The 57,827-nt window shown below is 35.5% G+C and overlaps 1 long non-coding RNA gene across 1 annotated transcript; it reads right to left on the reverse strand.

Moving 5' to 3' along the window:
• Window positions 1-15,362: 15,362 nt before the first annotated feature.
• Window positions 15,363-34,723, reverse strand: LOC148947881 (uncharacterized). Its single transcript, XR_016142268.1, has 3 exons — window positions 34,539-34,723; window positions 28,472-28,856; window positions 15,363-16,518 (listed from the first exon to the last, which is right to left on the reverse strand). It is a non-coding gene; the product is annotated as an uncharacterized LOC148947881 (long non-coding RNA).
• Window positions 34,724-57,827: the final 23,104 nt, after the last annotated feature.

The following is a 57,827-nucleotide window of genomic DNA, read 5'->3' on the forward strand; positions in this document are numbered from 1 at the left end:
TCGTTTTTAATGAGCAGCAATAAAACACAAACCTCACGAAATAAGGCAACAGAGTCTCTAAATCACCGTAAAATATTTTTAAAAATATAACAATTATTTATTTAACGAAAAATCTTCGTGTTTTAATCAGCAGCAAGTAAAGAACGAACTTTAAGGATCAGGCAGCAGAATCTCTAAAACTCCGTAAAAATCATGTACAAGATATAAGAATGATTTATTTGACAAAAAATCGTTTTTCACTGAGCACAAATTACAGAACAAACCACATACAAATAAGCAACAGAGTTTCTCTAACACCGTTAAGCTCTATTAAAAGATATAAGAATTATCAATTTAACAAAAAATCATCATTTTTCAATGAGAGCCAATTAAAAAATAAACCGCACGAAATCAATCAACAGAGTCCATCAAGAGCACAAAGTAAACAAAAACCACACGGAATCAGGCACCAGTGCCTCACAAACTCCATGAGACTCTTTTAAAATATACAAGAATAATTTATTTAACAAAAAATTTTCGTTTTTGATGAGCAGCAAGTAAAGAACAAACCTCAAAGAATCAACCAACAGAGTCTCTAAGACTCTGTAAAAATATTTTAAAATATTCAAGAATTATTTATGTACAAAAAATCTTCGATTTTCAATGAGCACCAAGTAAAGAACAAACCACATAGAATCCAGCAATAGTGTCTCTCTAACCCCTTAAAGCTCTTTCAAAAGATACAAAATTATTTATTTAACAAAATTGTTTATTTTTTTGTAAGCAGCAAAGTAAAGAACAAACAACACGAAATCAGGAAACAGAATCTCTCAATCCCCGTAAATAATTTTAAAAATAAAAGAATTATTTATTTAAGCAAAAATCTTAGTTCTTCAATGAGCACCAAGTGAAGAAAAAAGCAGAAGGAATCATGCAACCGAGTCTCTAAAATCAATTATTATAAATTATAAATTGTATTTTATATTTCTATAAGTAAAACCGAGAACATCTTAGAACTAAGAATGACGAATGGCGAAAATTAATGCAGCTAATATCGCTTCTGATAACATTGAACTAAAGGCAAAATTTTTTACTTTGAAAAGGGACATGACTTGAAGCAAACAAATCCTTCTTGTTCCAAATGTGGAAAAGACAACCATAACTCAACATCCTGTCCTGCTCCTGAGCCGTACTGGAAAAATTGTGACACCATAGGGCAAAGTGCATTTCAAAATGATCTATGCCTCACCCATCATCAACGAGCAGACATTCTCAGAATCTCAACTGAGCAAAACATTCCTTTCTCAATTATTGCAGCAAAAATACCTAAGACTCCGAAACCAAGTGCTGTCCACAACCAAATTAAGGAGGTGCAGAAAACCCGACATTCAAGCTTATCACTATGCAAGCACTTCTTATTCAAACACCCTCAGGAATAATAACGATAGCGCCGATGTCCCAGGAATAACCCAGTTAGCCAAAAGTAAGACCTGGCGAAATCAAAACACAGCTCCAATATTTGAAGCTACTGATCGGATGAACAGTTCCGAATTCCAAAAGCTGGGCATATTTTGGCTCTAAATCACCTCATCTCAACCTCTGGACAATCAGAGCAAGTCAAAGCTATTCAAACAAGGAAAGCAATTGATACACTTTTAGGCCAAGAAGTTTGGAGACAAGCTAACACTGAATTTGAGAAACTTAGGGCTGAAGTGGCCTTTCTTCCTGGTTCTCAAGAAGTAGTAAAACAAGTCCAGGCAAGATAATGAACCAAGGCCTTCTCAAGTCATCATTTCTCTGGTCTTAAGGAAGATACATCTAAAAAGACAAACATACTACGGAGGGACAATGCTCCCTCAGTGACAAGAAATTATAACCCAGAATTTATGTCTTCAGAAGAAAACATAGAGGATGTACCAGCCATGAATAGTTTTAAGATTTTGCAATGGAAAATCGTGTCTCTAAATAGTTTAAAACTAAATGAACTAAGCGAATACATTATTAGCCATAATATTCATCTTGTTTGCCTCCAGGAAACAAATTTACACAGGTTTAGGCAAGTAGTTATACCTGGATTTCATCTTTATGGAAAGGATAGATCAACCAGAAGGAAAGGATGGAAAGTGGCAATCCTCATAAAAAAGGGATATTCCACGTTGGGCAATAGCCCCGAGAGAGTACTGGAATAAAATTGATGTGGTTAGCGTGAATTTAAATCTCCAAGATAGACATTCCTTAAAAGTCTCATCCTTTTACAATCCCAATGGCAGCAATGATATTAAAACCATGCTTGAAGAAGAAACAAGAGATAAAAACACTGTCATTTTAGGTGACTTTAATGCTCATAGCCCTATATGGGAAAATTGTGTACACTCCAACATTGCAGGTAAGGATAAAGAAGAATTTATCCTCACCTATAACAATTTCACAGTTTTAACTCCTTATGGCCTCCCCACCCACTACAATATCAGGAATAATACCTCATCAACGACTGATTTGCAGATTGGTCCAACATGGCTTGAGTCTGAAATCCAGATTTCTCTTGTCCCAGATCTTCAGACCGACCATACTGCAACCCTTATCGAAATTCATGCAGCAAAATACACTCCTGTTCCACCAACAATGAGCTTCAATCTAAAGACAGCAAACTGGACCCCCTTCAAAAATATATTAGATAACACTGATTACACTACTATAATGCTAGAAGAAGATATTGAAATTAAAGCCCAAAAACTAAGTGACACTCTCTTAACAGCAGCAGGAAACTCAATGAAGAAATTCTCTAACCAAATGCCTATTTGTTCGTTAAAGAAGTCTAACAAAATCTGATGGAGTCAAGACTGCAGAAATGAAGTTCTAAGTAAAAAGAAAGCAAGAAACAATTTCCACAGTCATCCAAGCCAAGAAAGTTTCGTTGCTCTTAGGAAGGCTGAAGCTTTAGTTAAGAAAACAGTTTTGAAGGCCAAGCGCTCAGCCTGGAATGACTTTTCATCCGAAATTCACCATAATGTTCATGCAAGTAAAATTCATTCGTTCATAAATTGAAATGGCTGGCAATAATAAAATTTAAAATTCAAACATCCCCTGTCTTACAACAGCAGAGACCCCTTTAAAGACCGACAAAGACATTACTGAAGCATTTGCTATTCATTTCAAGAAAGTGGTCCTCACAGTGCATAAAGGAAGGCCTAGAGTATGCAAGTTGGACGAGAAGATAAATATCAAAAAGGAACTAGTATGTATATTTACCAAATCCAAGTTAAAGGAGGCTATAAAGTCGTCTAATTCCTCTTCAGCACCAGGAGAAGACGAAATAAGTATCCTTTGGATCATAAACGCAGGAAAAAAATTTCATGATGCCTTACTTCATGTATATAACCACTCATGGGCTACAAAAATATCCCCAAGGATATGAAAACAGGCCATTATGATCCCAATTAGAAAAAAAGTCAAACCTCCAAATTTAATCAATTCCTACAGGCCTATCTCACTACTACCAGTGCTTGGAGAACTGTTTCAAAAGATGCTACATAGGAGGTTAGAATGGTTTATGGAAATTAATAAAACTCTACCTAATTTCCAGGCTTGCTTTCGTAAGGGGTGTAATACTGAAGACAGTGTAATCCAGCTTGAAGCAGTTGCAAGAAATGCCGTAGATAGCGGTGAGATCATGATAGCAGTCTCAGTTGACTTTGAATCAGCTTTTGACCACGTTTGCAAGTATCTCATTTGTCAAGTTCTAAAAGGGATGCATTTTCCGGATGGAGTCATTAAGTTCCTCTTCAATTATCTATCTGTTGGAAGCTACAAAGTCCGGGTGCAAAATGAGCTATCCAGTGTTTCAGCACTACAAGTTGGACTCCCTCAAAGATCAATACTCAGCCCTTTTCTTTTCTTATTAGTTTTAAGTGAGCTTAAGTTTAGCCGTGATTCAATATCCAAGCTTGAATTTGCAGATGACTTAGTTCTTTGGTCAGCGTGCAGAGATGTAAACATTATTGCCAATAGTATTAACTTAGCACTATATGAATTAGCAACTTTTTCTGCTGCATTTTTCTTACCTATCTCCAAGTCTAAGACAAATGCAATCATATTCCACAACAAAAAGTCTGTCATACCACGAAAATTATTCAATAATGTGGAAATAGAATATCCTGTAGCACCAAATTTCTAGGAGTATACCTGGATCCAAAACTTACTTGGCAAAATCAAGTCAACTGTTTAAAAAAATCATGTATGCAAAGGTTACTCATCCTTAAGCACCTGCCAGGGTCAAAGTGGGCTAATTCCCAAAAAATACTCTTTGACTTTTACAACAGGTTTATTAATTCAAAGATCAAATATGCCATTGAAGCATATGGAGAATGTAGTAAGACTAATCTTGCCAAATTGGAAACAATCCAAAATATGGCTAGTAAAATTGCTCTAGGGCTCTATGCTCAGTGCCCCTCAAACAAAGTGAAACACTTAACCAACACTTAACCATTTTAGAAAGACGAAATACGCTGATCCTCAAATATTACAGCAAGACAATACTTCCATCCTTACTGCAGACCTATCGGCAATAGAAGAGGCTTTAAAGGTCATCAATATTAACCCACCAGCTTCCAAAAGAGTAGTATTGCTCTCAGACTCCAAAGGCACCCTTCAGCTCAATGATGATATTTTGGAGTGCTAAGACCTGAAGACAATCAGAGACGAATTAATTAGTCTACGAAATAGCCTTATTGAAGTCAAGTTCCAGCATATCCCCAGCCACCAAGGCATCAAATATAATGAGTTAACAGACCAGCTAGCTAGTACCTCCTTGAATAATCCAATTACTCCAAATTTGAAGGCCCAGACCTTCAGAGACACACTCAAAAGAAGAGTTCCTTCAAAAACAAAAAGGCCCATTCCGTCCTTATTTTCATCACGGGCAGATAACATTCTTTATTATAGAATCAAAACCAACTCTTTGACCCTGAGGAAAGAGGAGTTTATTTGGCATAAAGGAATCGACCCATATTGCAGATTTTGCAACTCATTTAGTGAAACCTTGAACCACCTTATTTTTGAATGTCATTGCATCCAGCAAGAAGTAATCAACATTAGGAGAATCTTCAGTAAGGCAAAGTTTCAGCCTGACACGAACGGGTTGCTGCTCTCAAACCTACCAGCTAACACTGTAAGACATCTATTCAAAAATAATTTCGATTTCTTAAGACATAAAAATGTCTGCGAGTAGTTCACATAGATGGTAGCAAGACTTATTCCTGAAAAATCACCCCCTGTAGATTGAAAATCGTCTTAAAGCCAAAAGAAGACTGAAGTGGACTCCAGAAGGCTTGTCATTTTAAGAAGAAGAAGAAGAATTTTAAGTTTTAATTAAAGTGGGAGACCAATCCCCATTAGAGATATTTACCGATAGAGACTATCAGACATTATGTTTTACAAAGAATAATCCTATTTTTTCCTTCGTTCCCAACAAGGATTTTTCTAACATTTATCATAGAATTCGTTCTGGAACAAAGGGACTAAGTTTTCTTGCATTCTCTTATCAATTTTCTAATTCAAGTGGTTCAGTTCCCTTGTCCCGTCTTTGCAGGCATTGTAATATGAATAATGAAAGAATCGACCACTGCCTATTTGAATATAAGACACTGACGTCTGCACAGCACACCTTGCATTGTAAACTTTTAAAGTGCTTCAAACACCACAAAATCCCACCATCAGCCAAGAGCCTAGCCGACTATACCTGTACACAAAGCAAAGAAATCGATATCTATCATCTTACATTCGAACTCCTTGAGTCAAAAGATCTACTGAAAGATATCTGAGGACAGGAGCATCATTTGGGGGTGGTAAGGGGGGGGGGAAGTTGTCCCCCCCCAAAAAAAAGTAATGAGGATAACAAAATATTATACATCCCATGCCCTTTGACTATCCAATACAGACCTTTCCCCCCCCCATAATAAAAATGCTGGAGATACGCTCCTGTCTAAGGATATCAGAGGCAACGCTGTAGCATTGCTTATAGCAAAATGTCATACGGCTCCAATGTTTTATTATTTATTTATTTTTTTCCCAGAGGCAATTCCTATGGAAGGGCTCGTCGTAGAAAATTCAAAGGGGGCTCATTCAACTGGAAATCGAGAGCTCTAGTGCCCTTTTTAATAGTCGAAAATGATTGGAGGGCAACTAGCCCCCCCCCCCCCCGCCCATCATTCCCCCAAACATATCCAATCAAAATTTTAAGATAGCCATTTTGTTCAACAGAATTCATTTCCAGATAGAAAATACATTTTTGAGGAGGACACTCCCCCAAAACCCTCAGGGCAAGGGTTTTAAGTTATGCCTTGGCGCATATAAGGTTTTTAATGGAGGGTGCTTTTGTAGAAACTTCAAGACAGGTTCATTCGATTGGATGTTCAAAGGGCTAGCGCCCTTTTTAATAGTCAAAAGTGATTGGAGGGAAACTAGCCCCCCCTCCAACTCCCATCATTTCCCCTAACACATCAAAACAAAATTTGTAGATGGCCATTTTGTTCAGCGTAGTTGATTGGAAATTCAAAGTTATGCCCTGGGGGCATATAAGGTTTTTATAGAAGGCTTTGTCGTAGAAACTTCACAAAAGGCTCATTCGATTGGATATTTAAAGGGCAAGTGCCCTTTTTAATAGTTGAAAGTAATTGGAGGGAAACTAGCCCCCCCCCCCACGCCCATCATTCCCCCAAACACATCCAATCAAAGTTTTGAGATAGCCATTTTGTTCAGCGTAGTTGAATTTCAGATAGAAAATATGTTTTGAGGAGGACACTCCCCCACAACCCTCAAGGCAAAGGTTTTAAGTTATACCCTGGGGGCATATAAGGTTTTTATAGAAGGCGGTGTCGCAGAAACTTCAAAAAAGGCTCATTCGAATGGAAATTCAAAGGGCTAGTGGCCTTTTTAATAGTCGAAAGTTATTTGAGGGCAACTAACCCCCCTCTCACGCCCACCTTTTTCACAAACACATCCAATCAAAATTTTGAGACAGTTATTTTATTAAACGTAGTTTTAAGTTCTGGAAATTAGGTCTTTGAGGATGAGAACTCCACCACAGCCCTCAGAGCAAGGGTTGAAAGTTATGCCCTGGGGGCATATAAAGTTTTGTATAGACAACACTGTCTTAGAAACTTCAGAAAGGGCTCATTCGATTGGAAATTTAAATGGCTAGTTCTCTTTTTAATAGTCAAAAGTGATTCTAAGGCAACTGACACCCTTTCCACGCCCACCATTTCCCCAAAGACATCCAATCAAAATTTTGGTATAGCCATTTTGTTCAACACAGTTGAAAGTTCTGGAAATTGTGTGTTTGAGCAGGACACTCCCCCCACAGTCTTTAGGGCCAAGGGTTATAAGTTATACCCTGGGGGCATATATTGTTCGTATGAAAGGGATGCTCGTATAAACTTCAGAGAGGGCTCATTTGATTGGATATTGAAAGTTCGAGCTCACTTTTTAATAGTCAAAAGAGATCCGAGGGCAGCTATTCCCCAACCCATCTCATGAAAATTTTGAGATAGACATCTTGTTAAAAATAGTTCAAAGGTCGGTTAAGAAAAAATCCGGTTTCAATAGAACCCCCAAGGGCACAGGAGAAGGTGTTCTAAGTTATGCCCTAAGAGCATGTATGGTTTTTATGAAAGGGATGCTCGTATAAACTTCATAGAGGGCTTATTTGATTGTAAATTGAAAGTTCTAGTTCACTTTTTAAGAGTCAAGAGAGTTAAACTAGCCCCCCCATGCTCTTTATTCCACAAACCCGTCCCCTATAACTTTTGAGATAGCCAGTGTTTTGGAAATTGTTCAAAAATTAGATAACAAAAACGCCCCCCAGAGCCCGGTGGATAGGCATTGTAAGTGTTGTCCTGGGAGTATATATGGTTCTTATGAAAGGGATGCTTGTATAAACTTCAGAGGGGGCTCATTTGATTGGAAATTGAAAGTTCTAGTTCAATTTTTAAGAGTCAAAAGATATCCGAGGGAAACTAGCCCCCCCCCCACACCCTTTGTTTCCCAAGCCCATCAGATAAGATTTTTCTAATAGCCATTTCATTAAAAATAGTTCAAAGGTCAGATAAGAAAATTCCTGTGTCGATGGAACCTTCCAGGGCCCGAAGGGAGGCGTTATGAGTAATGCTCTAGGGGCATATACAGTTTTTATGGAAGGGATGCTCGCATAAACTTTGGAGAAGGCTCATTTGATTTGAAACTGAAAGTTCTTGTTCACTTTTTAAGAGTCAAAAGAGATCGGAGGGCAACTATCCCCCTCCTCCACGCTTTAAATGCATCAGATAAAAATTTGGAGATAGAAATTTTGTTAAAAATAGTTCCAAGTTCAGATAACAAATAACTCCGGTGTCTACACAGCCCCCCAGGGCCCGTGGATAGGCGTCGTAAGTTATGCCCTGGGGGCATATATGGTTGTTATGGAAGGGATGCTCGTATAACATTGCTAGAGGGCTCATTTTATTGGAAATTGAAAGTTGTATTTCACTTTCTAAGAGTCAAAAGTGGTTGGAGAGCAGCTAGCCTCCCCCCACACTCCATTTTTTCCCAGAGGCACTTCATATAAAAGGGTTCGTTGTATAAACTTCAAAGGGGGCTCATTAGATTGGAAATCGAGAGTACTAGTGCCCTTTTTAAGAGTCAAAAGTGATCAGAGAGCAACTGCCCCCCCGAGTCCTTTTTCCCCATATACATCTGATAAAAAATTTTAGGTAGCTATTTTGAAAAAATAGTTGTTTGTTTGCACATTAAAAATTGTATGTTTGTTTGCATTGATTGTTTATTTAATTTCTGTTCGTTTTAAGTTTCATTTATACTTCAATAGGAAGATATTTTTTTTTCATTTTAAGCTTGATATTCACATTCAATCTAATCATTACTCGCTTTAAGATCTATTTATTCATTTATATTATTTTTTTTTGTATGTTTTTGCTATGATTGCATTTAATTTCTGTTCGTTTTGGGTTTCATTTATTCTTTAAAGCAGCGTTCACAAGCGTGTCTAGCTAGAATCCCATGTCTAGACACGTGTCTAGCCAGCATCCAATGTCTAGGCAACGACCGTTCACAAGTAAAATTTGGCGTTTAGCTAGACACGCTAGACAAGGCGCTTGGCTAAGACATTGAGTTCTAGCTTCTAGAACTCAATGTCTAGGATTTTCAATTACAGCCAATCAGAATGTGTCAAAATCCACTATTTTCATCATTTTTGTTTACATTTGTAAACTACAATTAAATTTTTGTTTTCTCATTATTTTTTTTTTTTTATTTTAGACAAATATACAACACCAGAAATAATAATGAAGCAAACCAAGGCAATTGTTTTGCTTATATCATCCATTAGCTTGTGACAGTAAAAATATGGATTATAATATTTGAAAGTTTTGCCCGCATAAGCTCTGTTGATTGGCTAGAAATGACAATTTGAAGCTAAATTTGTAGTTTTAGCTAAGCACCGAATTTTACATGTGGTCGTTGCCTAGACATTGAATTCTGGCTAGACGTGTGTCTAGACATGGGATTCTAGCTAGACACGCTTGTGAACGCCGCTTAATAGTAATTTCTGGTCGTTTTGAGTTTGGATTTTAAAAATTATTTGTATATGTTGAGCTTAAGTTTAAAATTGCCTTCACTTTTATTTGAAAAAATTTTTTTAGGAAAGTCTTTTTTTTATTAATCTAATAAATAAAAGGCAACCAACTCAGTAGCTCTGTTCAGCCCACAGAAGGCCTGTTTTTTAATAAAATCATCATTCCACAATTTGTATGTTTTTTAATGGAATAATTGTAACTTTTGAAGAATGTGCGAATTTCTCCTGTTTTATTTAGAATTTACCGCAAATTTCAAAAAATCATAGCACGTCTATGTTGGTAAGTCTATTTTTATGCTGGAAGTGCAATATTCTCCAAAAGTGTGTACTTAGTCTCATTTAACAAATTTTCTCGTCATATTCACAAGTGAAATTTCATTAAAGGTCTTATCATTATTCTATCTGGTCTCTTATCATGATTTTACCTGGTTGATAGGCTAGCCTAAAAAAATATTCTATATGAAAACTGTGTGGTTTATAGGAAAGTGCTGTTGAGACTAAGGCAGTTATGCACCCTGTGTGAATGAGTCACCCTTAGGACTATATGAAAGTTTCTGTAAGATTCTGGCAAATTTTTATAAAACTAAAAAAGCCTAGACTAGGCTATAGGGGAGGGGTTACATTGGGTAAAATCCCCCAGTGCTTGGCCAATGCATAATCTTTGACAAGCATCCTGATCAAAATATACTCATCCTAAACATGGAAAACAGGCCCCCAATCTGGGACACAATATGTTGTGGGTAAAATTTTACTTTAGCTACTTTTGGCTATCTTGGATAGGGGTTAGGTTAGGAAAATGAAACTTTTAGGGATGGGTCTACAGGCTAAAATATGCCCCAGGAATGTATTTTGAAGTACCCTATCTCCACTCCTCCCTCTAGAGGGTCCTGAAATTTACCTACATGACAGGTCTATACCTATTGAAATTTTGACAAAACAACATTTTACCTTAATTTTCAGTTATTAGTTCCTTTTTCTCTGGCTTTAGTTCTGAAATTGCAATTCCTGTTATTTGAGTACAATTTTAAGCCATATCAAAGATTTTTTTTTCAAACTTTAGGAAATGTATTTGCATAGGGGAGAACGGGGCAAACTTGGACACTTTTTAGTTTTCCCTACATAACTAGGTACTGGATTGACATAAAACAATCTAGTGTGGGTTGTTAGAAAGGTATAAGTCTGTCAAATAATAGTGAATTTTTTTTCAGATTTTTTAAAGATCACCCTGAAGCGTGAGTACCATGAAAGTAGGACCTTGTCAAGTGTCCAGTTTCACCCCGTACACGGGGTAAAATTGGACAGACACGGGGTGACCTTGGACATGACAGTTTTAAGCAATTAAACTTTATCCAAATACAGAATATTCGTTTAAAATGATACATAATCACTCAAAATCATATAAAAACTCAAAATCGCATAAAAAAATCAGCCAGGAACATTGCACGGGTATCTGGGTTTCAACTAGAATTGTCATTTTAAAGCGTACATCGAAAGATCACAACCAAAGACAAGCCCCTGAACTGCATGACCGGTTCCACCAGCTGAAGAGGGGACAGGAAGCTTCAGTTCTATGTCGGTAATGTCTATCTCAGCAATATCGGGAAGCTGAGGAAACATGAATTTGTCCCCTTGTTTCTGAAGAAAGTTAACCCTCGCAAACTGCTTTTCTACAACATCAAGAACTTCGCCAACATAATACACAAGGGCTTTCTTCTTTCCATGCTCGAACTTGACAAGAACAGAGTCACCGGCTTGAATGTCCTTGTCTACGTCATCCTTATCAGCCTCATGGAGGTGCTGTCGTCGTGATGAATTGTCGTCAAGTTCAACGTCATCACCACTACTTTCCACTGGAGATTCAATTTGCTTTATTTTCTTGGCAGTGGGCTGCTTGGCCTGCATGGGCATAGGCTTTTTACTCTGCTTTTCCTTTCTCGATCGTGCTTCAGCTTCTAAAGCATCTTTTTCGGGTGTATCGGTAAGAATACGAGTTCGACCTTGCTTTCTCGCATTCCTTCTGGGCTTTGTCATATCTGCTCTTGGATAGGGTCTTACTGCTTCAGGAGTCTGTTTTCGTAGCTCGCTTTGGGGACGAGAAGGTGGAGGAGGAGAGGGAGACGGTATTGGCTCCATATCAAGTAACAAATCGTCCGGGGGTGGACGATTTGTCACCTCAGCAGGTAGAAAGTCTACCTCAGAAAATACACTTCTGTTGAAGGGCCGAATTCCAGCTTTTGTGAAACCAACTGTTATATTTTCCGGGTTGAACTTGCAAAGAAATGGTTCTTTGCAGAGCTGAGCAGTCTTGTGAATCGTAATTCGTTGACCTGGATGGATCTGCAGCCAGGTGTTCAGTGATTCTCTCATCGCAAACTTGAATGGCCCATAGACAGAGACGTCCAATGGCTGTAAGCGGTGGGACCAATGGGGAGGAAAGGTCAGGAGGTGGATCCAATTATCTTTGCACAGCCGCACTAATTCCACCGAAACATGGCTATCGTGGTTGTCAAGTAGCAGTAGCACAGGGTCTTCTTTCGATGGCTTCACCAGCTTGATGAAGTGCTCAATAGCAGCTACAAAGTTGATGGAAGTCATCCAACCACTAGGGTGAGAAAGCCCAAGACATCTTGGGGGGCCTTCTCGAAAAAGCCGATTGTTCACCTTCACCCATGGGAATATAAAAACGGGGGGAAGAGCTTGACCAGTGGCTGAAATAAACCCAAGCATTGTAACATTTTCCCCTCTCTCTGCTGACACTGTCTGGGAAACTTGCTTCGATCCTTTCCTTGCCATTACTTTTGGAGCTGGCAATACAGTAGGAACCCCACTTTCATCACAGTTCCAGATACGGTTTGGTGGGAACTTGAATTTTTCGTAGAGTTTCTGCGGGTTGTCGAAGAACAGATTCACAACCACTGAATTGAAGCCAGCAGCCCTTGCCTGGCTGGTATTTTCAGGCTTACGAATAGATAGCTCTGGGTTTCGTTTCATAAAGCCTGAGAACCAGTCAACCCCAGCTATGTCGTTTCACACCCAGCTCTCCGGCGTTTCGACGCCAATCAATTTGCCCCATTCAAAGGCAAGTTTCTTTGCTTCTTTCGGAGTGAGGCCGTGATTCATCAGCTGACATTTTAGGAGATACTCTACAAACTCTTTTTCTTGTTTGTTAGAGAAAACAGTTTTTCTCTTCAGGTTGGGCGATGGCCTTGGGCGACCTGGAGGTGTAGCTGGATTCACTTGAGGTTCGTCAGTAACTCCATGTCAATTTTTCAGAGCATAGGCGACGGTTGATTTCTTCAGTCCAGAGGTTTTTGCGGCATTTCTAATAGATAGTCTACACTCTAAGACTGCATTCACTGCCTGCTCCATGGATTCGCCATCTGGTAGATCGTGTTTCCTGATGTAGTTGCGAACCATTGTCCAACTAGAAAGAACAAAAATTAAATGCACGGGAAATAACCTGAAAATAGCTTTAAGAGGCAATGATATGAACCGGGTCCCTCCTTACTTACAGTTCGTTACCACGAATTGTTTGATCATGTAATTAAAAAAATTATATTAAAAATTAAAAAAAAACTTTTTTTTAATTAACGGCTTTTGTGATTAATTGGTCATTCTTAAAGTATTGGAACAAAATTTGAACTTTAGCGTAGAGTGAGGTATTGACTAGGGGGTGAACCCCCTAAAATACGTAATAAAAATATACGAATATAGTTTGTTACGTCAGTGAATTCATAAGTTACGTCAGAACAAAATTTCAAGAAAGCCATATAGCCAAAAAATAAATAAAATTGATACAAAAATTTTGCGTGGATTATTCAGGTACGATGAGTCAAAATTGAAGCTACATTAATTAAAAAACGTCCTGAAAATAAATTACAAAAGACAAGTTTTTTTAGCTGAAAGTAAGGAGCGTAATTAAAACTTAAAACGGACAGAATTTATTTCGTAGATGAAAGGGGTTGTCCCCTCCTCAACGCCTTGCTCTTTACGCTAAAATTTTTTATTGTTTAAGAAAATAGAGTTGTGACAACGAGTCAAACTTTAGCGTAGTAAAGAGCGAGGCGTTGAGGAGGGGATATACGAATGGGCGCCCATAAGCTAAATTCCAGGGGGGGGGGCAAACCTCATCTAATTGGCACTTTTAGTGCTATATAATAGAAATCTCAGAGTAAAATATAAAAATAAGGCAGCATCATTCAACCAGAGGGGGGCGGGGGCCCCCCCCCCCCCTGCCCCCCCATATGGGTGCCCAGGGATATACGGAATAATTTCTGTTCGTTTTAAGTTTTAATGTTGCTCCTTTCATTAAGCTAATGAAACAGCCAACTTAACCTTGTTGTGTTGTGCGAAAAAAAACACATCTACACACAAGCAACGCCATCTAGCATCATCGATCAAACTCCAAATATTAGTTAAGAAATTCTCTAAAAATTGCCTCCACAGAAGCAAAGACAGTCTCTAAAATGATAAACAAAAATATCATGGGGTGAAGTTGGACACACGAGGCGACCTTGGACAGTGTCCAAAGTCGCCCCCGAATTGCTGTCCAATCTAGCCCCTATCAAACCAATTTTAGAAAATGGCGTCCTGAAAAAGAAGTACTCGGAATAGACAAATCAAACTCAGGGCATAGATAGAGGATGTATCTAGCAACTGTACAACATCAACAACAAAGGAAAACTACCACCTTTTTTTACCGCAAATCAAGCTGATGTTGCGACTCCGAGATTTTTTTTTAGCATCAAAAAACTTTCTTACCTCTTATCCTGGTGCTAACAGTTCCGTTAGATTTCAAACTTCCCGCCAATGTAGACATACATAAGCCCCATCTACCCTGTTTTTTGTGGATCGATAGAAGTAATAGGCTAGATGTCAGGTTCGACGTCCAAGTTCGCCCCTGTCCAATTTCGCCCCGTTCTCCCCTATCTTTAAAACCTTAAACATTGGGATTGAGCAAAGTTGTGTAGCTGAAAACAATTTTGTTGTACTTCATTTAAGTAGAAGGTTTATTTTGCAAGGTTTCACTTTCATAGCACACAGATTTTTAAAGGTCATCAAAGGTTATTACTCTCTAGGGGGAGAAGGAGTGGTGGTAGATAACTTCAAAATACCTTCCTGGGACATACTTTAGGCTGTAGACCCATCCCTGAAAGTTTCATTTTCCTAACCTAACCCCTTTCCAAGATAGCCAAAAGTAGCTAAAGTAGAATTTGACCATATTGTGTCCCAGGCTATTGGCTATAGGCCTAGGTTTAGGCAGTTAATATTGGCTGATGAATAAGATTAGGCTGGTTTGGATTTGCTGGTGACAATGTTGAAAAACAAATTTGGGTTAAAACATCTTGCATATCATAAAGGAAGAATCTCATTTTTTTTTTTTTTTTTTTTGGTGTTCTCTTTTAACTTTTTGTTCCTTGGCCTATATTTAGTATCCTTACAGAAGGAGTGTATTTGTAAGCAGATTGCTTATTTTAGACAACTTAGAAAAAGTGTAAACGAAAAAAGAATTGAGTAATGCTTTTACCTTGTCCCTAGGTCAGTTATGGAATCTTGTAGGCTACAAAATATATTTAGGCTATTATATTTCATTAGCATTAACCAAACTTGATTTCTTTTGTGGTTACCATAAAATGCACAAGTATCCAAATTCTAGAATCATCTTGAAAAGAAGATATCAAACTTTTACTACCAATAAAACAATGCAATATAATTTTAAAATTTGAATATATTTTCATTAAACCAGATACAAATATAACCTAGTAATTGTAAAAAAAAAAATATGCCCTAAAAAAACAATTGCCTAGGAAATTATAAAAATTCTAAATCACTGTTGAATCACTTGAAAACAAGCAAATGTGGCTGGAGTTGGAGTAGGGCAACTCTTCTTATTTAAAGGTTCCAAACTAAATTCTAACAACACTAAGAAGCTCCAAAATTAATCAGAATTTGAAGAAGATTTGGGATGTTTTCTTTTCTTTTTGTTTTCATTTTGCTGACAAAAGGTTTTAAATACACTAAAAAATTGATTGCCTTGTTCAACCATCTATTTGAGGTCATTTTTTATTTCATTCATATTTTCTAAGCAAGCTTCCTGTAATTTGGAATGTTTTTTGTCCCTATCATTCACATTCTTCAGCTTTTCAGCTAGCTCATTAATTTTCTCCTTTTTATTTGTGTTTGGTGATTTACTAGCTCTCTTTGGCCTCTATTGCGTCTGAAGCTGATGAAGTTGAGGCCAGGGTTTCATGATTGAAAGAATTTGAAGACAATGCTTCAAAATTATCTAAATTTGTAGAACTTGAAGCTGAGGCTTCTAAATTTTTGCTAGTGTCAGATGATGCTTTGGACATAAGTCTTTTGAGTGTATTTATGCTAGGAGTTTCCTTACTGTTGAGAAGAAAGAGGGTTAATGTTGTGTTCTTTCCCCCTGATAGCACCAATTTTATCAAAAAATTGGGGTTTATCAACAGGAGATGACCCTGTCAGCTGGAAAGCATCATTGTATTTTCTATGTTTTTTTTTCTTTTTTAATCACCCCATTTGTCAGCTATTTTTTTTATTGGATTCCTTCCCAAATAAACTCCATTGTTTGTCATTTCATGAGCTATTAGTTTGTAAATAGACTCATTGGTTTTCTTTTTCCCTTTGAATTGTAATTGTATATCCTCCCTCTGAATTATAGAAAGTAATAAATCTATTGCAGTATTATCACTGTTAATTGGTGAATCTCTTGTCCAGACTTCTCATACCTCAGTGGTACTTAAATACCTCAGTGGTACTTCCCAGTGGTACTTAAAATACTTCATCTGCTTTTCTTGTGCTTATTTCTTCTGAGTTGGTATTATTCATGATGAGTTGTGGGTCAATCCCTCTTTGGACAAAAGCATCCCAACTTTCAACATATACTTGATCTCCTTAAAAATGAAATGATATCTAGTATGCTATTACCAACTATTTTAACAAAGGAAATATTTGAATAGTTAAAAAATTTACATAAAAGGACTAGAAGTTTCCTATGTTTTGCAAAAAAAATATATAAATTATTAATCCACCACTCTTTTCAAATAGAACATTTATTACTTTGCCACAGTTAGAAATAATTCACTTCTACAAGGCCTAATTAAGCATTTTTAATCTTGAGTAAATTCAGATAGATTTGTTATAGGCTACCATTAATGTTGAAATTACTGACTACTCAACAATTTGTCACATTGACCCTCTGTTTTGCCTTTATTATTGATTAGCCAGTGGTGCCATCTTCAGATGTAGGGGAAGCAGAGAAAGGGTGGCTAGGAGTTGATTTTACTCAGTTGCTGTTCATTTCATATATCAGTGCTCAGACTTTTCTAAACTTCTCAACAAAATATATATTCTTTACCACCTCTTTAAGAAATAGAATCCCCTGCCAAGACATTTCATTTCAAGCTGCATACTCTTATAAGCTTTGATACTGGTTAAGGCGTTTTAGTCAGTCTTGTTACAATTTTACTGCAATTTAAGTGCTAAGGCGCCAGCAGAAAATTTTCCAGGGGGGGGGGCAAACACCAAAATATTAGTGGTGGTTGGGTGACAGGGAATATATTTCAGGAATTTTTTTGTAGGAATAAGGTTATTTTTAAATACTTGTAGGAAAAAACTTAAAAAAAAGAGCAATTAAATTGCATGCAAAATGAAACAAAATAGAGTAAATATTAAATGACAAGGATTCCTGGCAAAGGAATCAATTTATTAATCAATAGTGTATTTGATTATTATGCATTTAATCTTAAAAGAAAATCAAACTCAAAGCAAAATTACAGAAAGATTTATTGCTTTCATAGATTATGACAGATGTAGACTTTTCTTTATGCAATTTCTTATGCCTTAGAATATTTTACAGAAAGAGTAAAGATACTCAAAAATCATCCTGCCTGCATAGATACCAAGTTTTGATTTTATAACAGCCATGTAAGATGTATCTCTTTCACAACAGGACAATTCTCCCCCTCAAATTTAAATCCTTTACGTATTCAAACATTAGAAAAATAGAATAGGGAAGAAAAACAAAATTTAAACTTATTATCCAGTTATCAAATTAACGTTCTTTCTTTTTATTGTCCTATTCAACTGAATAAAATGAAAAGGTTCAAAAAAATTTTTGTCACAAGAGAATCTCATCAAATACTCTCGGAATTTCCATCCGTACAAGCAATAATACTTCTTTTCAACCAACCAAAAGTCTTTAGTAGTAATATTAATAAGGACTTTTCACCAAAATAACTATTCACCACCAATTTTTTATGTATATTCAAATTTTATCCAAAATTTATAGCCTATTGCAAATTTAAACGTAGGACTCTGGTACCTCAAATTACATCTTGGTTAGGCCAGGGTATGATTCGGAAAACAATCAGAAATTAAAAAAAGAGCTTCTCAACTGAGAGCAAGGAACAGGTTTGAAACTTATTCGAACAGATTATTTTTTATATGAAGGGGGCTGTCTCCTCCTTAGCTCCTTACTCTTTACTGTGAAGTTTGGATTTTTTCAAATTTTTTAAGAAAATTTGCAATTGGAAAGATAAGATTTTTCAAAGCACTAAAAAACTTTTTTTTTAATGAGCAAGGTGTTGACAAGTGGACTGTCCCCCGTTTTACAGAGTAGTTCATCTTTGTTTTAAACTTGTCCCTTACTTTAGTTGTAAAAGCTTTTCTATTTGTTTAATTACATCTCATGAAACTGTAAAGTTTTATTACTGTAATACAATACTTTTGGTAATTCAGAAAAAAGGATCAATATTTCAATGATCTCTGTTTCGATTTTGATTGGTAACCAAACATTTCGTGGTAACGAACTGCAAGGAACAACCCAGCTCAATAGTAACCAAAACTCTAAAAAACAAAATTTTAATACCAATAGAGATATATCAAAAGAATTGGTTTATTATGCTGATTTCAAATATATAAATTTCAAGTTTAGTCTTACCCATCAAAAGCTATGAGCCTAAGAAAATTTGTCTGATTTTCAAAAAGAGGGGGAAAGACCACCCTCGAAGTCATAGAATTTTAACGAGAATCACCCCGTCAGATACAGTGTATCAAAGAACTATACTGTAGAGGCTTCAAGATGATATCTACAAAAATGTGGAATTTTAAAATTTTCGCCTGAAGAAAGATAATGGATGCATTTTTTTGTCTTGTTGGGTTTTTTTTTCAGGGGTGATCGTATTGACCCTGTGGTCCTAAAACATCGAGAGAGGGCTCATTCTAACAAAAATGAAAACTTCTTGTGCCCTTTCCAAGTGACCGAAATAACTGGAGGGCAACTAGGCCTCCTACCACGCCAGATTGTTCCAAAATCGTCTGATCAAAATTTTGAGATAGCTTTTTTCTTCAGCATAGTTGGAAGGCCCAATAACTATGTCTTTAGAGATAAAATGACCCCCTACAGCCCCTGGGGAAAGGTTTTTAAGTTATAAAATTTACCTATTGTTTTATTTGTAATGGGGAAGCATACATTTTGGGTGGAGAGGACGAATTTTCTGCCGGGAGGATTTTGCACGGGGAAAATTTTCCATGGAGAGGGAAGCTTCTAGGGGGTGAAATTTTCAGGGGAAATTTTTCACTGGGTGAATTTGCCAGAATTCCTATGCGAAATTTCTTTATATGTCATGCTTTTTCTTTCCCGATTCATTTTTAGGCGTGGAGATGTTAAGGGTATTGTCTGGGGTAAATTTTCATCAGGATTTTATTGCCCAGAGGATATTTCTGTGAGGAGAGGGATTTTTCCGTGGAGGTGGAGCCAGGTATGCTGGCGTTATTAAAAGAACGATCCGAAATTAAATTAAAAATTAAGTTTTTTCAACTGAAAGTAACAAGCAACATTAAAACCTAAAACGAACAGAAATTATTACTAAATGAAGGGGGTTGCCCCCTCCACAACACGTCACTATTTACGCTAAAGTTTAAATTTTGTCCCAATTCTTTAAAAACATCTCCTGAAACACAAGCGTCGTTTACTTAGAAAAATTAATATCTTTTTAATGTGCCGAAAAATTGTAGCGTAAAGAGCGAGGTGTTGAAGATGGGACCAACCTCCCCCCCCTCATATACATAATAATTTTTGTCTGTTTTAAGTTTTAGTGTTACTCCTTACTTTCCGTTGAAAAACCTTTTTTTTATTTAATGAAGCTTAGAGACAAACATTTTTCTAAAGGCAATAGAAAAAGTATGTCAATTAAACTAAAGACATATAAAAATGAAAAAAGGTAATTAATAAAAAAATACACAAAACAACAGCCTATTTACAAAAACTAATATATAAATTCCCAGCATTCAGTTCCAAAGCGTTGGACGGATATTTTTTTAACAATATTGACAGTTTTGAACTTGGTTATCAAACACCAAAATATTTAATGCCTTTATACTCAATTGTTTATAAAAAGAAACGCATGATCAAAGTAGTTTGTTCAAAGTAAAATACTAGTACTAAAATTAAGAAAATGAAATAAAAATTTTTAATTCAATATTTATTATTTAATTTTGAATACCAAAAACCAATATATTTGACACCTTAATACTTCCTAAAAGTAAAAAATTCAATCTTTTTCAAAGTGACAACTAGGTAAATACAATCACTCCTGGAAAAAAATGATAATAAAACACACAAAAAACGTATCCGTTCAGGGGGAAAATACAAAAATTCCCAACATTCTGTTCAGGGGAACATTTCTGATTATAGTGGCTTCATATATATCAGCTCATTGGTACTCTTACAATGCAAGCAAAAGTTGATGGCATATTTTTACCAAAATTGTCCCTTATTAAGCTGTTTTCCTTGTGTTTTCTATAATTTTACAAACTTTCTTGTGTACTAATAACTGTACTAATTACAAATAAACAAATACATATATATGATACCATAAAAGCTGATTCTTTGATTGAATGTTATCAATAGTTAGGCTCCTATACTTTCATTATAGACAAGGATCGTTATTTACTTACCATTCATTACTATGAAGAATTTGATTTTTTTTGTGTTACTTGAACCAAATCATATATAAAAAATATTTGTGGAAAACTGGAAAGGAGCCTCTCAGTCACAAAATAGAACTTATATTTTCCTTTTTAAGGGTCAAAATCTATTGGCAGTCAGCCAACAATGGAGGAACAAACATTTTTTCCATCTTTTTACCTATTCTATTCTTATTCATTTAGTTTCCTTATAATTACTTTATAGTCCCAAATACTCTGCCAGCATCCATGTTTAAGTGTATTTTCAACATATCTGTTTGTTCATAAAATTTTGAATAAATTAGATAGCAGAAAGGCAGCCACAAGTAATTGTTTTGGTAATGACTGGTAAAGTGAAAAAAAAGAATATAAATTAGCAAATTCTGTTTTACAAGGTACTGTGAGAAGCATTTACAGCACAATCCTGGCTGGAGAAAATTTACAGTTGTCACGATAAGTTTTAAACTAAATTTTAAAATCAGAATTGAAATTTTTGCAATTATGGAAACACCAGCAGACGAAGGGCCACAATGGACAAAAACTTTTATTGCTTGTTCTTTATATTTTAAAACTCTAGCGTGAGGGTTTTCAGGCCTTAAAGCCACAACCAACTTGACAGAAATAGACTTTTACCTGAGTCACCAACTTGAATGTTTCCATTGTATTTCCTATTGGGACATTCGATTTTACCAGTTTATCCAAGTTGACCAACTTTGACAAACAAATTTATAAGTTGACAAAAAAGCTGAACTTTTTAAAAATTTATTATTTCTAAATGAAACTAGATGTTAATTATGTTATTTTGGCCAACTGGCTTCATTGACTATAGTTGAAATACAACAAGTTGATCATTTCAAATATTTTTGTGTTATTCTGGATGGAGATTTGTCCTTTCATAAACACATAAAAACTCTATCCTCGAAAGTTCCTCAAAACACTGGTTTGGAAAATGTTGGTAGGTTAAGATGAAGGTATGCTATTGCACTTAATCTTGAAAAAAGATTAATTTAATCTTTTTGCACTGATCCTTTTTATTCCTACATTCATCTATATTTTCTTTCTACATTTTTGTCTGGACTTCTAGTTTTTCATGTATTTTTAAATCCTTTTAAATTCCTAAAGTTAAAAAAATGGTGGCCGGTGTTTACTCCTCGGAAAATACTCCCCTGCGGAAAATACCCCCCCCCTTCCGCAGAGTATATAGAAAAATAGAAATGATGGAGTCTTAATAGAAAAAAAAAACAAAAATGTAATTTTTTCCATGAAAAAGACTGTCAAACAGTTTGTGGTAACGAACTGTAAATAAGGAGCGACCCAGCTCAGTAGTAACCCAAACTCTAATAAACGGAATTTCGGTACCAATAGTTCACGGATGCGTGTTTGTTTGTTTGTTTTTTCTCCTACGGGTAATCATATTGAACCAGTGGTCCTAGAATATCGCGAGAGGGCTCATTCGAACGGAAATTAAAACTTCTAGTGCCCTTCTTAAATGGCCAAAAAGATTTGAGGGCAACTCGGCCCCCTCCATCACCCCTTATTTCCCCAAATCGCCAATAAAAACTTTGAGATAACCATTCTGTTCATCACAGTTGAAAGGCCCAATAACTATATATTTGGATATAACATGAGCCCCCCCCCCACAGCCCCCGGGGAAAGGTCTTTAAGTTTTTTAAGTTTTAATGCTGCTCCTTGCTTTCAGTTGGAAAAACTTTTTTTAGTTTAATGTCAATAAAACACAACAAGAAATTAATTTAAGTCTTTTTCCACAAAAAAAGCTTGTCAAAAACGTAAAGAGCTCCACTAAGCCAGGGGCGGATCCAGGATTTTTTAGGGGGGGGGGGGCAAAATAGGTTGGTCCGATAAAAATTATAGGGGGGGGTGCAAAATAGGTTGATCCAATAAACTTGCGTTTGGAGCACGTTTAGTTAACGCAAACTAGGGTTAATTAAGTAAATTACACTACTTTAGACTACGCTAAGGGGCGCGTCCGCCCCCTCCCTGGATCCGCCACTGCATTAAGCTAAAAATGAGTAGAAATACTAAATAATTTTCCAAGCTTAAAACTACCACAAATCACTGTCAATAGATAAATGAAACCCAAAACAAACAGAAATTACAATAAAAGACCGAGTCAAACTCAAAACAAGTAAAAGTTAACACGAGGAGGGATGAAAACCCATATGCCAACTCAAGATTAGATCATATTTTGTACTTTACTGAAAACAAATACATTTTAAATGTTTTCACTAGTTTTACTTTAATAAATAGAGAAGTATTAAGACTTTAAGGAATAAATATCAGAATTTTCACTTTTTTTTTTGTAGTGCATATCATGTTCTGGTCTTAAGACATAGATATTGTCAGCCTTACTCCTTTTAATTTTTGCTCGTTTTGAAGTTGACTAGGTTATCTATTGTAATTTCTGTTTGTTTTGGGATTCATTTATTTATTAATGGTGATTTGTGGTAGTTTTACACTTGGAAGATAAGAAAAACTAGCTTGTAGAATTTGACAACGCTTTCGTCTGTAAAACTTCAACAATAAGAATTTGTTGGTTCCCAAAGCCAATTCTGCTTTCAATGGAGATAAACCTTCTTAAACTTTTTGGTGTCGGATGTCTTTAGCATAATTTTGATCATTTTTCGCCTCAAGTTCTTTCTTCTTTTTTTGAATTTGGCATCCGCCAAATTGGAGAAAGACTTCACCAAAAATTGGAGTAGTTCATATGGAACTCTTTTCAACAAAAATTGATTTGTGTTTTTTTTTCAAGGTTTTAAGATACTTTTGGTGTGTGAATTTCTCTTTTTCCCTTTCCTTAGCACTTCTCAACGGAACTAAAAAAAAAAAAACACAAAAGGAAAAGTTGAAATTTGCTCAGATTGATGGACTGAGCTGAGGCAGTGAATAGATACTATTTGGAAAGGGATTGGAAACAGTGGTTATCCGTGAACAAGTGCTAAAGTAAGAGAGGAATTTGGGACAATATTTAGGGGCGCAAACCCGCACAGAGTCTCAGGCAAGTGACCCAAAAATGTGAAAAATACAAATTGTCTCAGAATGCGAGGCTGGGCTTAGGCAACGAACAGGTACTATTTGGAAGATGAGGAATATTTCAAGCAAATTAATTGCCCTATGTCAGTTCTAAATTGTTGGTCAACCTTCCTAAGACCATAGGCGTGCGTGCCTTGTTTGCCTCACATTCCAGGGCCTCTAATGGCCCTATGTTAATTTTAAATTCTTGGTCAACCTGCCTGAGACTCTAGTTGGGCTTGCCTTTTCCAAAAACTGACAAACAAGTATTTATCCAATAAGAGAGTCATACTTACTCCCGCCATTTACCCGTGCCGCAGCCATTTAAAGATTTGCCTCTCAATTATTTCGACTATCTGTCTTGGCTTTTCTCTTTCTACGATTGGCTATGTCTTGATGCAACCTACTGCAAAATACCTGATAACTTCAATTCATTGAATTGAAGTTATCAAGTATTTTGCAGTAGATTGCATAGGTTGCATCAAGACATGGCCAATTTTAGACAGAGAAAAGTCAAGACAGATAGTTCAAGCAATTGAGAGGCAAATGTTTAAATGGCTGGGGCACGGGTAAATGGCAGAGAATGCATGACTTTTATTGGACAACTACTTGTCAGGTTAGTTTTTGAAAAGGCATGCCTGCATAGAGTCTGAGGCATGTTGACCAAGAATTTAAAATTGACATAAGACCGTTAGATTGCCTGTAATGAGAGGCAAAAAAGGCACGCCCGCCTATGGTCTTAAGAAGGTTGACCAATAATTCAGAATTGACATAGGACCATTAATTTGCTTGAAATATTCATCATCTTCCAAATAGTACCTGTTCGTTGCTTAAGCTCAGCCTCGCGTTCTGAGCAAATTTCAACTTTTCCTTTTGTGTTTTTTTTTTTTTAGTTCCGTTGAGAAGTGCTAAGGAAAGGGAAAAAGAGAAATTCACACACCAAAAGTATCTTAAAACCTTGAAAAAAAAACACAAATCAATTTTTGTTGAAAAGAGTTCCATATGAACTGCTCCAATTATTGGTGAAGTCCTTCTCCAATTTGGCGGACGCCAAATTCAAAAAAAAGAAGAAAGAACTTGAGGCGAAAAATGATCAAGGCACGCCCGCCTATGGTCTTAAGAAGGTTGACCAAGAATATAGAATTGACATATGACCATTAATTTGCTTGAAATAACAGGCAAACAATCATTTAAAGCCATCTTTATCTTTTAAATAGTACCTATGCATTGCCTAAGCTCAGCCCTACATTCTGAAAAAATTTCAATTTTTCAAATTTTTGGGTCACTTGCCTGAGACTGGGTGGGTGGGCGCTCCCAAATATTGTCCCAAATTCCTCTCTCAATTTAGCACTTTTTCACGGTTGCCCAGCGTCTCCAATCTTTTTCCCAATAGTATCTATTCATTACCTCAGCTCAGTTCAGCAATCTGAGCAAATTTCCACTTAAAGATGGGTTTTCCCATCTTTATAACAAATCAGAAAATTTTCTAATGTTCGTTAAACTTCGGTGTTAAAAACTATTTTTTGATGTACCAATCACTATAAAAATTTTGTTTTTAAAGGTATAGTTACTATTTTTTATTCGCTCCTTAGTTGCAGTTCCTTATCACGAACTTCTACTTTTGTTTAGAATTAATATATTGTGAAATTATTTGTATTATGATAAAAAAAAAAAAAATCGAATAGAGCGTGTCAATCATGGTCCTTTAGTCACCCTAGACGAGTGCATAGTGACTAGACTTCCATCCTGTGCTCTTTTGGTCCTGATGTTTAAGGGTTTGTTCTTCTGAGTTTAAGTCCTTTTGTCCAGGCCGTATCCAGGATTTTTTCCGGGGAAGGGGGGTCACACAAGAATTTTTTTCGGGAGGGGGGTTACAAAAAAACTTTAAAAAGGCATCAAATTTTGTTTATATTCATTTTGGTTACTTTTTTTACGAGTTGGACAAAAATTTCGGGGATGGGGGTCTAACCCCCTACGCCACCTGGATACAGCCTTGACTAGGGGTCATAGACCTTTGAGATCTGAAAATCTATCCAGTTGCGCCCAGTCCATCTCAAATTATAATTATTAATTATCATGGCCCTGTCTTAACATAATAATCATTGCTGTATTGGGGCTTGACCTCTTAACTAGGAGTGAATTTAGCTCGTTTTTTCAGGCTTGGCGTCCACTACGACTAAGAAAGATGCGGCAATTCCAAGAATCGTAGAAGGAAGATATAACTTTTTCAGATTTTATTTGATGAATATATAAAAAAAAGTATTAATCAAAATATAGCTTAGATTTAATTTTTCTTTCTTTTTTTTCAAAACAAATTGTAATACAGGGTAGTTTTTAAAATCCCTCTCAAGATTGGCCCCCTTCGCGTAGGACAGTGATTGGCTGATTAAATACTGCCCCACATTCCATCAGTATTAAAGCGCATGACCTTGCATTAGGGTGCAAGCATGTGCAAGACTAGCTGCCACAGCTTTGTCAACTTTTTTCCAACAAGAGAGCTCAGCATAAAACAACAAGTGAAATTTTCTGATTCTATTGAAAAATCTGTTATTTTTTACATTAACATCTATCAAAACATTGATGAAAACATGGCTTTGAGGCAATTAGATACCAGAAAAATCATTTTGCGAGCCTCGGCATCGGCTGATCGTCTCAAAGACAAGAAGTCCATTAACGAATTTTCCAAGCACTATAGGGAAATCCCAAAAATGCCAGATTACCCAAATGAGATTGCCCTAAAATAATGGTAAAAATTTATAGTTTCTTGAATCTGTCAAAAGTTCAAAAGGTTAACGGAACGCTAGTTTAAAATAAAGAAAGAATAATCTTTTACTAATAGTTAAGCAAAGCACTGGCTATTCACTGTGCCTACAGCATACATAATACGCCTCTGAGTGTGCGATGTTTTCAATCTAAGAGAACTCCCAGAGCTATCAAACTGCTCAAATGTTATTTCCTTTTAGCAAATTTTTAATATTTTCCTTGCTGGTATACTTGTACTTGAACATTTTGAGGGACTGCTTTTTCGTTTTCTCGTTTTCATTTTTTCGTTTAAAAAGAAGATTTGACTCAGTGCAATCGAAAAAACAAAGTTTGCGCTTTCTAATAAAGTAAGTTTCATTAAATCTGAATATCTCTGTCTCAGGCATAAAACTGGAGGAGTTAAATGGTTTTTCTAAGATTTCTATGGAAGTAGTTCTTTGCTTTTAGTATTCTGTTGTTCGATCGGATCCCCTTAGCCAAGCTCTAAAAGCTATGGCAAGACTGTTGAATTAATTCTAAATAATTTGACCGTACAAACTGAAAAGTTTATAATGAACTATATAGGGCTATTTTTTTAGGGTACCACATCGCTTTAAAGGACTGAGATGAGGACAATTTTATTACGAAAATTTGAATTTCTTTGCTCTTCCCAATTGGGGAATGCAAACTTCTCGTATACAGCTTTAGACAATGGATATTGTATATGGTTTATATTTTTAGGGTTGACGTCATCTCTAAGGGGTTTTAGATTTTTTTCACAATTCATTTTTCAAAAATCATTTTTATTTGTTGAAAATTGCTGATCAGTTGATTCAGGATATATATCACAATTTTTGATTCAGTGTCAACGCGTAATTTGTCTCAAAAAACAGACTAAAAGAAAAAAAAGTAATTACTAAGGGCTCTGATTTGCCATTTTCCAGCCTGCACCTAACACTGTAACAATGTTATTGAAAACACCATTATGAGTTGAATTGTACCTGATACCTACTTAGCTCCTATTTGCCTTAATCATGGCAATTCTCACCACCATTCAACTCAATAGCTCCAGTCCCTTTAAGTCAGTACAATTTAGTTTTTCCTCGTTTTCTCCTCATTCCCCCTCCCCAAGAGATTTATTAAAATAAATAAATAAATTATGCGACCCCCACAGAGGGGTAAGGTTACAATCTCAGATAAATGGGGATAAAAAATCCTCAGATAAAAAATCTCAAATCGATCTCAGATAAAAAATCCTAACATACAAAAGAATTTATTTATCAACAGCTTCAATGTAATATAATGAAGAAATGAAGACAAATGTAAACCAAAAATGTTATTTATTTAAAATATGAAACTATCTACTTAAAAAAAAACTATCTACTATTATACTATCTAAATGTAAATTTGAATTTTCCCATGTATATTTTTTGTTATAAATACACATATGAAGTTTCTATTCTACTGATTTTTTGTTGTTGTTGATAAATTACTGAGGCAGTGGACCTTACAGGTACACTTTTGTAAATGATCTTTATGAATACATCAGAATGCAAAAAAACGTAACCCTGCAAAGTAGCACAGCATCCCTACATCCAAAAAAGCAAGATGTCAACTTTATGGGTTTCATCTATTTTTGAATACCTCAGGTTCTTTTTTTAAATTTAAGTGCCATGTAGTTAATTATAACTTCACATGAGCTTCAAGAGGGCAAGGAAGTTAAGTTTTAACAGTGTAACTAGACTTGGTACATTAAAAACCAATAAGTTATAATTGTTTCATTCCACCAAAGTTGCATAGTTCCACCAAAGATTATTTAACAGATTTAAAAAAAAAATTAAAGCTTATTTACTTATTGGGTCTCTGTGATTGAACTATAGTTAAGTCTGTAAATTCCAGTTTCAGGGGTATTGGTGTATGTGATTAATTTTGAATGTTTTTCCACTTAAATTAAAGTTTAAATTAAAAAATTAAAACCAGGAGAAATTACTTTGCCAAAAAGTCAAGACTAAAAACCAATGTTACAGATATATTGTTGTATAAACAAATTTTGTTTGTTTTGAAAGCTGAAAAGTAAAGTCCAAATAAGATGAAAAACTATACTACCTTTGCGCTGTCAAATCAATTAAGATTATTAGCCGAAATGAGTCTATGCTTGTGTAAAGCCAAGAAGTGGAGACAATAACTAGCCTCGGGGTAAAATTATTCTTAGGGGTTTCTTGCTATTTTTTGAAATTCCAACAAATTTCTTTTCGTAATAAACTGTGCTATGAGCCATTAATCCTCTCCACAGTGTTGCAGTAACCTGCTACTTCTGCTAGTGAGCCCACAGCTTGTGAAACTTACTAGGGATTGGGAGAAAGAATTTACAGAACTCAGGCTTAAGGTTTTCAACTATGGAAATTATGATGGTACCCTTTCCATGCTTCCTTGCCTCTCCAATCTAAGTACAGCCCATATGGCTCTCAATGGTGGGTTTATTGAGACGAATCTGTAAAAAAAAACATTTATATGTAAAAATTATCTTTTAAATAAGGCCTTTAACAGCTATTTATGATGTTGCTGTAGCCTGCTAGTTTTGTTTGCCAGCCGACAATTAATGAAAAATATTTAGTGGGCTGAGAAAGGGAATATATTACAGGAGAGGAGAGATTTCAACCTTAGGTTCTGGGTTTTGACCATGGAGGTTATGATGGTACATTTTTCATTCTTTTATGCCTTTCCATTCTAAAAATCACATTCTAAGGTGCCATGTAACACTTCATGATAGTGTTATAAAATTGGATTTATAAAAAAGAACGTATATATATAAATATTAGATTTCAATTGAGTCCTTAAACAGCTCTTTAATGCTCCAGTAGCAGGCAAAAAAAAAACAAAAAAAAAAAAAAAACACATCAGGGTCACTCACAAAAAGAAAAATTATTTTCCTTGTTTTTCCTGGTCAAGACATGTAATTTTCCTGTAATAAGGGATTTTTGACAAGTATAAATCCAATGGTATACTTTTCATTCCAATCCAGCACTATTTTCAAATGGTTTCAGGCTCTTTTTCAAAACCATTGTATGTTTGTTTTTAGAATAGTATTTTACTTTAGTCAAAATAATAGTTACCATTCCTGAATCAGGTAAAAATTGTCATTTTTCCTCACTAGAGTTGTTAAAAAAAACTTTTTGTTACTTTTTGCAGCTTTTTACGAGGTTGCAGCTATTGCTGCGACAATGATACCTGGGAAAATTGAATGGCAATTGTGAAATGTGTTCACACAAACCACAGCTAGTTAGACAACTTTCCAAAATAGTAAAAAGACTCAATCCTGTACCTTTACCCATGTACTTTTAAACCTGTTCTTAAGATTTTTCAAGGGGTTAATAAACAAGTAAGCACATTAGCGTTGGTAATTGGGTCTCAGTCATGATTTTGCAGTCTTTTAAAATTAATCATTCATTTCTTGGAGTTGCTAATTACTAAATAAAGGAAAAAAATTCAAAATTGAAAGTTTTTTTTAATTGCGAGAATATTATATTAATTTAACACTAGAAGCTACTAGCCAAAAACAAGTTTTCCCTGTCAGCCTGTAACTAATTATTGTCTTCTCACAAATAAAAGCATGGCAGCTTTCTGCTAGTAACGAATATTGGATAATAAATTACAGCATCTTTCCTACCCACTTTAAAAATGATGCCCTCTTTTTTGGGCTTGTCTACTTACCTCACCATCTACATTATTCTGGTTCTCAGTCCCCATCTTAGAGTATTAAAAGCTTAATGGCATGGGTTTCATGGCTTTCGAGGCCACTCATTCTAGCTGAGCTTCAATAATTCACATGGTCTTTGCTGCCTGCACTGATTTTGGTGATTATGCCAGTGTAGCCTGAATGCGGAAGATGATGTCAATTCCCAGACCCCTCAGGGGTTAAATTACTCTTTATGAGGACTAGTATTGTGTAACCAACTATTTCTTGTCTGATGAAGTTTTGTCATATCTATAGATTTACTGCACATTGGCCAGCAGATAAAATCAGAATTTGAGTTATTTGCTGTCACCCCAAAAGAATTATCAAACTAGCTATTAATAATATATTTTCTACAGTGTGTCTTATTTAGTGATGAAGAAAGAAGACTAAAAAAAATAAGGAAAAAGTATTTGAACTAAGTAAATGTAAGATAACAATAAACAAGGCTTTAATTCTGAATATGATGTCTTTAAAACAAAAAGGGACCTAACATCCCTAGCCCTTGGAATTTCAATCACACCTACCCTGCCAAATTTTATAAATTATTATCTATGAAACTCATAATTTACCTGTATAATTCTTATTGCTACATAACTACTTACACTGACCCAATGTTGAGACTGTGGAAAGATGTTTTGCAAAAAAAAGAAACGAGTGATTGGTCCCTAATTTTGCACAGTTGGACAACAGGTCTTTTACTTGTCCCTGTAAAAAAGACCCAGTAAAAATAATGTCAGTTCAATGTTTTACCTAAAATGACCCAAGAGAATAGTTATCCTTATCCCTTTTTAATTACTATTACTATATTAATTTATCAATTACAGGTTGCAAATGGAACCCTGTCCATAAATCCTAAGCATTCAGTCAAAACTGATGTCGGAAGGATTATGCGAGAATAGCTGTTCAGGTCAGAGTTGAAGATGACACTGGCAGTTGGAACACTTTATATTTTGTCCGCTTTTTTCTTAAATTTTATTTTCACATAAAGTAATGTATTTTGAATCAAATTGTATAGTAAATAATTCAAATTATGTTTTATTAAGAGCCAACCCTTAGACAAATTATCTACCAGTTGCATTTAATTGGCAAAATCCCCAATTTTGGAGCTTAAAACTGCAGCCTTAAACATATATTTAAAAATATATTTCCAATAGAGCACAGGAGGTTGGGTGGGTAGATGAGAAAAGCTGCATAAAATAAAAAAATTACAGCACAGCAAATTCAAGAAAATTTGGGAGGGGGACAAGGACTTTCCTTTGGTTTCCTTTTTTTGATTTAGATACTTAAAAACGTTATTTATCAAAACAAATTCACATCTTTGCCCAAATTATATGAAAAACGTGAAAGAATTTTTCTAGAAAAGAATGGAAAGGTTACAGTCCAAAATGCCTTTGACCCAGTTAAATACATTGTCTCCTTCTGTTAAAAATATTATCATCTCTTGAACTGACATCATTACTCATTGTCCCTTAAAGACTTATAAAATTTCTTTCATAAACGTAAGGATGATTCATGAATCTTTTTTATTTGGTAAGGGTAAAAATACTACAATTTATTAAGGGAAAGCTTCACACTTGCTTTTACTGTTTCTAAAGGGTAGGCATTAAATTTTTAGGAGGCACTGTCCTTTCTTCTGCCTGCAGGAACTGACAAAACAGGTGGATATTTCAGCCTATATTTTTATAGCGGAATGACTCAGTTTTATTATAAATTAGTAACCAATGGTGTAGAGCATGCATCTGATTTGTTAGAATTTTATATATAGTACATAAACTTACCAGGCAACACCAGATGATTAATATTATTTTGTATGGCTGTTTTACACGAAAAATACCTAATCTAAACATCCCAATAAATTACTAAGGCTTAAATGGTAGCCAGAAAATAAGGTCAATGTTTTCAAACACAGAGAAATAGTGCTGAGCAGCTTGTCTATTTTTTTAATTATGTCATTTTGAATTAATAAAAAACTTGTTTTTGAAAATAAAAATGGACATATTAAAGAAAATGCAGCAAAACAGTTATCTACCTCTTTTGGGATACTGAGTAACCTTCATAAAAAAGAGGAACAAATTCTTCTCGAACACATTAATTTCTATAAAGATATCAACAAAGCTCCTACAAAATTATAATAATCTTTAAGGAAATAAAAAAGTACAATGAAAGCCAAACTTTGAGACATTTTGACATTAAACTAAGAACAAAAGTGAATATCTATTTTCAAATCATGTTACAATTTTTTGTCTTTTGTATCATGTATCAGCCTTGTTAAATGCTTTTACATATAAACTTACCATTACATTAAGTCAGATAAACTTTAAGCCTTTCACCCAATAAATATCAAACCCTATTTATCCATTTGAGCATCAAGAATCTTTGGAAAAGTCTATATGGAGAACTTTTCCTAGGATCGGGCCAAATAGCTCATACTGTCTGAGGAAAAATGCGCAAAATAATATAATTTTCATCATCTCAGAACCCTCAGGAAAAATTCCTGTCATACCTACATGCACATACAAATTGTCAGTTCATGACTAAAAAAATATTAATAATAAATATGCTACCTTATGATAAAAGGGAGGTCACAGAAGCCAAATAATTTTCAGCTAAATACCTTGAAGCAAAGCTAGCTAAGGATTCAAAACAAAAAATTAGGACAATTTCAAGGCTTCTCTACCTCCATGCAAAATTAGGAAAAACCTTAATTTCCTAAATTATTGTGACCTCTGTAGTTCACAAAGGTAATCCCTAATAACAACCAGTGTAAATTCCATTCAAATAGCTGGAAGAATGTCCCTTATGCACACTGTGTCCTAGCACTTTTGAAAAAAACTATATCCAATAGGTCTCCCCATGTTTTTGTCAGGTTGTACAAGGCCCTTGTCAGTGCTGTGCTGAATTTTGGAATGTGCATAGGATCACTAGGATACAGGGGTGTCATGCAGCTTCTGGGTGGGATGCAAAGGACAGCTACAAAGGCAGCAACAAAGATGAGAGACAAGCCTTATGAAGAACACTTGAAAGAATTGAAATTATCTACACTGGTTTAATGACAACAAAGAGCTTATATGCTTATGACATGTAAGCTTACTTCACAAGAACCTCCGCCCCCCCCCCCCAATTCATTGGTCAACTTCCCAAAACATTGGCACTGACAGGAGGGGACATTCAAAGAAGCTGTTCAAGCCACCTGTCTAAAATCGACACCAACAACAGTTTTCTCCAGTCATGTAATAAACCACTGCAATAGTCTCTCAAATGCAACAGTCTCAGCACCCAATGATGAGGCTTTCAAGAAGTTATTATATGTCAAATGGGATGGTGTTCCCTGGAAATGCCAATGGGATGCATTTGATGTTTGACCATTCACATAATCAAGTATGGAGCAGAGCAATTCACAAATCAAGATAGATCTTAATTTGCTCCAAAGTGCAAAGTTAGGTAATTAATGTAAAGAAAAAAAGATCCTTTCAAATTCTCATCTTTCGATTTATAAGTAACATTGTAAGATAAAGGTAACACAACTTCATCAGAACCCATCAGCATTTTAGATGGATGAGTGAATCAAACACTCAATTTTGCTACTCTTTTACCTTGCAATGTTGACTGGGCAATTTAGAATAAGTTCCAACTCCCTCACATCAATCAACTAACCCCCCCCCCCCTTCCTCCTCCCTCAACAAAACCAAAATAAGGTATAACCACCAGAAAGGATGCATAAGACCAACTGGCGGTATTCCTTTTTTAAAAAGAACAGAGGTGGATTGAGATGCTTAACCCTGATATTTTTTAATTCTATATTACTTTGAAAGGAAGGTAGATTTCAAATTTATCTAGCTAAGATACACAGTTGTTTAGTAGAAGAGCATGGATTGAAATACCAGTAAATTGCACAGGGGGAAATGATAAAAAGGATAAGGCTTCAAAGTTAATTTACTATTAAAGTTAAATAGAGATGTGAAGCAAAACAAATGGCTCTGAATCATTCCATTGTGTAAATTAAAAAGTTAATTCATAATTAGGGGTGTTGTTTAACTATCTGGATATAGACCTCCTCTTGCCCCCCCCCCCCCCAAAAAAAAAAATTCTTAAGATTCTGCCCCTGTTCATAATTGCTGTGAAATGTAAACATTAATTGTTTTATGATGCATGACATGCAATTTTTATTAGCATTGTTAATGCTTGGCATTATTGGGAGTAGGCAAATCTACCATCTTGTCTTAAGGCTATACCTTCCATCCATTTTCAGGAACATTTAGGGGGGAGAATTTATCATCCAGTTTTCTAAGAGGGTTCACATTGCTAACTGACAGAAATATAAGTAAATTGTTTACACTTTTTGCTATCTTGGAAAGGGGTTAAGTTAAGGAAATGACAGTTTCAGGGACAGGTCTACAGACTAAAGTATGTCATGGGAAGGTATTTTGAAGTACCTACCTCCACTCTGTCTCCCTCTAGAGAGCAGTGAACTTTGATGATCTTTCAAAATCTTTGTGCTATGAAAGTAAAACCTTGCAAAAAAGATCTGCTTTAATTAAATACAAGAAAACTGTTTTCAGCTTCACAACTTTGCTCAATCCACATTTATGAGGTTTCTAAGATCTACAAATATAATTCCTAAATAAAAAAAAAACTCATTAGTATGGCTTAAAATTCAACTCAAATAACAGGAATTGCAGGTTCAGAACTAAAACCCAATAAAAACTGATAACTAAAAATTAAGCTAATATGTTTTTTTGTCAAAATTTGTCAAGTAGGCAAATTTCTAAGACTTGAAAATCAGAAGAGGGTTAGCCTGGAAGCTTATTAATACCTTCTTAGATTATGTTTTTTGCCCTAGCTTCATTATTGAAGGTTTCAATTACCTAACTTAACCCCCAAGGCCGTATCCAGGGGGGGGGGGGTTTACCCGGTTTGACCCCCCCCCCCCGAAATTTTTGACCGAGTCGAAAATTAGTCTAAAAAATAACAGTAAAGACAAAACCTTACCAGAAAAAAAATATGCTCCCACACTAAATCCTATTGCATTTTGTGGGTTAACGGTTCTGATCAGCTTACGCAATTAGGTAACCGTAGGTAACCCCATGTTCACCTGACCTTGCATAGTAAATTAGGGTTAATAATATGCGCTCTGATCAGCTTACGCAATTTGGTAACCTCATGTTCACCTGACCTTGCATAGTAAATTAGGGTTAATAATATGCGCTCTGATCAGCTTACGCAATTAGGTAACCCCATGTTCACCTGACCTTGCATAGTAAATTAGGATTAATGGACGCTCGAGGTATGGTATAAGAGAGTGCAAGATTTTCAGTTCAGTTCAATTTCGGACTCGGCTAAGAGAAGAGAGATTTTCAACATGAAGAGGAAGTGTGACATTACGTCGTTTTTTGCGCCCAAGCGGACCAGGGATGTTTCTAACAGTGGCATTAGCGGGACGTGTGCGGTGCATTCATCTACACCTGTGGATCAGAAGGGCACTGGAGCCATCGTTGAAGCTTCTGAATCACGCACACTGGAACCAACCACGACGCAACACGCATTTGCAAAAACCCAGTCTTTGTCGTTGTTTGCAAATGACATCGGTCTTTTGTCAACAAATCATCCAGTCTCGATTCAAATTCTAAACTTCGTTTGCTGAAGAGCCCTTGGACTCCAGATGTCTCCTACATTTTTCCAGTATCCGAAAAAAGGAAGTTCAAGTTTCAGTTAACTTGGCTCGCTCGTTTCAGTTGGTTGTCCTACTCTCCGTCTGAGGACGCTGCTTTATGCAGATTTTGCGTTCTGTTCTCGTCAGAGACAGCTGGCAAAGACCGCCACCAGCGCTTAGGGAATCTAGTCACCAAACCATTCAGGAACTGGAAGGATGTGATAGAGTGCTTCACAGCTCACCAAAAAGCAGATTTTTATAAAAAATGCACCGTATCGGCTAAAGACTTCGTTTCTATCTCAGAGGAAGGGCAGAACAATATTATTCACCAACTAGACGCGGCGAGGAAAGCGTAGGTTGAACAGAATTGCTAGACGTTGCGACCAATTGTTGATACGGTGATATTTTGTAGGTGGCAACAGCTTGCCCTTCGTGGTACAAATGATTCCGGTCCAATTTCGGTCTCGGATCTAGAACCTTGTCACAATTATGGCAACTTCCGAGTACTACTGCGGCTAAGGGCAGGACACGGTGACGATGTTCTGAAGAACCACCGTCTTTCTGCGGCCGGAAATGCCACATATCTTTCTCCCATCATCCGGAATGGTATTATCGCCACATCCGCGGAGCTTCTTCAGCAGTCTATTGTGGAAAGAGTAAACGCAAGTCCATGCTTTTCGGTGCTTGCCGATGAAACGGCGGACGTTTCGAATGCCGAGCAGCTGTCTGTTTGTGTCCGCTACTCTTTCAAAGGGAACTTACATGAGGACTTCCTTGGTTTTACACCCCAGTTTCTGATTTGACTGGGCAAGATCTGGCTTCATCAATCCTGCGATTTCTCTAAAGCCTTGGTCTTAATCTAAACAAGATGGTTGGTCAGGGATATGACAGTGCAGCAGCGATGAATGGGCATTTTAGGAGTGTCCAGGCTGTTATACGTGAAAAGTATCTGAAGGTACTTTACGTCCATTGTAGTGCGCACAGTTTCAACTTGGTCATCTCTTCTGTATGATCTATTCTCGCGTTTAAGCATTTTTTTGGTGTCTTGTTACAAGTCTGCAGTTTTTAACATACTTCCCCACTCAGGACACACAATTTAAAAGAGAAGATCAACGAAATACTACCGGATTCGAGGAAACATACTTTAACCGGACTCTGCAAAACAAGATGCGTAGAGCGCCACGATTCGGTCGTGCATTTTCTTGAGCTGTACCGACCAATCCTGCGATCCCTAGAAGCTCTTGAAGAGAACGCACATGCAGAAACTTCTGCAAAAGCGGCGCAGTTGCTGGACACGATGAACCAGTCGCAATTTGTTGTATGTCTCCGTGTGGTCAAAGATCTTTTCTGTCTTACGCTTCCATTGTGCAAGACTCTTCAGTCAGTTGACTGCGATTTGGCAGTTGCATGCAGGCACGTGGAAACTGTCCTTTCAAAAACAAAGGAAATGCAAGGAAAAACTGCTACTGCTTTCACGTCTATTTTCGACGAAGCTCAGCGTTTTGCCAGCGACTTAGGACTGGAGATGACTCGTCCAAGGACGAGAGGTGGCTGGAGTAGGCACACAGACGATCCAGACCTTTTCAGCCACTATGGAGTCTCGCTCTTTATTCGTTTCCTGGACCACTTCACTTATGAGCTGAAAGAATGATTTGTACTTCACCAGAAACTGCCGTCAAATCTCAGCGTCTGTTTTCCTGCCAAAATTGTCTCTGTCGATCTGAAGGCATTAAACCTGGAGTCGTTGGTTGAAATGTATGGCAATATTCTTCCCGAGCCAGACTGTCTAAAGCAAGAAATTGAGCTATGGCGCATCAAGTGGGAGAATGTTCCGGTATCAGAGAGGCCTACTTGTGCTGTGTCTTTGCTTCAGGCATGCGACGCTACCTTTTTTCCAAATGTTTTTCTTCTTCTGGCTGTTCTTGCAACGTTACCTGTTAGCACTGCTACTCCGGAAAGAAGTTTCTCAACGCTCAGAAGGCTCAAAACCTGGCTGAGAAATTCAACAGGAGAAGAACGATTAAGTGGCTTAGCCCTCCTTGCACTCCACAGGGACGTTGACATCTGCCCTAACAAGGTTATTGACATTTTTGCAGGGAAGAAAATCGTCGCCTGGATTTCGTTTTATAGATATTCGCCCTTACTGTTAGCTAAAAAAAAACTAAAAATATATAGACTACTTCTAGCTTAATATTTGGCTTCTTTTTGCGCAAAAAAAAAAAACAAAAAAAAATAGCTTGTAGTATTTAACTGTATGTAAATACTTGTCTTGTTTCTGCATTACTAAAAAAAAAAAAAAATGCCCCTTATAGACACGTAAGTATGCCTAGTGGACACATCCCCGTTCGCAAGGGGCGGACTAACGGTCTCGAGCTAACGTAATGTTGCTCAAGGATGTTAGACAAAGTCCACGAAAAAAAATCGGGTAACCCCCCCCCCCGAACAAAAATCCTGGATACGGCCCTGCTAACCCCTTTCTGGCAAATTTTTTGCAGTTCATATTACTGACTTACAAATAAAGTGAAAATACCACTCAATGCCTTTTTATACTCTTTACAAATATAGCCTCTTTGCAAATGAATTTCACCCCCACCCCTATATATCCCAATTCAGGGTATATATTTGCAAATTAGGGGATCTGAGGGTGAAGTTTAAACTTACCTCTCATTTGCATCAGAAATGAACTTTACCCCCACTACCCTAATGTGCAAATATATACCCTGAATTAGGATATATAGGGGTGGGGGTAAAATTCATTTGTGGCAAAAATGATTATTACATTTGGAAAGAGCATAAAAAAACATCAAGTGGTATGTTTACTTTATTTGTAAGTCAATAATATGAACTGCAAAAAATTTACCCCCTTTCCAAGATAGCAACAAGCAGCTAAACTAGAATTTTACCATTAATTTTTCTTAAGGATGAAAACCAGTGGTGTTGTTTGGGGATGGCAGTAGTCCTTCAAAAAATTGGAGAAAATAAATTATTATAGCCCATGCCCGACTTTTTGGATGTGGACCTTTTTTGCACCCTCAATTAAATGCTTGAGATATGCCCCTGATGAAAACAAGGTTGAATAAAATTCTTAATCTATTTCCCCTTTGTTATTGTTTCTAAATGTAAAAAAAAAACACTGCTATTACAACTAAATCCTGTAAAATGTCAATAAAACTGGAGCTTTTAGATTTCTGAATTCATACTCTGTCAGCATGATAGTTGTCACCCAGGCAATACCCCTCCAATTCTGATTGTCTTTCAGATATAGCCCTAGGATCTATGAAATACAAAAAGAAAACACTAAGACTGTAAAATTCTTTTTTTATAAAGTGCAATATATCTTATTGATTATATCACCATACTTTTCTTCATGTTTACCTACATTTTAAATAATATTTATTCGACAATTTCTTTGAAACCCCTTATAGCCTAATGTGATTTTTACGGGTACAGCAAACCTGTATTAGCAAAGGAACAATAAAATACAGCCTATATTATTCCTATATAGCCTATATAGGAGGGGTCCATTGTCTGCATAGCATAGGCCTAAAAAAAACTCATCAGACAATGCTACTACTAATACTACTACTACTAACAACTCACCACAGCACCAAGCCGCCTGAGACCAACACAGCTACCCACGCTCCTCCTCCACCCCAATCTATTCAAAGCCTCCCTTTTTACACCCGTCCACAAAGTTCCCATTTCCTTTAAACCTTTCTTTATGACGTCCTCCCACCCCAGAAGAGGACAACCTGCTTTCCATTTAGCCCTAGATGGTTGGCCAAAAAGGACAATCTTTGGAAATCTGTCATCCTTTATCTGCATAACGGGCCCTAGTCATCTCAACCTTTCTTTCATTATAGCCGTAGAGAGCGGTATTAAACCACATTTTTCATACAGCCTATTGTTTGAAATATGGTCAGTCAGCTGGGTACCCAGAACAATCCTTAAGCAATTTCTCTGGAAAACATCTAGCAAATCTTCATCTGTTTTTTGGAGCGCCCATGTTTCAGACCCATATTTGACCACTGTCATTACTGTAGCTTCTAATATTCTAATCTTGGTTTGTAGACTAATTTTCCTATTCTTCCAGACTTTTTTTTTAACTGTGAAAAAACACCCTGAGCCTTGGCTATTCTATATTTAACATCTTCACTGCTCCCACCATCTTTACTAATAATACTACCAAGGTAAGTGAAGCTGCTCACCTGATTCCATCTTTTCATTACCCAACGTTACCTTTTCATCTTCACTTATTCCTAGACTTAGTGACTTAGTCTTCCTAACATTAATTTTCAAACCAATTCTAGCACCCTGAACTTGCAAAACCTCTAAAACTTCGTTCATTTTGCTCACACTTTCATCTGGGATGCTTAAATCATCAGCATAATCCAAGTCCAGGAGACTTTTTCCTCCCCATTTGATTCCGTGGTCTCCCATTGCCTTTCCTGTGCTTCTTAAAACAAAGTCCATCAAAATAATCCATACAAAGGGAGATAGAACACAACCCTGCTTAACTCCTGATTTAATGCAAGACCAGCTGCTAACCTCATTGCCTACCTTAACCACAGCAGTATTATTCTCGTACATAGCACTAGTCACTTTAATGTATTTTTCGGGTATACCATAGAAGGATAAGACCTTTACTTAAGCTCTTCTGTCAACAGAACCAAACGCTTGCTCATAATCTATGAAACTGAGGACCAAAGGTGTTTGACAACTCAGACACTTCTCAATTATTAACCTAAGAGTGAAAATTTGGTCGACATATCCTCTACCTTTTCTAAGACCGCACTGCTCTTCTCTTAAAACTTTGTCTACAGCATCTCTCAGTCTAAAAAGTATCATATTAATAAGTAATTTACTACCTACAGAGACCAGACTAATGCCTCGATAATTACCACACTCACTTTTATCACCTTTTTATAAAGTGGCTTAATTAAAGATTTCCTAAAATCGTTAGGTACTTCCCCTTTTTCAAAAATCATATTCATAATTTTCAGTAGCTTATTGCTAACCTCAGAGCCACCATATTTAAGAAACTCATTTACCCTGCTATCAGCACCTGGAGCCTTATTATTCTTTAATCCTTTTAGTACTGTTGCTAATTCCTCCTCACAAAACAGATCTTCCTTGACATCCAAGGTATCACAAACTTTTTCATTTTCCTCTATATTTTTTCCTGCAACTCTATCTTTGTTAAGCAGATTCTCAAAATGTTTGGCCCATCTCTCTTTAGTTTTTTCCTTATTGCTAATTGTGACCCCATTCCTCTCTTTAACTGGGCCAAGTCCGGATTAACTACTCCCTATCAATTTGTTAACGTGCCAGTACAATATTTTACTATTATGCCGTCTAGCTGCATCTTCCAGATACTTGGCAATTTTATCCATGGCCTCCACTTGACACCTCCTTAGTTCATGTTTTAATGCTTTCTCCACTTTCTTTACATTTCTTTTGTTTTCATTTACAATAGAAAAATGAAGATAAATACAAGAAAAATCTTGAAAACAGTTTAACAATGGTTCTCAGTTGGCTATTTTGCAAAGTCTCAATCTCAAGAATGTCTTATAATTCAGAAAGACCAGAAAATTTTATGTACAGCCTAATATATAGAACAATTTGTTTCCTTCTTCTTTTCTTTGCAGTAGTTGAAGGGGAAGGTGGATATAGATGGTCCCACTTTTGCTGTTATAGACAGTTTAGCCAAATTAGGAAGGCTAGAAGAATGGTTTGAACACCAAATGTTGCAGGATTCATTGTTCTGGTGCCTATTATTTTTTTAAGACTTATGCCCATTATGTTGTTCAGCATTTTTGACATGCAAAGTCAGGAGTGACCAATGTACCCCAGTGCACAGCTTGATCAGAGATATAACGCAGGCTGGTCATAATTACAATATTATGTTTGTTTGATAAAGTACTTAGGATAAACAAAGTTCTCTACAGTCATCCACCCTGAGGGATGAGAAACTCCCACATTCCCTGGTAGAAATTTCTTGCGTATGTGTGGGGGATGCTTCATTCTTGGGGAAATCATGGATGGTGAGATATTAGTATAATGAGCTGAGATAGCTGCGAACATGACAACTTGTTGAGACTGGAAATACATTTCATAAACTTAGCAAAAAAAAAATCATCTTCAGTCATTATCCTAAATTCTATATTCTATCAAAATAAAATTTACAAAGCTTTGGAATAATATTTTAAAACATCATTTTAAACTTGTCTTAAAATAATAATTTAGAGATACAACCATTTTGTTTTACTGTAATATTTGAAGTGATATAATTATTGTTCATTAAATTACACATTTTTCTTTTAGATGCGTATTATATATAATAAATGTTGTTTTGTTTAAGGAGAATCACCGGAAATACTTTATAGTTTCAGTTTCACAGAAGCTATATCAGCTGGATATGATGAAAGTAGCTTGAAAATGATTATAGAAAATTCATGCAAAGAAAAAAACAATACAGGTTTGGACTGGGAAGAAAGACAAGCACGAAAAAAAAAATGACTTTGATGCTACCAAATTATTTTTAAATATTTTAGAAACGCATTGGCCAAAGTTAAGTAATGATAAAACACAAGAGAATGAAGTTTGGGACTTGGTTGGAGATAATTTAAAACAAATGGGGGATAGTTTGGGAGAAAACCCAGGAATCAAATCTAAAAATAAATGGAGTAATATGATTAAGGCATACAAGAAATTTGTTGCCCAGACACAGGCAACAGGAAGTGGAGTGGAAGTTCAGGACGACCCGCTCTTTTTATGGAGGACATTCAGCGAATCCTTGGCGAGGCTCAAGGAATTCACCCAACTTATATTGGGGATTCCATGAAAAAACTCAAACGCCTAAATTGTTATCAAAAATTTTTTTTAAAGAAAAATGTAATGTACAGAGGGGCCAAGACATTCAGCCTAGACAATTAAATTTAAATGAAGAGTTGAATAATATCAGCCAAGCTGATACTTCCTTAAATGCTGAGTTTAACAGCGGAACTCCCTCCCCTGCACCATCAACTTTCACTCAAAATGAAACTCCCTCCCCTGGACCATCAGCTTTCACTCAAAATGAAACTCTCTCTCCTGGACAATCAACTTTCACTCAAAATGAAAACTCCATTCCATCAACTTCAGCAGCTAGTTGTGAAATAAATCGTGCTAATGATATTCATAACCCCAGGAGAAGAACCCCATCTAAGGCCAGCTATTTTGAAAAACTTGTCAATTTGTTAACGGAAATTGAAAAAAAAGGATCAAGAAATTGAAGAGCTAAGAAATATTCGTCGGGAAAAAAAACCAGCTAGAATTTGACAAAGAAGTGAAAAAGCAGAAGAGATATGAAGAAACATTAGCCTTATACGAGAAAATCACTCCATCAACTTTGGAGTGCCTTATACCATCAACTTTCACTCAAAATGAAACTCCCTCCCCTGGACCATCAGCTTTCACTCAAAAGGAAACTCTCTCTCCTGGACAATCAACTTTCATTCAAAATGAAAACTCCGTTCCATCAACTTCAGCAGCTAGTTGTGAAATAAATCGTGCTAATGATATTCATAATCCCAGGAGAAGACCCCCATCTAAGGCCAGCCATTTTGAAAAACTTGTCAATTTGTTAACGGAAAGTGAAAAAAAGGGATCAAGAAATTGAAGAGCTAAGAAATATTCGTCGGGAAAAAAAACCAGCTAGAATTTGACAAAGAAGTGAAAAAGCAGAAGAGACATGAAGAAAAATTAGCCTTATACGGGAAAATGCAGCTGAGTCAAATTGCTGCCATGAAAGAACTTTTTTGTGAAAAACAAAAAAAGCGAAAAAGACGACAAGCTAGCTCTAACTCAGAATAAGAAAAAAAGGTTATGATATATATATATATATATATATATATATATATATATATATATATATATATATATATATATATATATATATATATATATATATATATATATATATATATATATATATATATATATATATATATATATATATATATATATATATATATATATATATATATATATATATATATATATATATATATATATATATATATATATATATATATATATATATATATATATATATATATATATATATATATATATATATATATATATATATATATATATATATATATATATATATATATATGAAAGATCTTAAGCTGAACTGGCCAGCCATGACAAAAACCAACAAAGAGAAAAATCTCAAAAACAAACAAACAAACGAGACTGTGGCCAGTGGAGAGAAAAGATAACAACAAATACAAAACAACGCGGATATTTCGCCTGTATCCAAACAAGGCCTCTTCAGCACGAAAGAAACAAAAGAAGAACAGGATAAAAAAAAGAAAAAACTAAAAACCAATAAAACCACCACCAAAAAACAAAAATGTACAATTGGCGCAAACTGATCCACTAAGGGAAAAGATGCTATTATAGAGTTACTTTAGTGAGGACACCAGAGTAACTGAGGAAAAATAAAAAAACTGTAAATTACTTTAATTATTCGATTGCGAAATCCTTTTGTTAGCTATTACTGAAGCAAATCGTTTTGATCTAGCAAGTAAAATAGTCCCCTGGTGATTATTTAAAATCTTAACTCCCTTATTGACTGTTGATTCACTCTTTAGAAGGTTATCATAAATTGGGTCAATATTTAAATTACCTGTGTTCCTATTTACTGAAAGGTTAGCAAACATATGTTTTTTGATTTCTATGGCTTCCCTCGCCCATTGAGTGTAACCCTTATCATTTGAAATAGCTGAGGCTTCATCAAATTTTACAAAATGATCTGATTGAAGCCAAATATGCTCTGCTAAAGCTGAAACAAAAGTTTCTGGAGGCTTGCTTAATTGTAGGGTTTTTCTATTGAGTTTCGGTGTTTAATAAACCTTTCAACAAATTGTTGGTGAGTCCTACCAACATAGAACTTCTCACAAGAACACGGAATTTTATACACCCCACTTACTAAACTTCCCCGAGTTAAATCCTTACCAGAACTAAAAAAACTACCCATTGACCTCAACGATTGGAAACATGTATCAATACCAAATTTACGTAAAACCCGTGAAAGTTTCTCACCCAAATCAGGTACATATGGTAATGAAATGAAACTTTTTGATACAACTAAATCTAAAGACTGAGAAACCCCAATAACCCTGCTATCATGTTTAACCCGTCTATTTTCAATTATTTTATCAATGAACGTAATTGGATAACTATTTCAAAACAAAAAATCCCTCAAGTATAACAATTCCGAATCCTGAAATTCCTGGGAACAAATTCTAAAACCTCTATCCACTATTGAAATTACAACCCCCCCTTTTCACCGACATAGGGTGGTAAGAATGAAAATTTAAATACCTATCATTGTGCGTTGGTTTTCTGTAAATCGAGAAAAGTAAATGGAGATCCCTTTTAAATAATAACATATCCAGAAAAGGTAATTTATTATTTTCCTCAAACTCAACTGTAAATTTAATATTATTCAAAACTATTTAAATGCTTACAAAATAGGTTTAATGAGTCCAATCCTTGTTTCCAAACGCACATCACATCATCCATGAACCTGCTTCAGTAGCAAGTTGAAATTTTTGAACTGTTTATAGAGGAGGATTCAATGACATCTATGAATAGATTTGCCCATAAGGGAGACAGAGAACCCCCAATTGGTAACCCAAAAATTTGCCTATAAAACTCCCCTCGAAAACCAAAATAAAAAGAAAATTCATTTACTAGAATAATTAGTCTCATAATGACTTCAATATCCAAACTGGCTAAAGTCACATCTTGTATTAAATCAAAGTGTTTTTCTAATTTACTTTTTAAAATGTCCTCACACCTTTTTAAATCACAATTTGAATACATGGACACAACATCGAAACTGCAAAGAATTGAACTATCCTCCAGCGTGAAATTTCGCAATTTATTAGTAACATCAGTCAAATTTTTTAAAAATGATCTTTGTGTTCCCAATAGTGGACGCAATGCTACCGACAACTATTTTTCTAATTTTGAAACAGGTGACGGAAAAGTTGACACAATGGGGCGGAGGGGGGCTCCAGTGTTATGAATCTTAGGTAGACCATAGATCTTGGGTGCCGAACAACCCCTAGGATAATATTTGTTATAAAACTGTGGGGTACTGTGAAAATAATTTTTCACTAACTCCAATTCCTTTCTTGTTGATTTTACATGTTTATCTGTAGGATGAAAATCAAGTTTTTTGAATGTAATAGTGTCAGAAATAATGAATTTCATTTGATTATTATAGTCTTCAGTGTTCATAATTACGATCGTGTTTCCCTTATCGTTTCTGGTGAAAGTAAGGAATTTATCCTTTTTCAAATCTTAAAGTATTTTAATGTAATTTTTTTGTGAAATGTCTTTACCAATTAAGCTTATAATGAAGGTGTTTAGTTTCCTTACAATCTCGGCTCTGAGTTCTTGAGGAGTATTAACTTTATCTATAGGAGCCATAATTTCGGACTCCACCTTTGAAATTATTTTTGAATAGGAGATTGGTGTTGGGAAACAGAACTTAGAACCCTTCGACAAAACGGCTTCCTGTTGAATATTATGAGGTTTAGAAGAAAAATTCTTAACTGCTGGACCCAGATAATGACGAGGATAAAAAACATCTGAATCTTGGAACTTCTCAAACAAAAGTTTATTAAACTTGTCAACCAAACGAACCTTGGACGAATGAAAATCATGGTGAAAAGATCAAATGGCCATTTCCTTAATTCGCATAAAAAGGTCAGATAGAAGGTTATTTCTTAAAAGGGTTTCAACAGAATTTAAGTCCTTTGACAGTTGAAAACCTCTCTGTTTTTGTTCATAAATTACGTGATTTAAAGCCATTAGGCTTAATTTTTTTTTAATTTTTTTTCATTTTCAGTTCCAAAATGGGTACATATTTTAAAAGATTTCGAAATAACTGATTCCTTCTTGCTATTTTTTAAGAAAATTTGTTGATTAAACAAATTTGCATGTTTTTTAACTAAAGACAAATAATAATTGACAGAAGCGGCTAATTGTTGCCCGTACAATTGACGAATGAAAGATGTTAAACCGAACTGGCCAGTCATGACAAAAACCAACAAAGAGAAAAACCTAAAAGCAAAACCAAACAAATGAGACTATGGCCAGTGGAGAGAAAAGAAAACAACAAATGCAAAACAACGAGGATATTTCGCCTGTATCCAAACAAGCCGTCTTCAGCACGAAAGAAACACAAGAAGAACAGGATAAAAAAAACAAGATAAAACTAAAAACCAATAAAACCACCCCAAAAAAAAAATATATACAATTGGCGCAAACTGATCCACGTAGGGAAAAGATGCTATTATAGAGTTACTTCAGTGAGGACACCAGAGTAACTGAGGTAAAATAAAAAAAAACTGTAAATTCCTTTAATTATTCTGTTGCGAAATAGTCCTTTTGTTAGCTATTACTGAAGCAAATCGTTTTGGTCTAGTAGGTATAATAGTCCCCTGGTGATTATTTAAAATCTTAACTCCGTTATTGACTGTTGATTCACTCTTTTGAAGATTATCATAAATTGGGTCAATGTTTAAATTACCTGTGTCCCTATTTATTGAAAGGTTGGCAAAAATGTGTTTTTTTTATTTCTATGGCTTCCTTCGCCCATTGAGTGTAACCCTAATGATTTGAAATAGCTAGGGCTTCATCAAATTTTACAAAATGATCTAGTTGAAGCCAAATGTGCTTTGCTATACCTGGAACAAAAGTTTCTAGAGGCTTGCTTAATTGTAGGGTTTTTTCTATTGAGTTTCGGTGTTTAATAAACCTTTCAACAAATTGTTGGTGAGTCCTACCAATATAGAACTTCCCACAAGAACACGGAATTTTATACACCCCACTTACTAAGTTTCCCCGAGTTAAATCCTTACCAGAACTATAAAAACTACCCATTGACTTCAACGATTGAAAACATGTATCAATACCAAATTTACGTAAAACCCGTGAAAGCTTCTCACCCACACCAGGTACATATGGTAATGAAATGAAACTTTTTGATACAACTAAATCTAAAGACTGAGAAACCCCAATAACCCTATTATCATGTTTAACTCGTCTATTTTCAATTATTTTGTCAATGAACTTAATTGGATAACTATTACAAAACAAAATATCCCTCAAGTATAACAATTCCGAATCCAGAAATTCCTGGGAACAAATTCTAAAGGCTCTATCCACTGGTGAAATTACAACCCCCCTTTTCGCAAACATAGGGTGACAAGAATGAAAATTTAAATACCTATCATTGTGCGTTGGTTTTCTGTAAATCGAGAAAAGTAAATGGAGATCTCTTTTAATTAATAAAATATCCAGAAAAGGTAATTTATTATTATCCTCAAACTCAACTATAAATTTAATATTATTATCAAAAATATTTAAATGCTTACAAAATAGGTCTAAGGAGCCCAATCCATGTTTCCAAACGCACATCACATCATCCATGAACCTATCCCAGAAGCAAGGGGAGATTTTTAAACTGTTTTTAGCGGAGGTTTCAATGGCATCTATGAATAGATTTGCCAATAAAGGAGAAAGAGAAACCCCCATAGGTAACCCAAAAATTTGTCTATAAAACTCCCCTCGAAAACCAAAATAAAAAGAAAATTCATTTACTAGAATAATTAGTCTCCTAATGACTTCAATATCCAAACTGGCTAAAGTCACATTTTTATTAAATCAAAGTGTTTTTCTAATTTACTTTTTAAAATATCCTCGCACCTTTTTAAATCACAATTTGAATAAATAGACACAACATCGAAACAGCAAAGAATTGAACTATCCTCCAGCGTGAAATTTCGCAATTTATTAGTAAGGTCAGTCGAATTTTTTAAATATGATCTTTGTGTTCCCAAAAGTGGACGCAATGCTACCGACAACCATTTTCCTAATTTTGAAACAGGTGACGGAAAAGTTGACATAATGGGGTGGAGGGGGGCTCCAGTCTTATATAAATCTTAGGTAGACCATAGATCTTGGGTGCCGAACAAACCCTAGGATAATATTTGTTATAAAACTGTGGGGTAATGTAAAAATTATTTTTCAATGACTCCAATTTCTTTCTTGTTGATTTTACATATTTATCTGTAGGATCAAAGTCAAGTTTTTTGTATGTAATAGTGTCAGAAATAATGGATTTCATTTGATTATTATAGTCTTTAGTGTTCATAATCACGATCGTGTTTCCCTTATCGGCTCTGGTGATAGTAAGGAATTTATCCTTTTTCAAATCTGAAAGTATTTTAATGTCATTTGTTTTGTGAAATGTCTTTACCAATTAAGCTCATATTAAAGGTGTTTAGTTTTCTTACGATCTCGGCTCTAAGTTCTTGAGGAGTATTAACTTTATCTATAGAAGCCATAATTCCTGACTCCACCTTTGAAATTATTTTTGAATAGGAGATTGGTGTTGGAAAACAGAACTTAGAACCCTTCGACAAAACGGCTTCCTGTTGAATATTAAGAGGCTTAGAAGACAAATTCTTAATTGCTGGACCCAGACAATGACGAGGATATAAAACATCTGAATCTTGGAACTTCTCAAACAAAAGTTTATTAAACTTGTCAACCAAACGAACCTTGGACAGACGAAAATCATGGTGAAAAGATCTAATGGCCATTTCCTTAATTCGCATAAAAATGTCAGATGGAAGGTTATTTTTTAAAAGGGTTTCAACAGAATTTAAGTGCTTTGACAGTTGAAAACGTCTCTGTTTTAGTTCATAAATTACGTGATTTAAAGCCATTAGGCTTAATTTGTTTTTTAATTTTGTTTCATTTTCAGTTCCAAAATTGGTACATATTTTAAAAGATTTTGGAATCACTGATTCCTTCTTGCAATTCTTTAAGAAAATTTGTTTATTTAACAGATTTGCATGTTTTTTAACTAAAGACAAATAATAATTGACAGGAGCGGCTAATTGTTGCCCGTAGAATTGACGAATGAAAGATCTTAAGCCGAACTGGCCAGCCATGACAAAAACCAACAAAGAGAAAAACATAAAAAAAAACAAACAAACGAAACTGTGGCCAGTGTAGAGAAAAGAAAACAAAAAATGCAAAACAACACGGATATTTCGCCTGTATCAAAACAAGGCGTCTTCAGCACGAAAAAAACACAAGAATAACATGAAAAAAAAGGAAAAAAGATAAAACTAAAAACCAATAAAACTAACACCAAAAAAAAAAAAAAATGTACAATAGGCGCAAACTGATCCCCGTAGGGAAAAGATGCTATTATAGAGTTACTTCAGTGAGGACACCAGAGTGACTGAGGAAAAATAAAAAAACTGTAAATTACTTTAATTATTCTGTTGCAAAATAATGCTTTTGTTAGCTATTACTGAAGCAAATCGTTTTGGTCTAGCAGGTAAAATAGTCCCCTGGTGATTATTTAAAATCTTAACTCCCTTATTGACTGTAGATTCACTTTTGAAAAGGTTATCATAAATGGAGTCAATATTTAAATTACCTGTGTCCCTATTTATTGAAAGGTTAGCAAACATATGTTTTTTTAATTTCTATATCTTCCCTCGCCCATTGAGTGTAACCCTTATCATTTGAAATAGCTAAGGCTTCATCAAATTTTATAAAATGATCTGGTTGAAGCCAAATATGCTCTGCTAGAGCTGAAACAAAAGTTTCTGGAGGCTTGCTTAATTGTAGGGTTTTTTCTATTGAGATTCGGTGTTCAATAAACCTTTCAACAAATTGTTGGTGAGTCCTACCAATATAGAACTTGCCACAAGAACACGGAATTTTATGCACCCCACTTACTAAATTTCTCCGAGTTAAATCCTTACCAGAACTAAAAAAACTACACATTGGCCTCAACGATTGGAAACATGCATCAATACCATACTTACGTAAAACCTGTGAAAGTTTTTCACACAAACCAGGTACAAATGGCAATGAAATGAAACTTTTTGATACAACTAAATCTACAGTCTGAGACACCCCAATAACCCTACTATCATGTTTAACCCGTCTATTTTTAATTATTTTGTCAATGAACTTATTTGGGTAACTATTAAAAAACAAAATATCCCTCAAGTATAACAAATCCGAATCCAGAAATTCCTGGGTACAAATTCTAAAGGCTCTATCCACTAGTGAAATTACAACCCCCCTTTTCACCGACATAGGGTGGCAAGAATGAAAATTTAAATACCTATCATTGTACGTTGGTTTTCTGTAAATCGAGCAAAGTAAATGAAGATCCCTGTAAATTTAAAAAAAAAATACAAAAAAAATAAGATAATTTAAAATACGTTTGGATATAATCATAAATTTTAATGACATTAGTTTAAATGTAGGCAGAGCTTCGTAGAAGGAAAGTGGAACCTCCTTGGCACCAGATATCATTGAAATCTATTTCTTTGGGTTAACCTATAAAACTGAAAAAAAGAGGAATTTTAGAGAAAAAAATATAGAAACTGGCAAAATTGGAACAAGAGCAGTTTCATAACAGCAACAACAGCTGTTACCGATCTATAGGCCTAGGTCTAAAAATAAAACAGTTTACACTTAAAACCAACTTGAAAGATAATTAAAACAAACTTGACCGTTTGACTAAGTAAGCAGAATCACTAGAACAGCTACTGAAATAGACAGGTTTCCAGATAGCAGCAAAGAGTATGTTACCTTTTGAAATTTTGATTGTTTTAAATAAATTACAAAAAAAACTTGTCATATTTTTAAGGGCATAATTGTGTGAGATGATGTAAAGACAAAATTTTTTATTTTGGTGAATTGTCAGTATTACTAATTTGGGTGGTAATTTAAGGTACAAACATGGAAACAGTAAAAAGAAGCCAAAAGTGTTTTGTTGGATTTGGTAATTTTGGTGCCACTGTTGAAGGGTTGCCTAAAATGTCAATATGGCAGGCTTGCATTGATTTATTTTTATTGCTGCCGGAATATGGATTCCGCCGGAAACGCTCAACATTAGACTGCCCAGTGGCCTAGTATCAGGAGTGGATAGAATTACTGGCAATGGGATACGACATCAGGATACTAGCCTTCGACATTGCGAAAGCTTTTGATAGAGTATGGCACCGTGGTCTGCTAAAGAAACTATGTGTATGGTGTTCGTGGATGTCTGTTAAAAGTGTTTGAGAGCTTTCTTTCCAATCGTTCAATGCGGGTTGTTCTTGACGGGTTTATTTCCTGCGATTACCCAGTGAAAGCAGGGGTACCCCAGGGCAGTGTCTTGGGACCTACGCTCTTCCTTATCTACATAAACGACATGGGAGACAACCTCGCAAATCCTCTGCATCACTTTGCCGACGATACCACGACACACTCAGCCGTCCCTAAAGACAAAGACCCAACACACGCCTCCCTTTCCCTACAGATGGATCTTTTGAAAATTGATAAGTGGTCTGATGCATGGATGATCAACTTCAATGCATCGAAAACAGAGGAGCTTCTAATTACCCGATCAAAGGTGCCACGTGATCACCCCAGTTTCAGCTTAAAAAATGAAGCTGTAAAGAGAGTCGACGAGCTTCGTCTACTGGGGATTCATTTCGCCACCGATCACTCTTGGAACAACCACCTTGATCGGGTGAGAACCTCCTGCGCAAGAAAGCTGGGAGTTACTCTTCGCTGCAAAAACCTTATTCCATCAAGCTCGATCATCCCACTCTAGAAGTCTTGCATCTGACCCATAGCTGAATATGGATGCCCGCTATTTGCTGGTACTCCGAAAACGCTGTTGGCTCCACTTCAGAAGATCCAGAATAGGGGAAATAGGGCGGGCTGCGCCTCTACACGAGAATTGCTCCAGCCTCTAAATGAATGGTTTGATGTAGCGTCGATGGCTGTTTACTACAAGCACATGAATTCTCCTCCCTCAGACGAGCTCTCTCGAATTGTGCCCCCCCTTTGTCCAGCCGACAAGGCAGACACAAAGGCACACAGCTCGGTCCAATTATCTAAAGGAGGATACGCCGAAAACCGAGTACTTGAGGAACAGCTTCATCCGGCGTTGCAATTCTATCTGGAACGATCTTCCTGGGGATATTATCCCTGCAAATCCCTCTGTTGACACCTTCAAAAGAAGGTTCAATAGACATTTAAAACCTCGAGGCCATTGAAAGAGGTAAATGAATAGCGGCATATCAGATACTTTGAAGTACATGGCGCCGTGAATATTGGAATAAAAAAAAGTATTAAGCTTTGTTTTTATTAAAAAATGGATTTTCAAAACCATGTTGTGGTTGATATTATAATCCTAACTTCTCCTTAGATTTTGAAAATCAACTTTTTATGGTACTTTTGTTTGATAAGAAATAGAAAGAAACAAACAAAATTCTTCCACCCCCTAGATTTGAAATATGTATCTTTGTATAATCAGTAAAAAAAAAAGAATCATTTTCTCTCCCCCCCTTGTACATTACATGAGTTTCTTTTCCTGCTTACTTGCAACGAAAACATAGAGGAAATGAACCATAAACTTTTGTCAAATATTGATATTCTGGGCGTAATTTATTTCCAAAAATGATTATCACAAGCCCTGCTGTATCTAATTTGCATATCAGGGCAAAAAAATCTAAAAAACGATCAAACATGCACAAAAGTACTGTTTCAGCAAAATTGTCAGAGAAAAGGAGGGGGCATTGATAACAACAAGTGATCAGGATGGTGGCACTAGAGTAGAGTTGTGGAAAAAGGAGGACTAGTACTATTCAAAATGATTATTAAAATCACTACAAAGCAGATCTTATGCTTTCTCGTTTCTGGAGAGCACATACAGGTATATTTGATAATAGATTTCGAGGATAAGTATTCACTGCAACATTTGGAACAACATGTGTATCATTTTCTAAAGAAAAATCACCATTTTTTATGCAGACATTGTGTATAACACAACATAAAGTAACAATTTTTACCACTTTCTCCATGTCAGCATCAACATCATGACATCTTTTAAAACGGTTAAGTAGATTACCAAATGCCTGCTCTACAACAATTCTTGTGGCTGAGTGTTTATAGTTGTACCGTCTTTGAGAAGGAGACAAAGAAGAACTACCTTTCTTGTATGGTGTCATCAGCCATGAGTGTAAAGGAAAAGCTGAGTCCCCAACTATGTGATACTTTTTGCTCTCAAATAATGGGTTTTGGATTGAATTTAGAGTGTGAAATAAACCTGATCGCTGAAACACGTGAGCATCATAGTTGCAGCCTGGAAAACCGGTAAAAATGCTAGAGAAACTTTTCTCTGGGAGGACAACTGCCATAAGTACTATGCTATGGAAACGCTTGCAGTTCAAGTAAGTTTTTTGCTGAGCAGCAGGGGGATGCAAGGCAATATGAGTGCCATCTATTGCACCTATTGTTCCTGGGAATCCAACTCTATCCTTAAAGTTCTTGTCAATTTTTTCTAGTTCATGTGTCTCTGGCCACTTTACAAAAACTTGTTAAAAAAAAAAATGTACACACTTTCAATTTTTTTTACAAACTGAAGACTCACTTCTTCGAAACTTGTGTGCCAAGAGTCTCATTGACACCTGGTTACCAAGATTGAAGTGTGATGAGTAGCATTTCTTCCACACTCATGAACAAATGTCCACCCACATATACGTTTTGTCACAATTCATTTTCAAGTGAGATACAATTAATTCAAAAGTAGATCGTGTGCACCTAAAATGCTGCCAAAAGTCACGAACAGTATATTTGGAGACAACATCAAGGTAGTTTTTTTGCTTAGGGTGCTCTTCAGGAAAAAATGCAGATGCCACTTTTAAATAAACATCTGACAAGATAGGAGGAAAATCTGTATTGTCACTTTCATCTGAAGAATCCATTGATGACAAAATGCTTGGCACTTGGGTGGATGTTCCTGCCAAAAACTGTCCAAAATTATTCATTTTCAATGCCCAAGGATAAACCTGTAAAATGTAAGAAAATAACTTAATAAGCTAGTCTTTTTGTTAAGAAACCAGTCAAAGAAGAGACTAAGCATTTATTGCCCAAATTACTATTCTTGCAAAGAAAAAACAATTTCATAATGAACTTTGAACTCTTTACTTTGAAGTTATTTTCAATCCCTACTGAATATTCAATTACTTCAAAATTTTAAGAGTATATACTCCTACTACATTAGTTCAGAGCCATTCCTAGAGTTGGTAGTGCCCAAGGCAAAATTCAATTATAGCATTCCCTCCTAGGAACAGCTGTGTCAGGGCAATATTACAGCCAGAATTCAAGAATTACACGCTAGAAAATTTAGAACAGTAAGATAGCCAAAGTATCTAAATTATATTAGGCTACCACTCAGTATGTATTTTTATGCTCTTTTCCAATAAGAATAAACAAAAATCAGGTAAGTATGATGAAAAGATTTTAATTGAACCTTTAAATATCTTCCCATGAGGTTAGAGTTTTCTTTTAGGCCCAGTGCCACAGGGGTTCCTTACCCCCCAGGGTTCATTGCACCCCCTTCGAGATGTTGAAACTTGCCTTGTTAGGTATCTATAGTAAAAAAAAAGGTATGCCACACCCAGACATTGAAAAATATATTTTAACTCTCTCTTGCCTCAAATTTTTATTAATTGAAGTCACTAGCCTAGAGCTATCACATCCACAACAACTACCCTGGTTCTGCTAGTCAATCGGTAATCTATAAAACTTATGAAGGGGATTAGATAGAAAGGGGAGTGTACAAGAAGTGTGATGATAAACTTTGGGTTTAGAGTTTATGAATATGGAGATTATGAAGGTGATCTTTCCATGCTTCCCATCTTTCCACTCTGGAAAAGACACCTTAAGTGCCTACAACACTATGATGGCATTATCACAATATATTCACAAGAACCCTGGACATAAAATTTAGTTTTCAAGTCTGCTAATGCTATTAACTTGTTATTATAGTGCTCTCTTGTGAAATCAAGCTTGTAAGAACTAAATAACTTAAATTAGTGAGGAGAGAAAACTATGGAGATAGGATGGTTTAGAGGATTGGTGAGTAAGTGAAAACTATGAGGTCCAAGACTCTGTTTAGCTAAAGTGAGTGAAGTCTATCACGAAGAATTTTTTTTCATAGATAACTTTGTCTTTTTGGTCTAAATATAAAATTTGTCAAGTTTTGCTCAAGTAATTTAACCAAAGATAAGGTTTTCAATCAAAAATTTTTTTATAAATATTTTCAGTTTATCTTAGAAATTTTCTATACAAGTTCTCAGTTCAAATTTTCTATATTCATTCATTTTACTGGAGAAATGCACACGAAAATAAATATCTATTTTGTTTTGAAACTGTCTTATCCTAAACTAAAGCCTGGTTTATCACAACCATAACAAAGAGTTCTAACTGCTACACTGTCATATCCTCCTTAACAGTATTTGTTGTTCCCAATCAGTCAAATATTACTTGTTCAGGAATTTTAACAGTAAGATAGCCTAGAACTCAAATTATTATTTAACCTTAATGTGTCTTTTTTTATTTTCCTCTTAAATATTAATAAACAAAAAATATTTTCGAATAATAAAATCTTTAAATGATCTTTCGCAAAGAGACCTAACAACTAGACTGTAATGTTTTGTTTGACATTGACTGTTTTATAGTTTTACTTTCCTAATCAGTCACTTAGTACGTGCTAGGAAATTTATAATAGCAAGATAGCCAAGAGGTCAAAATTCTATTAAAGCTCAATGTGCTTTTTCTATGCTGTTTCAAAAATTGAATGCAAAAATGCATGTTAATATGATCAAAAGTGCCTTTTATATGCTCTTTCAAATATGACTGCACAAAAAGTATGTAAATATGATCAAAAGATTTCAGTTGTACCATTAAATATTCTTCCTTGAAATTGCAATCGTCTATTCGATCCATTCCAACCAGGGGCCCTTGCCCTCCAGGATTAATTGCCCCCCCCCCAATCAAGATTTTAAAACTTGACTTTTTAGGTATTTATTGTGAAAAAAAGTTTGGCACTCCCAGACATTGAAAAATACATTTTACCTCTCTCTCCCCTCAATTTATTTGAAAAGATCCAGGACAACCACCCTAGTTCTGTTAGTCAACATGCAATTTATAAGACTTATTAAGGGGAAAAGAAGGGTGAGGTTAAAAGAAGAGGGGTAATAAACATCGTGTTTAGAGTTTTTGACAATGGAGATTATAAAGGTGCTCTTTTCATTCTTCCCATCTCTTCAGTCTGGAAAAGGCACCAGAGGTGGCATTTTTTGATGTCATATGAGACTATGATGATATTATCAAAATATATTCAAAAAAAGCCTATACACACAAAATTTATTTTTCAAGTCAGCCAAATGCTATTAATATGTTACTATAATGTTTCTATGTGAAGCCAAAATAAAATAATCTAAATAAGGAATTACTGAGGATAATGAGGCTCAAGACTTTGTTTAGCTAAAGATAGTGAAGCCTATAAAGAAGAATTTTTTCATAGATAACTTTGTCTTTTCAGCCTAAATACAAAATTATTCAAGTCTTACCCAAAAAATTTAACCAGAGATCAAGGATTCCAATTGGCTACCAAAAAATTTTACAGATTTAAACTAATAAAAAAAAAACAGGAAAAATCTATCAAGTACACCTTCACCACAGAAATTATCAGAATGTAAATATATTAAATGATAGTGTACCCCCCCCCCCCTGAACCATCAAGGAAGAATGCGCATTTCTAGTGTAATAACTCTTATATTGAAAAGGAGGATAAAATAAAGAATCTAATGATGGGCTAGGCTATTGCTTTTATTAGCATGTTTCCTTCATAGGAGCCCTAACTCTTAAATGTCACTAAATTAGGTTTTAAAAACGAAAAGCTAAACCTTATGTTGCCTGACCTCTCATAAAAATAATTAAAATTGACTGTTCCAAACCAGCTAGTTTAAAAAAAGAAGTGGAGACTTTATTTCTCAAGTCAAATAATTTCCTATATTTTGGATTAGTAAATAAATATATAATTTTGGATTAGTAAATAATTAGTAAATAATAATTTTGGATTAGTAAAATAATTGTATTCTATATTGCTTAGCACCATATTAAAGGTTTTC

The sequence above is a fragment of the Artemia sp. Qi Xiang Cuo genome, chromosome 10 (genome assembly GCF_049724085.1).
Source record: "Artemia sp. Qi Xiang Cuo chromosome 10, ASM4972408v1, whole genome shotgun sequence".
Lineage (NCBI taxonomy): Eukaryota > Metazoa > Arthropoda > Branchiopoda > Anostraca > Artemiidae > Artemia > Artemia sp. Qi Xiang Cuo.